Source organism: Podarcis erhardii (assembly GCF_964252035.2).
Source record: "Podarcis erhardii genome assembly, chromosome: 4".
NCBI classification, from domain to species: domain Eukaryota; kingdom Metazoa; phylum Chordata; class Lepidosauria; order Squamata; family Lacertidae; genus Podarcis; species Podarcis erhardii.
In genome coordinates this window covers 42,470,532-42,541,966 of record NC_138508.1, presented here as the reverse complement: position 1 = coordinate 42,541,966, position 71,435 = coordinate 42,470,532, and the positions used below count along the sequence as shown (strand labels likewise).

Genomic DNA, 71,435 nt, shown 5'->3' with positions numbered 1-71,435 from the left:
TGCAATTCATAATTTTATATGAGTGCTGATCCTTTCGAAGGATACTTGATGAGCCACTGCTGTAAATAAATGACCTAAATGTAGCTTTTAATTCAGGTATCATTTAATATATTTTTACAAGAAAGTATGTGGTTTGTCGGTTAAATAAGTGTTGTTTTTCATGTAGCTTAAACTGTCGCCCATAGTGTGTATGTATTTGAATTCATTACTTATTGGCCTCAAAAAACGTTAAATGACTTCATGTGGTCCACAGATTTATACTGATTACACCATAGAATGTTTAGAAATGGAAATAATCACCATCTACTTAGTAGTTTAAGTAGTTTAAACTTAGTAGTTTAAGAAAGAATCTAAGCAGTGTTTGCAAAACTGGATGAATTCAGGCTAGTTACTTTCCCTCACTGCAATTCACTGTCTCCAAAATCATGCACAGATATTGAAAAGGACTTGGAGTATTGTTTTCAAAAGGATTTTAAACTGGAAACCTATGTACATCAGACTTGATTTTGAGATGTTTTCATCAAGTATTCTAAATTATTTGTTCAAGGTCACGCCGAGAGACAATAAAAGAATCCCAGAATCATTGTGTTGACCAGCACCCCACACGAAAAGCCTCGCAACCTCTTATTTCTCTTGCATTTACAAATGCAGTACATCAGGCGACATGGTTGCAATTAGTTTATGAGAAAATCTGTCTTACTTTGGAGTGACTGTCCATTTTCATGCTTTGGCGGTTATGACACCAGCATTTCCCTGAGTCCCGTAGACTAGCCTTCCTTTAAAGGAGAGGGGTGGCGGGGGTGAAATCTGAACGAAGAGGATCATTTCTGCTCACCTAGGCAAAGCAATGCCAATTTGATAAAAGAAAATTCCCACTTACCATCAGAAATGGTCAGAATCACCAGCACGCATGGCAAGGGAAAAGAAAAGCGGAAATCCATTTTAAGCACCTTCTTGCATCGTGTGCTGAGAAGAGGATCTGGCTTTGCTGTTAAACTAACACACTAGTCAGGAAATGATGTCAGAAGCAGGAATTTAAAAAAAGAAAAGAAGAAGAGCATATACTGGAGGGGTGCAAGACTAATGTACAGTCAAAACAAAGCAGAAGGGTGTTTGGTTGACTGACCTCATGCTTTAGCCACATCACCTCGATGATCTATTTCTATGGCCCTGTATGCAGGAACTGGGGTGTGTAAGAATAAGATTCAGAAGGAGGGGTGAAATAGTGCTCTAAGCAAGTCCATCAGAGCCAACAGGACAGAGCTAGCAAGAATCCCAAGCAAATCCTGATATTGTACCACTTTTTCCTATTCATTGAAGCCTTTGCTGACTGATATAAACACGGGAGTGCAAAATGCAAGGCAACATAAACGATCTAATCCCACTAACAGTAATCATACTGAGTTGTATTCAACTACTGTATGTCATACGCAGAGGATGCCCACTGAAATCAACTAACTTTTACCCAGAGTAGACCTATTGAAATGAATGGCCCTAAAGAAGTTAGGACCATTCATTTCACTGGCTCCACTCTGGGCTGGCGAGGTGAATCCTGCCCAACAGAACAAGCTAGATTCAACCCACTGAAGTGGATTCAGACCAAAAGCTGCAGCACATATCGGTAGTGTTTGTGTGTGTAATTACTCTATATGCTTTGAGCATCAATGATAGCTCAAAGAATTCTGTACCTTTGTGGATGGAACCAGCAGGACATGCCCCAAATGCATGAGGTCTTTTTTTCTGATGACAAATATTCAACCATGAATGAACTGTGCTGTATATGAAATTAATCCAAAACTTTGGCCAACTTAGAAAAGATACAAATATGGCGCTGTATGTTAACTCAATTTGATACAGCAGCAGTATAGTACAGTGGTACCTCGGGTTAAATACTTCATTCGTTCCGGAGGTCTGTTCTTAACCTGAAACTGTTCTTAACCAGAAAACCACTTTAGCTAATGGGGCCTCCGGCTGCCGCCACACCACCGAAGCACAAATTCTGTTCTCATCCTGAAGCAAATTTCTTAACCCGAGGTACTATTTCTGGGTTAGCGGAGTCTGTAACCTGAAGCACCTGCAACCTGAAGTGTATGTAACCCGAGATACCACTGTAGTTGTAGCATACATGTCGCTGTGGAAGATTATCCTGTTGCAAATACCTCTGATAAAACTTTGCAGATACTCACATATGCCTCAGTTGAGAGGGTCACAGTAATGGCCCCATACGTGTGTGCAATGCATGTGTTATTCCCCACCAGAAAAGTGCACTCTCACAAGAATGGCCAGGCCCAGCTTCACAGTCAGCATTCTAGAGAATTCTCCCCACCCCCACCCCCACCCCCCCCCAAAAGCTACCAAACTCTGTCTCTATAGGGTTGGCTGAAGGTCAGGATAACTATTCTGTCTCTACCACACACACATACAGTGGGACGGGGGGAGGGGAACCTCACTGTGATCTAAGATGCGACAAAAATAGCCTTCTGTGAGAAAGGCAGTGATCTGAAACTTCAGACATCTGCAGGCCAGTGGAGAGAGAGAGAAAAGACATCTGCAATTAAGAAGTCACCCATGGGTGCACTTGCACTTTATATATATTTTTAGACCAGAACCGTGCAACTGCAACCTATACGTAGACCCCACCATCCTGCCCCTAAGTGAATGCACTTGATTGGGGAAAGGATCTATATTTCATCCAATAATAATTCTGGAAAGCAACAGAGGAATGAGGAAGAAACCAGCTCTCACCATTTTGGAAACATCAATTTTAGGCTACTATTTTTTCCTGGTCATTTCAATGTGTTCAATATACATTTTATTCATGTTGCAAGTCAGATGCTAAGTTGGCACTTTCTCTCTCTGAACTTTCACTTTCTCTGTCCTGGTTCTAGACTTGCCTGGTCTTCTTCCTTAATTTCCTCCCATGGCCCAACATATCAGTCTAGATATGAATTTCCACCTTTCTGGGATTGTCTCATCCTGGCATTCTTTCCAGGCTGACTCTTGCCCGGCATCCCTTTGCACAGGAATCAGGGGAAGAACCTTGAGAAGGGGATGCAGAGGGAGGGGTGGAGCAAGGGCAAGTCTCCAGCCAGGATTTGAGGGATACCCATTGCCCTCTGGTGAGCTTCCGTAGCAGTGGTAGCAGGCAGCACCAGTGCTCCAAAAAGCACTGGGTGGGAGCTCCCAGAGCGGTGCAGTGTTTTCCCACGATGCTGCCAGCGTGATGCTATACTGGCTTTGCAGAAAACTGTCATTGTAACTAAGTCCTGACACTTGGAGCACTGGAGCCAGAAGAAAAATGAAGCGGGTTCCAGGGCAGGTGACAGCAAAGGGTCCTGCCATGGTGTTGGGCCCCCAACACTCGCCCAAGGATTCCAGGGACCAGCGCTGACCCTGCCTGCAGTGTCTTAGTTATCCTGAATCTGGTGTCCTCCACATATTGTTGGACTACAATTCCCACCAGTCCCAGCCACCACATGCTGGAGGACATCAAGCTGCTGTTGTGCAACACAATTCACTTACCCCTCTCGTGCAAAACCTTTCTCCTGTCTCACGTTCACCATCATCAGCTTGATCACCCAATCAGGTCTATTGCCTCCTCCACCTCCAAGTCTATCACACACTCCCTTTGGTCTTCCTCAGCCTTGCATGAAATGGTCAAGGTGAGACCACTGAGGCAGAGAAAGATGAAGGAAGCAGTGTGTGGCCAATTCATCTCACAGTCTTCCTTAGTCCCTGCTTGACTACCATCCTAAGATATGTATCGTGGGCTTACTCTTCGTAAAACCGAGGTCCACCACCCCAAAAAGTACTTCTGAGGCAGCACAATGCATCCATCTGTCAAGTTTTGAGCTCTTTGCTCCACACTTTTTTGAGTTCTTGTTTGTTCTTTCCTTCACTTGTCGCATTTATATCCCACATTTTTCTCCAAGGGGCTCAAGGTGGCGAAGATGGTTCTCCTCTCCATTTTATCCCCTTGACAACCCTGTGAGGCAGCTTAGACTGAGAGGCAGCAGCTCTCCCAAGGTCACCCTGTGAGCTTCCTGGCTGAGTGGGGATGTGAACCCTGGTCTCCTAAGGCCTAGTCCAACCCTCTATCCACTACACCACACTGCCTCTCACAACTGTTGGAGCTCAATACTCAGTTGCTGCAAAAGAAATCTCCACTTTATGAAGCTCTTTCATAGAGAGACGCTTTATAAAAAGGAGTGGGAACTGCCAGATGCAATTCTGTTTAACACTTTGAATAGGCCTCAGCAACTGCGCTTTGCAACTCCTTGTTAACTTTCCTTCTGGGAATCCTGTGTTGTTTCTCACTCTGCTGCTGAAAGGTGGGGTGCTTGGCTGGCAGGTTGCTCGAAAATCTGCATGAGTCTGTCTACCTGGCCAGCCAGATAACAGAAGTCGCTTTTGGGTGGATTCCAGCAAGGGAAGTGAAACAACCATGCTATCACTTTCTTTGAGATTGAAAGTGAGACGCTACGGATGATAAGATTTCCCCAGTTGCATTTCATTATTGTGGGCTGACTCTGTCTCACACTCTGCTCTATGGTCTCATTTTGTGTGGAAAATTTCTAATTAATGTTGAGAATTGCATGTGCGTAATTTGTCCTTGTTCATTCATATTAGTTTCTCTCTATCCACATGATCCATGCCCATAAGCTGTTGTGCACATTGAAACTTTTTTTTTAGTTTGTGACTGAACGTGAGTGCACCATCATTTGAAAAGCTGGGCTCAGATGAGAGGGAATGTGCATTGCCACGTACATCAGAAAGGAATACTCTGTATTGAGCTTCTTGAAAGAAGGTTATGATTAAAAGGAAAAAGGTGGGGAATCACCCAAGGCAGAGAGAGACATTGCTTAAACACAAATAAGATTTATTGAGAAAAGAAAAACAGAAATTCGGACTTATAGGAAAATCAAAGAAACATAAATTATCTGTTTCCTAATGACTTATGCTACGATCCTAACAATTTCTACTCTGACACAAGCTCTATCGAGTTTAATGGGTCTTATTCCCAAGTAACTTGGGTTAGCTAGCATTAACCATGAATTACGATGAACTACTTAAAAAGTGTAAAAGTTCACACAAAGGACTGGGTAATAAATCAGGGGTTGAAAGCTAAGAAGCGCAATCTTTTGGCATCACTATCCAGAAAGGCAAGAAGGATCAAACTAGATTTCCAAGGGCAACATTTACAGTTTCAAGATGGCGGTTATTTTGGTTCACCTAGCTTTTGAACTGATGCAGATCTGACAGGCAAGTTAGCAGCTTTTACGTTCATTGTGACTATTTATATGGTCAAAGGCGGCCTAAGACCACAGTCTGCAACCACAGTTCTATATCTTGGTCATTAATGAATGATTCTGAAACACTTTATACTTACAGGTTTAGTACCTAGCAAGGGGATGTGTGTTTAGTCGTGGTTTAGGCAGGAAGCAGAGTAAAAGCCAGTCGTATACAGATCTATTGTCAATTTGGGCTGAAACGTTTGCTGTGAACAAGTCAGCAGGGTTTGCTTTTTTTTAGAAAATCAACTTTTGCTTTTCAATGCACACACTTTTAGTAACTAAATTACAATAAAACATGTTCATATGCCATTATATATATGGAAGATATATCCACTCCAGTCCCGTTGCAAAAGCATAGCTTGAGCTTCTATAGTCTTGGATTAAAAGATTATAGAAACCTGAAGAATGACAAGTCTAGAAACTCATACCAACAGCAATTTTAATAATGCATCCGCAATATACATAGACAAGGATAATTAATGATCAGGGACAATGCAAGAGGGAAAGTTGGATGATACACAATACAAATTAAACATTGCTTATTTTAATCAGAACAATACAGTACAGTTAGGTCTTAACAAATTACTACATATTATTGTATCTATACATAAAACTCACCCCATTTGCTAGCAATGTAATGACAATTTGCTGAAAGAGCAGTTTCTCATCATGATGAAGAGGTAAAATGGTCTTTTATTGTTTCATATTTGCGAGATTAAAATTAGTAATTAGGTTTATTTTTTTACATAAGCGCACTTTGAAAGCTTCTGCCTAGCTACTAAATGAACTGCATCTTCTGACAAATGAGATAGCATGTTAAATAGAACTGGGTCTCAGATGATTTCAGAATTCCATTGTCTCTTTTCCCATCATACATGTGGGCTGGGTCACTGGAAGAAATGCATATTTGTTCTCTTAATTCTATTGCATCAGCAAACCTCTCACAGAACACAGTCCACAAGATCTGGAAGAACACAGCCGCCATCCCAGCAAACAGAGCTGTCACTCCTCAGTAGACTAGCACTACAACTCCTGACATTCATACACAGTGCTGGTGGTAAAGCGTTTTCTTTCTCTGAACAGAAAAATAATATGCATACAGTCATACCTCGGGTTAAAGTTGCTTCAGGTTGAGTGCTTTTGGATTGCACTCTGCAGTGACCCAGAAGTAACGGAATGCGTTACTTCCAGGTTTCCCCGCTCGCACATGCACAGATGCTCAAAATGACGTCACGTGCATGTGCAGAAGCGGCGAATCACAACCCACGCACATGCAGATGCACAGACACGGGTTGCGTTCTCTTCAGAATGCAAATGGGGTTCCAGAATGGATCCCGTTCACATCCAGAGGTACCACGGTACATCTATAAGATATTTCTCACCCTGTGGTCTCCAAACTTTCCCAGCTTTCCTGCATTGCAGGGGGTTGGACTAGATGACCCTGAGTCCCTTCCAACTCTATGATTCTATGAGTTCTCCCTCTGTCTAAAACTGGGGTGGTGAAGAAGAAGAAGAAGAAGAAGAAGAAGAAGAAGAAGAAGAAGAAGAAGAAGAAGAAGAAGAGGAGGAGTTTGAATTTGATATCCAGCTTTATCACTACCCTAAGGAGTCTCAAAGCAGCTAACAATCTCCTTTCCCTTCCTCCCCCACAACAAACACTCTGTGAGGTGAGTGGGGATGAGAGACTTCAGAGAAGTGTGACTGGCCCAAGGTCACCCAGCAGCTGCATGTGGAGGAGCGGGGAATCAAACCCAGTTCACCAGATTACGAGTCTACCGCTCTTAACCACTACACCACACTGGCTCTGGATCTCCAGATGTTGTTGGAGTACAATTCCCATAATTCCTGATGGCCATGCTGATGAGATTTGATGCCCAACAACATCAGGAAGCCCCACATGCACCAACCCTGGTCTAAAAGAAAGAGTTGGTTTTCTCTATACAAGACTTGCCAGAGCCAGAGCCAGCCCACAGATGTGGTGGGGTTGTGCTTCTGCCTCAGGTGGCAGAAGTACAAGAGGCGGCACCCCATCTGCCCCACCACTTCCACCACCACCAAATTTCAATATGAGAGAGACATTCCAGCGTGCAGTGCTCCCGCTTGCTAGGTGAGAGGGGGGGGCATTCCTGTGATGGTGGAACTGGTGGGGCAGGAATGGGGCAGGGGCGTGGCAGGGGCAACAGAGTGGGGACAGGAGACAACACATTCCCATTTCACCTCACGTGGTGAAATGGGATGCGCTGCACCTGAGACTTCCCTATTTTACCACAGCTCCAGTTGACATCTGTGCAGCTCCAGTTGACATGCTGCAAATGCTGGACATTTCTGCTGCTTTCACTGTATAGAGAGAAATTCCACCTAGTCCAGCTTTCTGTCCTCATAGTGTCCAACCAAATGCCTATGAAAGGCCCAGGAAAGTGCTGTTGTGCTCAAGTAATTATTTCAGGCTCCCCACAGGGATCAGGTTGCACACTATGGGAACAAAACTTCCAAAAATTACTTTTGTAAGTGTCCCCAAATTTCATGGAGGCTCGATCGCAGTTAAGATCACTTTCAGCATATTTATATTTCAGACTTCAGCTGGTTTATCTGCTAGTCATTCTCCTTCCCCAAAAACCTGATGTTCTATGAAGATGGCCAGAATAATCAAAGAATCCTCAGCACAGTTCCCAGAAGGCTGTGGGGGTGTTAAACTAATATAAAACCTAATATGTTTGCAAGATAGGTATGTCCTTAGACATTTAGACAAGGAGTACAACCTCATCTGCCTATTGCCTTATAATTAGAACAGTCCTCAGGATGCTCAAGAGATGCTCACAGCTAAACTATTTTAGATAAAAATGTGTCCTTCCTGTCTGCAGTGTGGTTCGGTTTTGGCCACTTACCTTGAAAAGTAGAGATATTTAAAAGCATGGGGTTTTCTGTGTTGGGAGCTGCTGCTGTCGCAGTCTCTTTTTCATTCCCAATCGAAAACCCTTGACCTTCTTCTGTGGTTTCTATAGCCTGTGGTTTCTGTAACTCTGGACTTGCAGTTGCTGAGCAAGAAAGCAAAAAGCAGAAAGTACAACAACCATGGATATTAAATGCTGGGTTAGCACAACATTACCATATAATCATGTTGTAACACAGGAACAAACAAAATTTACTAAGTATAGAGGGGGAACAGGTTTTAGCATGATTTCACAAAGTTTCTGTATACTATGGGGCTTACTCCCAGGTAAGTAGCCTTTTCTGAATACAGAGGATCCAAAATCTGCCTTGGGTCCTTACTGGAGGGGGGGGGCGGATAAGAAACAACAAGAAGATGCTTGGAAAATGTAACTTGTGGGACTTCCTGATAAATACAAAACCATAGTAGCCATTTTTTGTGAGCATGTAGCTCAGTGTAAGCCAGGTCCATGAGAGGGCCAAACTAGATAGGACCTGGGAGAAATGTGTGAAGCATTTCCTAACTGAAAAACTTGAATTGCAGGGGTGGGGTGCCCCAAATTTTGTCAAACCAGCTGCAGTGGAAGGGAGTGATCAGTAGCCCCCCATCACAATCTGCTAAAACCCACCCTCTTGAATCTGCTTTTTCCCCTGTAGGGAAATTTTGAGCCAGTTTTGACTGAGAAAACTACTCAAGATAGTAAAGTGTCTTCTCCCTCCTGCTACTGCTCCAATTACATTTGGAGGCAACAAGGGTGCATTAAAGGAAATTGTTGGAAGATACTTGCTGTTCCTCCAGCTCACATCTACTGTAGTTGGACCCTCAGTGTATGTGCTGCACTAGAATAAACCCTTCTGACCACCAACAGTTGCACTGAATTCTCTAGAGACAGCAGACATGATATTTGAAGTTCCTTCTCTATGTGTGTGCATTCCCCACCACCACTCTGCCCTAATACCAGCACTATGCATCACTGCATACACCTGTGGTTAAAAACAGTATCATCAACCTCCATGAAAACTTTCTATTGCAAGCTAGCATCTCACACAGGGTCTTATTTCAGCTGGTTTTAAACATTTCTGAGGATAAACAAATCCTTTCTGAGGATAAACAAATCCTTTCTGAGGATAAACAAATCTTTCTTCATTAATTCTATGTTTTGATTTCTAGCAGCTAACACTGAATACTGTTCAAACTCCTTTACCAAAATTGCTTAGTTGGAGCACCAGTTGGGAGGGTGTGGAGTGCTGGACTTGGACTAGGGAGAGGTGGGATCAAGTTATTGCCCAGTCTAGGTGGCCCATGAGTGCTGCCTGAGCTCCTTGGAAGAAAGGTGGGCTAATGTTTAATTTGAATAATAATAAGGAACAACAACAATTTTAAAAAATAGCAACAAGAAGGAGCAGTTGTCATATCAGACCCATTAAAATACCAGTTTGCCCATGTCTTAAGATCTTCTGGAGAGATGCTGTTCCAAGTACTCTCTTTAATTGAGGTATGCTACTCTTTAAAAGAAAAAGAGGGCTTTTTCCACAGAGCCTCTCCAACTTTTGAGTGCCTTCTCAAGGGAGACATGACTGGATCTGACATGACAAGCTTTCCTATTTGCTCTCCTATTTGCTCACACATGTTAGTTTGGGGGAGGGGGGAGGGATGGAATGGTTTATTTCTGTTTTTAGCTTTTGAGATATTTGTTTTGTTTCATTTATGTTTTGTTAAGCTGATTTGCTGATTTTAAGGTGTTTTTATATATTGTCCAAATTAATTATATTCCTATTTTTGGACCTGGCTCTAGAATCTTCTGTTGAAAGACGGTTGAGAAATATTTAAAATTAAAAAAAAAAACAACTTAAAAATGAGTCATTGTGAGTCATGATTCACTTATATCTATTGAATTCAGTGGTCTACTCTGAGTCCGCGGCAATCCAATAACAAATAAACAAATAAATAAATAGCGGCTGCAATGTTTCAGTTTTTAATTCATTAGACTAATGGATTTTTAAAGTATTTTAATCTACTAAAAGAGTGAATCAGGAAGCTTATTTATTTATTTATTTAAATTGGTTCTTTAATGAGAGTTACTTATTAAAACTGCGGGTGGCAAGCAGGAATGCCTCTTCGAAAATGACACTTGCAATGGCATATTGGGGGGGGACCCAGCCTGTGGGCCTAATTAGACCTACCATGCCTCCTCATTAGACTTGCAAGGCAGTTTTTGCCCAGTGAAGCTCACCAGCTCTACGCCCAATTTATATGACATCACATATGGGGCAGTTCAGGGCATGGCTGGACTGAAAGAGGGGTTGCAACTGACTGGCCCATCTCCAGAGATGGAGGTGGCTGCCCATGGGAGTGAAGGAAGAATGGAGGGAGGGAAGCACCAACTTGCAGAAAATATGGGGGTGCCCCCTAAATTATGCTCCACAGAGTTGGAGCATATGGGACCAGCGGTGCAATTTTATACATGTCTACTCAGAAGCAAGCCCCACTGAATTCAATAAGGCTTTCCCCCAGCAAGACGTGTGTAGGGTTGCCACCTAAAGCACATATGGTTAATCAAGTTGCAGTAATTATAGTAATAAACAGCAGTTCAGATAGATGACAGTGCTGCCCAATGAGAAGACATGGCCCATTCACTCGCTGAATTAGCTTTGTTTCTCAGAGTAGACCATGACATTGCCTTCTGTTCATGATATTGTTATAGGTGGGGGGAATTCTATTCACCCAAAAAAACCCCTAGAAATTAATAAATGGTAGGAGTCTGATGATTTAGAGTATTGAAGGGAAGATTGGAGGCCTGTGGAAAAGTACAGGCTAAGGTTCCTTCCTGTCACCTGGGATAGAGGCATTAACATGAGAAAAGGTGTTGTTGACCCATCCAGGAAGGATCTTGGGCCTGGGCAGATAGGCAGAGGTTGCCATGGTGATGGGGTATGTATCTGAGGTGGCACACAAAGAGAGTCTTTAGAGAAAGGTGTGGTGGGAAGAGAGCAAAGGGGGAGATCCATCTTGGGCAAGCTGGTTGAAGGCTGACTGGGAGAGATGCCTTGCACTCCAGTGCTGCATTGCTGTGGGGAACAAGTAAGAGCTGGACTCCCTCCATGCAGACTGAAGGTGTAAATATGCAAATAAAACAGATTTCTTAAAGCAGGCTCCACTACATCTTCAATTCTCCAGAGGAGCTCAAACCATCGGTGAATGCCTGAAACCCCCTGGAATCTTGCTACTGCTTGGCAGAGAGTGGGGGTGCCGCCCAACCTTTGTAAGAATATGCACAATTAATACCTTGTTGGAATGGAGTTTAATTTATAAGGAAGGAAAACAGGCAGAACCATCACTTCTTTGAGGTGAGTAGTCTCCAAAACAACCAAAAATCCTTGCTTCCAGAAGCTGATCGGCAGTGCTTCAGAATGTCCTACTTACTAAATGGCACTGTTCACATGAGTATTCTGCTCACTGAACTGTTAAATGCACTTGGTGGCAGCAGAACGTAGTGTATGAATCACCCCATAATGAATAACAAACTACACTTGGCAAAGATGCACCGACACGACCTAAATGCAAGCACAGTAAAGAAGCTCTGATAGCTTTCTGGTTTTTTATTTGTCTTTTAACTGGCACGTAAAACTATAAGAACTGCAGAAGAGTCTAGCTAGCTCCAATGAAACAGATTTATGTTATTGTCTATGTATTCTCTTCCATTTATATCCCATCTTTCTTCCACCCTGAATCTAAACATACTTGTTGTTGCAGGAAGTCCCCAGTCCAGGAACTGACCAGAACTGAATTTCATATATTAATTTAGGCCTGCTTCACAAATCATGCTAACACAAACTATCATAGAATCATAGAGTTGGAAGAGACCACAAGGGCCATTGAGTCCAACCCCCTGCCAAGCAGGAAACTATGTGTGAGTATGAAGGCTCCCAGAGAGGAGATCACAGCCACTTTGCTTCTCATCAGTTGTTTGGCTGCTGCACCAAACTGGGAGAGGTAAACCATGAGCCTAGGTTTGTACAACACATCAGCCCATACCATGGAGTTGGAAAATAATTTCCCCTCAGGCACAACTGGCCCAAGACATTTCCCTCCCCTAACCCCACCAGCTGCACTATAACTCTATAACTGGTTTTAACTAGTCTGAGAGGCATCCTTGTGTACTTGGAAGGTCATAACTGTTGGATTACACATGGCTTTGTTGGTGGCCTTAAGCAGAAACTTAGGTTGCAGTGCAGTGCCAGACTGTGGGAACTGGAGGACCCATGGCCTTCTTCTGTAACATATGGCTTGGCTCATTTCTCTCTGTTGTCTAGAGCTAAGGATTCCCAACAGAATTTGCTTCCTTCTGTTTTCTGCTTATGTAGTCTAAATTATATAGACCAAACTTGAATCTCACCTATTGGTCTTTGGGTCCCTTTCTTCTTATAGTTCTTTGAACCAACCCCTGAGGTATCTCCAAACCAATTTGTTCCAGACCCGCACACCTTGATTTGCAATAGAAATCTATCACACCAGAACCACCTTTGTTTGTTGTCCTCATACAATTACCAGGGAGAAAGGTCACACTTTTACAACCTCTTCCTGTCCTGCCCTCAACTGCAACATACAGAGGTCTCTTCACAATTCTGGATCCCATGGAAGCCTAAACACATAGAGATTAGTGTACACTGGTTTGGCAGCTGTAATACTCACATTGGTCTTGCTTTCTCCTATAAACTACTGCATAGTCAGCCACATTCTTTCTCCAACTTGCATGGCGTTGTCTTCTTGTTTTCCAGAGATCTTAAACCATATAAAATAAAAAGTGTGGAAATGGTTTTCAGTGAGAACTGAAAGCACACATTACCGGTGCCGTAGTCACTCCTAATATCCCCATGATCTCCTAATTTTATTGCAGGGGTGCAGACACAATCCCATTTCTTCCTTTGCCTTTTCTTTCTCTAGAGCAAATGACAGATGGGTCTCCTCCCTCCTGCCCATTACAGCCTTTGTGAAAAATGGCACAGATTTTAAGGGAAGCTTAGAATAAAGTCTTTCCCCAGAGGTAACTGGCTTTCCAGCATACGCATACTGAAGAACCCTCAACCTATTTTCTTTTTAACAAACCATCTTAGCACCACTTAAAACATGGCCTGAAATATCCGTTGGCAACTTCCTCTTATCAGGGACCCTATGGAAGCTAAGAGGGCAGGAGGCACATGCGAGAAACGGTGTGGGCATCATTTAATTGCTCACAACCCATCACGTGCTCATAGCCTTTCAATGCTGGCAGGAGGAAAGGCGATGGATCCAATTATTTGTGTTTTCCCTCTTCAGAGGTTGAGTCTTGGTGGCTAGAGATGGGGGAGTTCAGTTCACATTTAAAGGCAAATCTATTAAATTCACAGAAGCAGAATTCACAGGTCCTTCCATCCAAAAAAAGGGCAATGAGACAGGGCAGATGGGCTTGATGATAGTATCTTCACCTCTTAAAAGATATCTACAGTAACTTGTTTTTTAATCAATGCATGCATATACTTGCTATCAATTAAGTTCACAATCCTACCTAGTACACTGTGATTCATGTTAGTTAGTCAGCAAACAATTCAACAAAGCCAGCAATTCCAAAGGGGATCTTCAGTTGAAAATGTCTTACTTTAGACTCAAGGATGTGGCTCTCCCTGGCATGTGCCAGAGGGTGGCAGAAGTCTGCATGCTGGTTTTAACTAGTCACAGTGCAGGGGACTGGAAGTGACACACTGCCCTGACACACTCACTGCAGCCTGATAAAAGACGGCAGATCGGTGTGGGAGAGTGTGATAGCTGCAGTAGCAGCAAAACACACACACAAAAGGCGGGGGGGGGGGGACATGGAGAAAGAATTATTGACAAGTCCACAACAAAGAAGGACATCTAAGAAGCAAAGAGGGAGAGAACCTCTCTCCCAGCGAAGCTGCTAGAAAATAATATTAATTGTGAGTGAGAGATGGGGGAAACAGAGAGGAGAAATCTGCAGCTACAGAGACAAAGCAGAGGCAGTGCGAGAGAGATGTGAAAGAACAGCTGTGAAAGAAAAAGAGACAGCTGAGGTTACAAACTTCAGAAGAGAGGCAAGAAAAGCTGAGAGAAGGTGTATGGGCTGCTGCAATCGGAAACACCTGTATGAAACCTGGAGCAAGGAACCATTCCAAGTCTTTGAGGCCTCCCGTGTGTTGGGGGGGGGGGCACAGGGGCTCTTACATGGAAGAGGAATCCTGACACACAATGTGTTGTTATGTCCGAACCAAGAACTGCATTCACTTCAACAAACTACAATTTAAGCTGAGCCAAGGTCAGAAACCGCTGTTTCAATAAACTATAGTTTGGCCCTACCCATAGTTTGGCCCAATTCAGATGTAACCAATTATGGTCAGCTTAGCTCAGGAAGCAGATGAAGATCTCTTCCTCTGATGCATGTTGGAGGAGGACAGAGGACAAGAGGATGCTTGAGTCCACGTCTTGAGTAGGCTCACTCCTATTATGCTAAAGCATAGTTTAGCATTATGTCCAAACAGGTGTTATATGCTGACCTCCATCTTGTGGTGTGTGTGTGTGTGTGTGTGTGTGTGTGTGTGTGTGTGTCAGAGAGAGAGAGAGAGAGAGAGAGAGAGAGAGAGAGAGAGAGAGATCCCAGTATGCTTGGCGTGCTTGTAAAAAAAAGAAAAAGATCAGGCTGCACATGGATTTTCACCACCATGAGATGAAAAAAGGTTTTATTGATAAAATAAAAGAAGGAGTTGCATTAGACAACCATTGGCACCTTTTGAGTGAGTTTCCCCCATTATGGTAAGCAAGGTAAGGCAAGGAAAGATTACCTGGCTTCCTCTTCCATTTTCCAACATGATACATACATGAGCCCAATATAACGAGAAACGCTGCAACAAGAGCTCCTTTTAAGATGAAGAAGATTAAATGAGGCAAACGTATTGTCTTCTGTGGATTAGGTTCTAAAATTAGAATGAAATTGTGAAAAGAATTACCTATTTTAACTCACTTCTGACAGGTAGTTTTACAAAGAGCTCTGTTTGTACTTTTAATGACATGTGGCACTGTGTAAAACATTAATATTACCCTGTCAATTTATTAAATCATTTCAATTAACTACCTTGCGCTTAACCTTTTCATCAATTAACCATGTATAATAAATGTTACATGAACTCAACAGAGCCTATAACTTGACGGGGGCGAGGGCAGCACGCAAAACTATGTATTGTCATACATTGCTTGAAAATCAGCTTCAGTCTTATACAAGCTTTCCTGGGAATAAGCCCCACTGAACTGAATGGGGATTACTTCTGAGTAAGCATGCATAAGATTCTAGACATATCCCACCAACTCTACCAATTCTAAAATCTTTTCATAAGGAGCAATCTTAGTTAAAACCAAGTGAATCTGTTATCAGACTGAGAAATACTCTTAAGTCTTTAAGTCAAGCCACTAGCCCATCCAGTACAGTACCATGTGCTCTGATCCATAGCAGCTTTTAAGACCTCAGAACAATGCCTGCTGCTTGAAAGCCTTTTATCAAGGGTCCTTCTGCATGCAGAAGTATGTACTCTACCATGGCACTACGCTTTCTTCCAGCAATACAGAATTGTATAATGGTTTAATGTGCACTGAATGGAGGGGGGGAATCTATAATGTGCCTATATAGCATGACTAGAAATTTCCACTGAAGCTGAAGAAGAGCCTAACAAGTGAATCATGAAGTGGGGATGTATCTCTGTGCCTCGATCACAAGATGTTTAGCTCACAGTCATATGAAAAGGATTGTATTGCAGGTCTATGCATATGCTAATCTGTAGACATCCATCTTGGATAGGGTGCTTTCTTTGTTCCAAGCTACTGAAAAGAATGGATGTGTGAATCTCTGTCTCCAGCAAACAACCTGAGACTAATGGAGGCAGCAATGAAGGAGAGACAGAGCTCAGAATACAACATATTAGTAATCTAAGATATTATGGCTTCTGCTGGGAGCAGTGGAAAAAATACGCATCTAACTGAAAGTAACTTTTATTGTTTTAAGTTGTTTGGAATTAAGTTCTGTAAGTAAAGCTTCTGAGCCATATTTTGGCCTGGAGAATATTTAGTTCAATACAAGCATCAGTTTTTATTCATCCAGCAGATTGCATATGTGCAATATTAATAGTCTCAGTAGGGTTTCCCGCTGAAACATAACTTGGTTTTCATTCATCAGGTTCTCCCTTATTACATGAAGCAACACCTAGCACCTGTAATTCCAGGTGCTTTTTGATACATTGTGTAAGGAGGGAAAAATAATCTCTGCTAAACTATGAATATCATTTTTAATTTTAGCTGTAAATCAACATTTCTAACAGTTTCTTAACAGTTAATGAACCCAATTTCTGTTGTGCCATTTTAAGGGACAGTCTATCACACTGTGGGCACAAACTTCACAAAAAGTTAAGTGCCTGTAGGTTCTGTTGATTAGACCAGAGCAAGTCAGTCCAATTGGCTTAGCATGGCCTAAAGGTACATAATGTTGGCAATGCCATGAATAAAAAAATAGTAATATCCTTCTATTCAGTAAAATTACCAACCTTCTTTTATTTGGAGGTAAGTGTTACTGTACTTTAATAACGCATTTGCAGCAGGCTCTTGTCAAACAGAATGTATGAAAGATATACAGTTACAACAAAATTACAGTACGTATAACTTCCAGTGGTTGGGTTGGCTATTGCACTTGCTACTCTTAGAGCATGAGAATACCCATCTAATACAGTGGTACCTCTAGATACGAACGGGATCCATTCCGGAGCCCTGTTCACATCTAGAAGCAAATGTAACTAGCGACAGCACATCTGCGCCACGTGCGCATCGCTTTTCGCTGCTTCTGCACATGCACGTGATGACATTTTGAGCATTTGCACATGCGCAAGCAGTGAAACCTGGAAGTAACGCGCTCCGTTACTTCCGGGTTGCCACGGAGCATAACTCAAACATGCTCAACTCGAAGCGTATTCAACCTGAGGTATGACTGTACTCACGTGTAAGTTCCAGTTGAATTGTGTGACTATACTGATACACACCATCCTTGGTAAACACTTCTGCTGTGTAGTGTCCGATATCCTGCACATGAGTGGGACACAAGCTCAAGCTGCCATTGCTAAGTATAAGACATCTCTTGCTGTCGTCTATGCAAGTTGTAATATTCTGGCCGTCCACCTTTCCTATTGTGATATTGCCCTTCTTCCAAATCACATCATGAAGGTGGGTGGCTTGTTTCGTGGTCTTCATCTCAAGGAGCATACAATCACCAAGTCTTCCTTTGGTGAGACTAAGCTGCAGTTTGGATTCTGAACACAGAGCAAAAATATAGTGGACATACAGTTTACTTCGATCCTCAAAAATGTGTGCATTAAGTAGATTTGAAAGAATTTTGAAAACTGTTATTTCACTGAATTAAAATATTTCCATTTCAGGGGTGCAATTCAAATTTCAGCCATGAAACTGAAAGCAAAGTAGTAAATGCAACTCTCAGGGAGCTATTCAATTTCGAAAATTATACTAGAATGCCTTTTAGCTGCATAATGTAACTTCTCTGCCCTAAATCCGCTCCTAAATGTGTTCCTCTAACTCTCCAGGTGTTTTGGCTATTATACAGCTGAATGCTGCAAATGCATGGCACTTATTTTATAGGAGTAACACACAGTCCCTTAGAGGGCCTATCTGATACTTACGTGTAAGCAGCAGTTCCTTTCCGTTACTGTATTGAATGCGTCCATCCTCAGTATATGCTGCCACTGTATAATGCCCAATATCGTCCAACTGAGTGGGACACAAGCTCAAGGTGCCATTGTTATAGATAAGACATCTTTTGCTATGGATTGTACAGTTTGCTTCATTCTGACCATTGACCATCATCCCAATCAAGGCTTTGCCTTTCTTCCAAATCACGTTGTGAATGTGGATTGCTGGGTTCCTCTTCTCCAGATCAAGGAGAACACAATCACCAAGCGTTCCATTGATGAGGCTATCCACTTTGGATCCTAAGCATGTCAATAAGATGCAATGGGAAGACATTTAATTCATTAACACCCAAACTGAACAAAGCATACCAATTCATAAAACTGTGATTTCATGAAATCAAAATGTTCAGATTTCAAGAGGACATCTAAAAATTTCAGACACAAAACACAGCACAAAAGCAAATTCAAATCTCCATAGTAAGACATGGCTGGTAGAATTCATTTCCCAGCTGTAATCAACATAATTTCACGCTTTTTCAGAAGTGAAATATGACAGCTTTTAATATAGAACATCCGTTTTTAGCATTCTTATCTGACATAATAAATCCCAGGAACGTTTATACCCAATATATCTTTTGTTACTTTCTTTGTTTAAAATATTTTATCTCACTCTTCAATTATTCCAGGGTGGTTTACAAATTGCTCTTAAAACAGTAAAGCACCAATAATTAATATTTATCCTTTCATTGTAAGTAGTTGCAGCAGCACCAGGTTTTATCCAATTGGATTCAAAGAAACCGGGAGTGGGTTGTTCAAAATGGCGGGTGTAGAATGCCCTCTTGAATCCAGTAATTGTGTCACTGGCTGCTTCCTCCAAATAGTCACTGCATATTGAAATAGTCAACCCAGACTCAAGTTTTTCCAAGCTTACAGATGTGCCAGTATGGTGGGACCACCCCCATAAAATGCTGAAATCCCATTAGTATGCAGTGCTGCCCCATGGAGGCTGCAACTGTCATGGTTGGACACAACTACCTATCTACATGCTCATCTGATCATGCCATAAATAAGTTTGACCATGATTCCCCTCTCTCAGTAAAACATGTATAGAAAAAGGGGCATGAGCTCTGGCAAATCCTCTTTACCACCTGGTTAGTCACATGATTGTGTGTGCACAGTGGGACATAGCCAGCCACTGTTCCTGCAGTACACTGAATTATTATTTTACATCCAAGAAGAGTTCTATGATAAAAGAGGTTTGCGAAATTTCAAAATGTTGGAAATGGACAAGAGCTGTCTCAGCTAAAGAGACAGGTAAAAATACTCAAAGTAAATAAAAAATAGGCCATTAAGTCCACCTCCTTGCCACTGGTCATGATTCTCCACACACTAGCATCCTGACCCCTGAGCAGTCCTGGCCCCTGAGCTGACAGCAAGCAGAGAACAGACTCAAAATGGACAAAGAGATAAATATCTAAAATGTTGTTAAACAAGCTATATGCTCTCTGTAACATGTTCCCTTTTCCAGGCAGTCTCACCAGAGTATTGACTTTCGCGTGGAAAATCAGCAGATTCATCCAAAGCCTTATTTGCTTGCATGCCATCACCAAAAACTGGACCAGAAATATAAAAATAATAACATTAAGAAAAGCTGCATATCAAATGGTTCTTTCCACCATATGAATAGATAACCATATATAATACTACAATCTTAAGGCAGAAATGTATTAGTTTTAGAATATGAACCTGGAGGGCAAAGTTCCTGTTTCCTAGTTGCCTCCTCATTTTGGAGTTGACACAAGGCTTTGGACATGGGCATGTCATGGACCAGTATGAAAGCAAGAATGCTGGATTGGATGAGAGTTTGGTCTGATCCAGCAAGGCTTTTCTCATAGTTTTATGTTACTATTAGAGACCTCACAACCAGCTCCAGATTTTCTTCCATCCCATCACAATGACAGATGTGTGGACTTTAATCATAAATTTTGACAAAAATATGTATCCTTTCTTTCTATATCTGTGATTTTTTTTAAAGGCATGCTGTTTTTTAAACATATCTGCAATCTCATTGGCTTCAGTTTCTTTCTGTGATCAAAGCACCATTATCAAAATTACTTTACCTTATTGTTTTGTCCATTATCTTAGTATATTAAAGAGATTGGGGGAGGGGGTTGACCAGTCTAGCCAAATACATTTGACTCCTGTTTTACCGAAGGACTAAATAAGCAATTTCTAACATCAATAGTAATACTGTGCATTAAACTTTTTGAAAATTTAAGTATGATTCACCCATTCATACACCACTTACAGTTCTGCTTGTTGGATTTACACTGCATTTGATGCAATTACAGCAGACTAAATCTTAGTACTCTGATATACGACAGTCACTATCTAATCCTACACATAAGCATGACATACCAAGTCACTGACTTCCATGAAATATTTACTTAGTTGTAGTTCATTCATACTGCGGGAGGCAGTGGAAGACAGAAGTGCCTGGCGTGCTCTGGTCCATGGGGTCACAAAGAGTCAGACACCACTAAATGACTAAACAACAACAACAACAAGTTTATTCACATCCAAGCCAAAAAGAAACTTACCTTGAAGAACAAGTATATAAACCATTGACAGGACAGGAAAAATAGAAAATGCTTGAGAGTTCATTTTGGTAGGATGCTGTAGCAGGTACATCAGAACACAATATCCTCAGAAACATCCCTACAGTAACAGATCTTCCATAGCATTGCCTAGAAAAGATAAAGGGCTGTTCTGTCTTGATTTTAAACTCTTCCTCCTAGGTTCAGTGTAATTTGTCAAAACAGAGAAGCATGGGAGAGTTGGTTCTTCAAAACAGAAGCAAGGTGGTTTCAACCACTGTAAGAAATTGTTGGTAAATGTGTTACTCACATGCCTGAATGTACAGAAATAGTACCTTGTAAGGCAAATGCATGCGAGAGCAAAAAACAGAGATCAAAGATAAGAGCTACAAAGAGCAGAGAGATGTGGATGACCAGTCCATGATTCAGAGTGGGGAACCTGAGGCAAGTGTTGAGTTGGGGTATAATATTTAATGAGACTTTAGTAATTAAAGTTACAGCCACAGCAGAGCTTTTTTACAGCAAATCATGCCTATATAGAAGTAAGTCCCACTGAGTTCAATGGCGGTTATTTCTAGGTAAGTAGACATAGCACTGATTATATAGATTCAAACTCCAATAAGCCAGTGTGTTGTACCCCAAACTTGTTGACCAAACTGGAATGGTGATGTGTGAAACAGCAGCCATATTGAGATAGCTAGAAAATAATGCAAAGTACCCAAGAGTAGACTCAAATATTAGTTTTCTAATAAAGTCACTGACTCCGAGCTGACCATTTATTTAATATACTTTGAACTCTTCATTACACAACCAATTTCCAGGCAATGTACAGCTATTAAAACATATTCTATTATAAAGCCCTATATGGCTTAGGTCCAAGCTATCTGAAATACCTCATTACCACATATGAAGCTGCCTGGGTTTTGAGATCTTCGGGGCAGGTCCTTTTCTTGGCCCCATCACCCTCATAGGCACACTAGGTGGGAATGGACAAAAGGGCCTTCTCGGTGGTTGCTCCCAGACTCTGGAGATTCTTCCTCCCTGGAGAATACAGACTGGCTTCCTCCTTGTTGTCCTTCCGCCATCAGGCTTTTGGGAATTGACCACTTTAATAAAGGGGCTGGTGCTGTGCTGTTTCTATTGCAATTGTTTGTATACCGGTATTTTAAACAAGATTAGATTATGTTAATGTTTAATTGTTTTTAAATGACTGTTCCCCCCCCCCAATGTTTCTATGTTTTTAGCGATTTCTTGTTTTTTTGTATAAGCTGCCTTGAGTCCTGTCAGGGGGGAAAGGCGGGGTATGTGTAACTAACTAAATAAATAAACATTAAATAAATAAGCAGCAGTAGTAGTAGTAGTACAGTGGTACCTCGGGTTACATACGCTTCAGGTTACAGATGCTTCAGGTTACAGACTCTGCTAACCCAGAAATAGTACCTCGGTTAAGAACTTTGCTTCAGGATGAGAACAGAAATCGTGCTCCAGCGGTGCGGCAGCAGCAGGAGGCCCCATTAGCTAAAGCGGTGCTTCAGGTTAAAAACAGTTTCAGGTTAAGAAGAGACCTCCATAATGAATTAAGTACTTAACCCGAGGCACCACTGTAGTAGTAAACAATTACAGTAAGAGGACCATTCAACAAGAAGAACAGGTTAGACAACCCTAATTATGAACAAATTCCTTGATATTCAAATCTTTAAAATACAGACTTCCATACTTCCAGCAATAAACTAACCAGTTGCAATCCTGTACTCACGAGAATAAGCCCCGCTGAACTCAATGGAACTTATTTCTGAGTAAACATGCAGTGGGCTGCACTGTAAATCGAATACTGTGCAAGCACCAGGGCAAACAAGAAAACCTATGAGAAGAGAATAGCTTAAATTAACCTAGGGATATATGAATGATGGTAAGATATGTTTACATGTTTGCCATCTAGAGGCCAGAAGGCAAAAGTGTGGGTTTTTTTTGAGGAAAAAGTTGGCACTGAGCATGCTCAAGGCCTGTGTTCTTGGGAGCGGTTCCAAGATGGATGCCAGTGTAAAAACTGTATAAAATAAACCAAGAAATAAAAGCAGCTCTAGTTCATCTTATCGCTGTAGCTTGCATTCACTGTTCTGCCCTGCTGTCCATTTTGGCATACTGCTGTGGCTGCCTTCAGGGAAGGCTTTAGCGCTCCCTGGCTTCCTCTTGGAATTGCCCCACTTCTGCCCAAACTATCGCTGTAGCATTTGCTGATGCAATTGATTCCTGCCCTGTGTTCATATTATTATGAATGCAGCGCTTGCGTCTTACTGGCAGTGCTTGGAACGAAATCTAATTTAGCTAAAGCTTAATTCTGAGCGTCCCCTGGGGAACCAACAGTAACTGTGTGTGTCTGTTACAAATGGAACTTTCCCCCTTACTTCGTTACTCGTTGCAAAGAAGTACAGGACAGGCTGCCATATTTTTCTCAGCATGTAGGGCACCGTGAGGTAGATTCAGGGGTAGATCAGTCTTGGTAGTGAAGTAAACACTGAGCATCTTAAATACACTGGACTAAAGTTGAGCCACTAAACACCAGGGACTGAGCTCTTGTGCCTCACCACTGGGATGGGGAATCCACATCCTAATCTCATCTGTCCTACAGAACTGTTAAAAAAAATATTGCGTTCACACTGTGCACACACGTAGCTATGTGTATTGGGGGGGGCAGTTTCTCTTTACTTTGGGAGGGGAGCAATGCAGGGCTGGGCTTTTTTTCTTGGCAGCAACAGCTCCCTGTCTTTTTGTGGCTGTATGGTTCAAAATACTCAGGATTAAATATGTCTTGATTCTTAATTGGCCAGGAGGTTTTGGTGCAAATAAAATAACTCTTCAGTAGGAAGCCTCTGAATGCAGAAAGGCTTGTGCTACTTGTCATGATTGAAAATATTTCACTGGCTCCAAATCTAGACAGTACCTACACAAAACAAATGAACTCTGTGTTGCACCTGTGTGACATCTCTTCAGAGACAGGATCCAGCCTGTCCACTTGCTTGGGGAAAGGTCTTTGTTAAGTTGTGCGTGAACATATCAGACGACACAGCGATTCTTCAAACAGCTCTTGTTTATTCACAGGCCAGAACACAACTGAACTGAAGGGTTCAGCCAGCCTGCTTATATGGAGCTCCACTACAGCGCAAAAGTAACCATTTTCTGTAACTATCCAATCACTGAACGTCACTTTCAATCCCTTATTTGCATATGTGGACCTGAGTGAAAACTATCTACAGTATCCCCCTGCTGGCCCAGGGTGAGAACTTCAGTACATAACACCCTTGAGAAAACTTAAGCAGGAGCAGTGTCCCAGGAGACATCCAGAGTCTGTATGTTCTGAATGTGACAAGAGCTTTAAGTTGGAGCACCTGGCTTAGTCCTGCACCGGAGGATGCATTCTGGAGAAAAGCTCTTTAAGTGTATTGAGAACTCACATCTCACTCGGCTCCTGAGAATTCACACTGGACAGAAACCATATATGTGTCATGAGTGTGGGCATAGCTTCAATCAGAGATCCAATCTTACCAAACATCGGAGAATACATATGGGCCACAAGCCCTGTGCATGTGCAATGTGTGGAAAAATAATCAGCGCCAGCTCTGCCTGTAGCAAAGGATGCATACAGGAGAGAAGCCATAAAAGTGTCCAGAATGTGGGAAGAGCTTCAGCCAACCATCTCATGTCACTCATCACCAATGGATCCACAGTGGGGAAAAAGCCCTAAATGTGTGTGGAGTGTGGGGAAAGCTTTGAGCAGGGCTCAGATCTCATAAACCATAGAAGAACCCACACTGGTGAGAAACCCTATAGCTGCAACCAGCTATACCTCAGTGGGTATTCCAGCCTCATTAAATGCCAGAGAATTGATACAGGAGAACATTCATATATGTGTGACGATGCAGGAAATGTTTCTGGTTCCAGCCCAAGCTTCTGCGACATCAGAAACACTATGCTTGACATAATTAAATCTGAATGACAAATGCCCTTTGGTGGTGGGCAAGGGGTGCTCAGGCAGTATACAAAAACTAGAACTGAAACATAATCCAGACAAGGTGGAGTTGATCATGCTGGGTAGCCTAAATACCTATAAAGGGATGGAAATGCCTGTGTTGAATGACTCCTCCACCACCACTAATAGATCGAGTTTGTAGCTTGTGAACATTCCTGGATCTAGGCCAGTGTCTCCCAACCGGTGTTCCGCGGCATACTAGTGTGCCGCGAGACATTGCCTGGTGTGCCGTGGGAGGGCACACTCATTGAAAGCAAACAAGCATTATGGCGGCGGTGGCAGCAGCGACGGCAGAGGCAGCGCTTAGGCCCGGCCCACATCGCCTCGGCTCACAGGCTCCGGGCGCCGACGCCGCCCCCTCCTCCCGCCGCCAGGACGCGCGATTGGGTGGCGGGCGCTGGGCAGGCAGTGCTCCGCTGGCCCGGCTGAGGAGCGAGCGCAGGCGGAGAGGGGCGGTCGGGGCGCCGCTGCGCCTTCCCGGGGCGCCCAATCCGCGCGCGGCGGGAGGCAGCTCCACTGGAGCCACTTACCTCGGAGGAAACGGGCACGGGGAGCAGGGCAGTTGGAGGAGGGCTAGGCCTCGACCCTGCGGCGGGGCAGGGTTAGGCGCGCCTCAGGCCGGCATCCGTCGGGGTTTCGCCCGCCCAGCTTGGGCCTGGGACCCAGCTGCAAGAAGTGCACCGCCAGCATTTAAAAATCGCCCCGGAGGACTTCTCCGCTGTCCCGGGGCGATTTAAAAGCCCCCGGGAAGGCAGGCAGGGGGGACAAAGACTTTTGCCCCCCGCCCGCCTTCAGAAGAGGTCCAGGACCTCTTCTGAAGGCGGGCGGGGGGTGAAAGTCTTTGCTCCCCCCTGCCTGCCTTCCCGGGAGAGCGGAGAAACGCAGCGTGTTTCTCCGCTGTCCCGGACAGCTTTTGAAGGCAGGCAGAGGGGAGCAAAGACTTTCGCCCCCCGCCCGCCTTCAGAAGAGGTCCAGGGCCTCTTCTGAAGGCGGGCGGGGGGCAAAGGTCTTTGCTCCCCCATGCCTGCCTTCCCGGGAGAGCGGAAAGTCTTTGCTCCCCCCCTTCAAAAGCCGTCCGGGACAGAGGAGAAACGTGCTGCGTTTCTACGCTCTCCCGGGAAGGCAGGCAGGGGGGAGCAAAGACTTTCACCCCCCGCCAGCCTTCAGAAGAGGTCCAGGGCCTCTTCTGAAGGCGGGCGGGGGGCAAAGGTCTTTGCTCCCCCGTGCCTGCCTTCCCGGGAGAGCGGAAAGTCTTTGCTCCCCCCCTTCAAAAGCCGTCCGGGACAGAGGAGAAACGTGCTGCGTTTCTACGCTCTCCCGGGAAGGCAGGCAGAGGGGAGCAAAGACTTTCGCCCCCCGCCTGCCTTCAGAAGAGGTCCAGGGCCTCTTCTGAAGGCGGGCGGGGGGCAAAGGTCTTTGCTCCCCCGTGCCTGCCTTCCCGGGAGAGTGGAAAGTCTTTGCTCCCCCCCCTTCAAAAGCCGTCCAGGACAGCGGAGAAACACGCTGCTTTTCTCCGCTCTCCTGGGAAGGCAGGCAGGGGGGGAGCAAGGACTTTTGCCCCCCGCCCGCCTTCAGAAGAGGTCCTGGACCTCTTCTGAATGCGGGCGGGGGGCGAAAGTCTTTGCTCCCCTCTGCCTGCCTTCAAAAGCTGTCCGGGACAGCGGAGAAACACGCTGCGTTTCTCCGCTCTCCCGGGAAGGCAGGCAGGGGGGAGCAAAGACTTTCACCCGGCGGTGGGGAGCAAAGCCTTCCCCCCCCCTCCGGCCTTCAGAAGAGGTCCAGGAAGGCCGTCGGGGGCCGAAAGGCTTTGCTCCCCCCGCCTGCCTTCAAAAGCCGTCCAGGATAGCGGGAAGCGCTTCCCTGCTATCCCGGACTGCTTTTAAAATGCTGGCGGTGGGGAGCAAAGCCTTTCGGCCCCCGCCGGCCTTCCTGGACCTCTTCTGAAGGCCGGAGGGGGGGGAAGGCTTTGCTCCCCACCGCCAGCATTTAAAAGAGGTCCCCGGAGATTTCCCTATAGGCTTTCTTCTTGCGAAGCAAGCCCATAGGGAAATTCATCTTGCGAAGTGCCTCAAAAAACGGAAAACCCTTTCGTCTTGCGGGTTTTCAGTCTTGCGAGGCATTCGTCTTGCGGGGCACCACTGTATATATAGTCAATATAGGCACAGAGTTAATTTTTTAAACATTTTCTAATGGTGGTGTGCCTCGAGATTTTTTTCATGAAACAAGTGTGCCTTTGCCCGAAAAAGGTTGGGAAACACTGATCTAGGCCTCATGGGTGAGCAAGTCAAGGCAGTTTTATCAGCTTTGACTGATTTACCATCTGTACCCTTTTCTGGGACAGAGGGTCCTGCATACTGTTGGGGGCATGCCCTGCTAATTTACCAACTGGAGTAACATGATGTCCTCTATATGTGACTGCCTTTGAAAGCTGTGCAATTAGTTCAGAATGCGGCAGCCAGATCAATCTCTGCTGTTAAAACTGCATGTAGCACTCCAGTTCTGCAATATGCTGAGATATGACTGAACATAGCACATCTGTGATCTGAAACCTTTCTTGCAGAAGAAAACAGGTGGACTAACACTGGGAAGAAACAGCAGGTCAGGCAGACTCACCATACTGATCAGCTGTAACAAAAAGCTGGGCTTGTTTCTTCATGCTAATGTGCTGAGTTCTAAAGCTGTGGCATGGAATAGAAAAATGAAGGTGAAGCTCATCACCAGGGTTGCTCTTAATATTGTAAATAACAAGACGGGGGCGGGGGATTGCATTATAACTACTTAGCAAAACTCTTTGAAGTACAGTGGTACCTCGGGTTAAGTACTTAATTCGTTCCAGAGGTCCGTTCTTAACCTGAAACTGTTCTTAATCTGAAGCACCGCTTTAGCTAATGGGGCCTCCTGCTGCCGCTGGAGCACGATTTCTGTTCTCATCCTGAAGCAAAGGTAATATTTCAGGGTTAGCGGAGTCTGTAACCTGAAGTGTATGTAACCTGAAGTGTATGTAACCCGAGGTACCACTGTAAAGCTGTTATGTACTGAGCTGAATCCTAGAACAATAGGATCCAGAATGCAGCAGTCTGATTGGTCCGCAGGAGCCACCCAATCCAGCTCCAGGTAAAAGTGAATCAGTGATCTGATTGGCCTGCAGGAGCAGCCAATCAGGCTTCTGGAGGAGGTAAATCTGCAACCTGATTGGCCTACAGGAGCAGCCCGGAATTAGCCAATCACACAGGGCCCATTGTGTAAATAATGTATAAATACCTGTAGCTAGATGTTTTGGGGAAAAGATTCATTCATTGCTACTATGAGCTGAATAAAGAGCATGAAATTCACACTCGATTCCAAGTATATTTCACTGGCGACGAAGGTAGGATCCCGCTGAGCTGACTGCCACACACAGCACTGCAGCACCGCCACCTGCCACACCGCTGCCTCGCACCGTGTATCCAGGCTTCAGCTCCGGGACCCAAGGAACTCAGAATGGCAACCGACAGCAGCTTCTTGCCGTTCAACCCAGCATCAGGAGACTGGGAAGGTACGCCACCCGTTTCAACTTCCTCCTAGAAGCTAAAGAGGTCACCAATGACGCCAAGAAGAGGGCAACATTCCTCAGCGTCTGCGAAGAGGAGGCATTCAAAATTGCCCGGGCTCTCCTTGCACCGGAAGACGTCGCTACTGTTTCTTACAAAACAATAATGGAATGGCTGAAGGGGCACTTCTCGCCGCAGCCCTCGGTGGTAGCTTGCCGAAATGCCTTCTACGCAAAGCGGCAAGCCCCTGGGGAAACCATAACCGGGTTTCCATTTGATAAGAGAATTATGGCTTCGAGACAGAAGGCCTTTTCATTCATGTCTTCTCCTGCAATGTGTAGAGATGGACTGGCATCGCACCCACTGACTTGCACCTTACCATGAGTTCAGGATCAGTGAGAAAGGCTGCAGACTTCATTCGATGTGTGTTCTTAATTTAGGTCTCTCAATCGATTTCTAAAGGTTCTGTGATAAAGGCTTTCAAGCACCAAGAGAAAAAGGGAAGGAGGGCGGGAGGTAGGCAAGACCCCTATCCACATCACAAACACTGGATATCAATGCCCCTTATTTTTCACCTGGGAATTCTTTCTAAAACTACCATAGTAGTAATTTAGCTCAACCCTAGGACAAAATGCCTCCGCACTGCATTGTCCGGTACTGGCTTTTAAGCCACTCTAGACGCATGTAGCAATTTCCCCAGCACTTACACCAATCTTCAGAGCCATGGTTAGCGTTTCTAAGCAACAAATGTCAGGAAAGGGTAACTTATTTTACAGCTGCCCCTCTAAAAAGCAATGAAAAATGCTGGCGTGATCCAAGCTATATATTTACTTATAGGAATGCCATATTGATTTCAATGCAATTTACTCTTAAGTAAGTAGACTTAGGATTACAACCTGAATACTCTGTCCGTCACGCTAGAAGCAATGTTAAGATGCCTCATGTCCACAAGATGGTGTTGTTATCTCAAGAACGTATTCCAACTGTGTGTGTGATCGTCAAGGCTACACAGGATGCAAAAAGCTTCTCGTGGTCACTGGATAGAATATTAGCCAACATACCTAAGGCATTTGTTGCAGTATTGGATAAATAGTCTCCCCCCCCCCCATGAAACGTCTTTCTTGTGAACATTGTAAGCATAGTGTTGCAATTAACGTGAAATATGATCGCCTGCAACATGGCAGGATCTGCTATACCCCACATATTCTATCAGTTTATGACAGAACTAAATCAATCTGAGGCACAAAAAAGAGGACAAGCGCTCAGTCAGGAATAGAAGTGGTAGCACACAACTGTGTTGTGAGCAGGCTCTTCAGGAGCCTGCACAAATAGCCCAGCTATTTTTGTAACATTAGGTTTTGGCAGGATTGAGAAGCTGCTGGAACAGAAACAACAAATGTATTTTATATATTTGTTTTAGATATTCTGCCTTCCTTCCACAAGCACTTTCAAAACAGCATACATAGGTTTTAAATGGTAATATCTTATTAAAGCACTGAACAGCAAGGTTCCTGTATTGTGTGCTTTCAGCCTATGCCCTAAGGCTAGAATGATAGCACCAGAAACATAAAATGCAACCAAAGGAACCTCCCAAATACTCCCAGGCTAAATTGTTGGCTAACCTGCCTTTCCTGCCTCTTATTGTAGTCGCTTAAACTAAGGTTGTAGTCCACTAAAAAGGGGTCGCAGGTGGGAATATTTGTTTGCAGGAAGCAGACCAAGTGTTCTCAGACAGTGGCAGCCTGCCAACAGTTCCTAATTTTTAAGTATTCCTTTTCATGCTGCTGCTGGCCTGAGCAATGCCACTTGGGACTGGCCAGCTTCAAGGAAGTATGAAATACCCAGTTCAGTTTTGGCTTCACTGCTTCCTCAGAAGTGCTAGAGCCCAGGCAATGGTTACAGCAGTCAGACATCACACTCAATTTTGACTACTTAGCCCAAGCATAAAACAAGTTCTTGAGGATCATGTGCCACTTCTGAACTAGATCTGCCTTCCCAGCATTGTGGCAGATTCTTGGGCTATTGATTCTTTAGAAGAACAAAATGTGAACAATGAAGTAACTTTCAAAGCTGGTGTTTCACCCAACCTATTTATTGTTCAAATTTTCTGTTGCCTTATTGAATGGCCGCAGCCAATTACCAGAAAAGGAGCAATATTGGTCCTTGTAGAAGTATAAAAGCAATGGCTATTTTCCCCTCTTTTGCACCCTGATTTTCTCATTCTAGGTCTGTTGTTGTCTACTAGTTGGCTTTATTAAGAAAAAAAATCATTGTCAGCAGAACCCAAGCTTGAGCTCTGCTTACGAAACGACCAATCAGCAGAACTAGCTGAAGCCTTTTATGGCTATAGTTCAACTGTAAGGCAATGCTGATACATCATATCAGACAACAGTGAAATAACATGGCACATTCTCATTACAGCAAAATCTACTAAGTTTCACTTTCAAAACAAAACATTAATCTCACTGGTGGCTCCCATTCCTGAATGAGGATATTAAAAAAAAAAAATTTACAGGAACTCCAATATGTTCCTCAATATTACCCTGTCCTCCTTAATGCAGTGCCCCAGTTCTCAGTTTGGGATCATTTCCAGATGGGTGCAGAATTGATTTTGCAGTATTTCTTGAAAATGCCTTTTCAAGAAGTCTCAGCATAGGAAGAAAGAGCAAATGGTGAGAGCCCTTTGAACCTGTGGCAACTTTCCCTGTCAAATCTAGGATGCAGAGCAGTACAAGTGAGAAGTCAGTCATATCGGGGAAGGAATATATATCATACAAGAAAGCAGCTCCCATAATACTGTGGGTTCAAAGATGACTGAGGATGAAAATATGGAGACACCATCTTTGCTGGGAGATCAGAAGATGAGCTTGGCAAAAGAAATCTTCTCCATGTTTCATTTCCTTGTCAACTGAGCTTCCCCTTTCCAAGGGGTTGACTGGATGAGAGCAACTGGTTGGAACTAGCTTCTGCACAAGATCTCTATTCACATGTTGAAACAGACAAGAGTCTGAATATTATCAGGTGAGAACACACATCTTGGAAGCCTGTGTGACTCAGCAGTATCACTGTTTCTGTTTTCCAAGTCTTCTACAACAGCATCACACCACGAGGGACATCCTTGTTGGGAACTCATTCTGAGGGGGAAAAGAGAGGCAAACACTGTGAAACACTAAATCACATCTCTCATAACATGAAGAAAAAAATGTATCCTCAGCAGGGAACCAAAATTGGGTGCTTGGCTTCTGCTTTCAGAAGCTTTAAGTAGCCTCTTACAGTGGGGCTTCCCTACATGCTAACTAGCTTTATGGTGGCATTTATCAAATCTTTCTATCTTTAACCACCTGCCCACCAATCTCACAGCCTCAATATGAAGGGGCCAATTTGTACCTTCTGAAAGCCTGCTGGAAGACCCCTTGTTTTCATTCCTGGTTCAAACCATGTCCAGGGTAATTGTTCATTTAAGTGCTTCATCATGAGCTCAGAGTGCAGTTTCTCAAGGCTCCACACAACCTGCTTCAGGAAGGCTTTTTGTGGCATTGTCTATATTCAAAATTAACTGCTCATCCAGATTTCCTTTTGTGCTGTACTTTGTGCACAGGTCCACACTTTAAAGCTCTGTGTCCGAGTGGTGTGGGGTTTTTTTTGGGGGGGGGCAGTGTCCCAGTGCTTTCCCTGGGAAAATCCACATTTACCACTGAATTGACACAAACGGCAATCTGCAAAAAAACTGATTGCCATTTGCTTCAATTCAGTTGTAAAACACAAGTTGTTCTGGGGAAAGCACTGGGTCAAAAGAAAACCACTCGACCTGGACCTGGACAGCCAGAACCTGTACCCAGAAACGTGGCACAAAAGGAAGTCTGGATGAATCTAGATAAAAACCAGAAATCTCACCACAAGTACAAGGGTCACAGCAGCTCCTTGTAAGCTGCCAGATGGCACTTGGACCTTCCTTTCTCCACCACCCAAGCCAAGATAATTGCACTAACTGATCTTCCTCAGATCAGTAATTCTCTAGTTATACATTTGTGCTCTCAGTACTTCTTTATGGCCAGAGCTGACATGAATGTGCTTCCTTTACTGAGTGATCAGTGGGCAATTTTCTGACCGGTCAGTCACAAACTGCACCAGGCAGCCTTCTAAATTAATTTGGCACATCAGTGGATTGTCAGCTAGTGCAAATACACTTTTAACTACTCAACAAGTTGTAAGCAACAAGTTATTAAGAAGGAAATATATAGGTTTTCAACTTTCCCATCCAACAACACGAGTAGACAGATAGTTAACTGTTCCAACTGCTCAAAAAATAAGGTGAACAGATGCCACTTCCAAATGTTGTCTAGACTCTGAACTTTGGAAACTTTTAAAAGAAGTGCCTTTCTACTCAGGTCACTAGGATCAAATCAAGCAACTATTGCCAGAATTCTGCAAGCAACTAGTGACCCAGAATTCATTTACGATTTACTAAAATTAGATTATTTTGCTTCCTTTCTTATTATCAACCCCTAACCTGCCACCTTCTGCTCAAGATATTCCTCTTTGTACTCTTCAGTTCTCTGAATCAAGGCAGATTTTTTAATAATGCATTTTGTACTCAGATTCCAAGGCCTAAGACTGAAACATGAAAGTGGCCACGATTTTCAGGCTCCCCCTGCAACAGCTATGCAAGCAGGGCTGAGATCTTTCCCCAGTTGCAACTTGAGTAACAGAACCAGAGTACAAAAACATTGACTACGAAGCGGCCCTAAGTTGTTGCCCCATCAGCCCAGAACCTAGCCACCCTGCCTGGTGATTCTTGCTCAGCCCATTTGGATCAGGAGTGTCAGACATGGCCTCACTGTTTTCTTGGGTTCTTTCTTCCTTTTCTTATCTGAGTTATTCAGGCTTGGTTGTTCTCTGCTTCTGTATGAAGGGCCTCGGCTCAACTCCCTTTCGCTGTATGGCGGCAGAGTGTCTTCCCCTTCCTCTTGCTGTGGAGGTTGTTGTTGTTGTTGTTGTTGCTGCTGCTGCTGCTGCTGCCCTGGTTTGTAAGTGGATGGTGGCGACCAAGCATAATATGTCCCTCCTCTCTGGCTGGATTGCGAGCTAAACTTTGAAGGTGTCCCGCCATGATCACCACCTTCATCATAGCTTCGCGATTTCCTCTCAAGGGCACTGGTAAGGTAGGAGTGGTCGTACTTCTGACTCCCTCCCGGTGTCCGACACACTAGCCTAGGCAAGTGTTTCTCTTCGTGGGGACGTCTCCTGGGTGGGCTATACGTCCAGCCCCGATCCGAATCTGTCAATGGCTCACGGTTTCCTGCCCTGTGCTTGCCATAATACTCATCGGATGAGTTTTCTGGGTGTTGCACTGCACCTCCATGTACTCCTCTGGATCCTGTCCTCTCAAAGCGCCGGGGCTCCTGAGGGCCTTCTGTCCGACAGACGTGCTGACTGTAGGACTCGGCGAAGGCTGCAAGTTCATCCATGGAGACAGCCGGCACTCCCATGGAGAAACTCTTCCTTGAGAGCATTTCTGACTTGCATCTCTGCTGGCTGAAAGAGACGGGAAATGGTTCATCTTTTCTGTTTCAAATCAGTAAGCCAGTCTTGTAACTAGACTTGCCTGCTCACCTAGGGTGAACAAGCAATAAACCCCAAGCGAAGCACCTGAATGACATATGCCAGCAGCCTAATATCCTTCTGCCTAGCAAAGGATACACACACACATGTATATATATATAGAATTGCTATCCCACCCTTTCTCCCAAAAGAGCTTAGGAGAACAAACAATGGAGTAGTAAAAAGAATACAATTAAAATAAAGTAAAACATATTTAAAACATTTAAGAACAATGAAGAATATTTTAAAGCATATAAAAACAGTCATATAACCTCACAACAACTAATAATTCCAAGGTTGTTGCAAATAGGATCTTTCACCCGTCAGGTGTTTGGGTGAACAGGCATTTTCAAAAATTCCTCTTCAATGTTTATAATGAGGGAGTGGGGAAAGAGAGAGAAACCTCACCAGGGAGGGCCTTCCCTGGTTTGTTTTAATTCATGCTGGGAGAAAGTTGGGATAGAAAGAAAATAAATAAAGGAAATTCCACAAATGGGAAACCACTACTAAGAAGGCCTTGCTGTGGGTCAGCACCAAGAAGGCAACATCCAGCGGCAACAGCATCAACCAGGGCTCCCCGCTGATCGAAGGACATTTTCAATCACCTTTTATATTAATCTCTTCTCTGGACGTAAACACACTCAGGTCCTTCAGCCTTTATTCACAGGAATTTTTCTCAAAGCTCCTCACCATCTTTGTCACTTTTGATTCTTACTCTCTTCATTGTCATTCAAGCACCTCCCCCTGCCCCCTCCTAAAAAATGTGGACCGCAATAATTAGAAAGAAAAAGGAGGGAAATCAGGAGAGCAAAAGGCATTCTCCCTCCCTTCCTTTTTTCCCCTTCTCCCAGGAGCTGCACTCACCTGAGCCTCAGGCTGCCCCTCTCTGCCCTGTAATCAGAGCATGTCTGTGGCCTAGATGTGCCACCTCCACTGATGACTCCTGCCCAGTATTCTGCATCACCATCCATGTCTCCTGAAGGGGGAAGCAGCTTCCTGCGCACCTGGCGGTAAGATTGGCGGAAGTTGGCATCTTCCTCATGCAAGGAGCTGAGCTCTGAGATGGTGTTATTGTCTGGGATGAAAGAAGGCACAGAAATGCTGGAAACCATGGAGATGATAAAAATAACTCAGAAGACATTGGGAAAAATAGCAATCTAACACTCATGGATTGTTGGAGAGCCTTCACATACCGGAACAGAATTAATTCCTCAAGAAACACTAGATGTTGTATAGAATATCTAAATATTGTATAACAGATCCATCCTTTCTGGATGGATGATTACCTGTAGAATTTTTTCTTTTATGAAAGTAAACATTGTGTGAATGGGTGAGAGAGAACTATAAAAATGGTGAGGGGGCTATTGGGTTGTTGGTTTTATTTTTATTATGTATTTGTGTGGTTTTATATTTTGATTTTATTCTGTGAACCGCCCTGAGACCCCCAGGTATAGGTCTGTATATAAATTCAATAAATAAAATAATAATAATAATAATAATAATAATAATAATAATAATAATGGTGGTGGAGTAAGACTTGTCCCTGTTAAACCAACCTTATCAGAAATGTGGATTTAGTTATCAAAAGCAATGCTAAAACTGTTTTTCCTTTACCCTTTTTTAATTAAAAAATATAAACCAATAAAAAAAAAATCAAAGCAGTGCACATACAATAATTATCAATGCTACACAGATAAAATCTGCAATTTTAAAAAATGAGGATACATGACTAAATTATATTTCATTTCTGGGTAGGTTTGCTGAAATAAAGGCACTAAAAAGCTGTAATCTAAAACAGTATAGTGAGGGCATCTGCCTAATAGGCGGGCAGTTCCAAAGCATAAGTGCTGCCACAGAACAAGACAGACTACAGAACAAACATTAAATGGCACTTGTAAAAGCACCAATTCAGGAAAAAATGAGAAAAAAAGTGGATCCAAAGAAGGCAAAAGGGGAAAGGGAAAGGGAAAGGACCCCTGGATGGTTAAGTCCAGTCAAAGGCGACTATGGGGTTATGGAGCAAATCTCGCTTTTCAGGCCAAGGGAGCCAGTGTTTGTGTACAGACCAGCATGACTAAACTGCTACTGGCACATGGAGGACCGTGACACGAGCAATGCCATTTATCTTCCCGCCGCAGCAGTACCTATTTATCTACTCGCACTGGTGTGCTTTCGAACTGCTAGATTGGCAGAAGCTGGTATAGAGCAATGGGAGCTCACCCCGTCACACGGATTCGAACTGCCAACCTTCCAATCAGCAAGCCCAAGAGGCTCAGTGGCTTAGACCACAGCGCCACCTGCTCCTTTACAGATCCAAATAACCACAAGGCTACCTCTATGTGTCAGTGAGAGATATAGTACTGTCTCTCACCATCAACAGTCTTTCATGTAAGAAAGTAAGAAGGTCTTAGAAAAGCATTTCTAACTTGGCGTGAGGGTCTGCTGCTCAAAAGGAAAAACGTACAGGGAATCAACAGAGCATGTTCCAGCCCCTGAGTGCAGCCAAGTAGTTTTTTTGGATTCTTAAAGCAAAACCATTGTAAACATTGTATTGCTCATAAAGATTTCCATATGCATTTTTTCACAGGTACTCCTCCATAGCAATAAAACATAGGAGAAGCACCCTACTGTGTGTCAGAATTATATGCATTCTGTCTCACTCTTTCTGGAGTGGGAGATAGACCGGCTCTGTGTGATTCACCAAACTTAGCTTTTTAAAATGACACGCTCTTTCCCTCCCATCACCCCCATTGCCTAACCCACTGCACATAGTGACATCTGAATCCTAGGCATCCCAATCTGGAGGAAACCTTTTTATAGTATTTCTTGTGGGTGGAAATGGCAGCATGTTCAGTGATGACTGCTTGAGAACACCATGTAATTTTTTAGTTTTTCCCCCTCAAAGCTGTGATTAAAGTCATTCCTTGAGTCTGTCAAGTGATTGAGGCAGCTTGTGTATCTCTGACAGCCAGGACCAAGTGGCACTAATGGGCTGAATCTATTGAATGTGTATGCTAAAAATAGAGGGCAGCATTTTTATCGGTTGGTTTTTTTTAAAAAAAAACCTGTATTAGACGTATCTGAATGGACTTGATGAGTCAGTGACTTGGACCACCTCAGTGTGTAGCAATTTATTTCCTGCCGTCTTTTGCTAGAAATGATGGATGTGTACAGACATACATAATGTGGGGGTGAGCCCTATGTGGAAATGCATTCACTGTGTTTTTCTCTCCCGGACTGAACTCAGAAGAAACCATTTCTGTGTCTTTACAGCAGAAGGCAATTGTTCACCCTGCTGGTTGGTGGAAACTGATGGCACTACTAACTCACATTCCACCCCTTTCCTGAAGCACTTTTTTCCAATATTTTAAAAACTGTTTCCAACTTTTAAAAAAATGACAGGGAGGGAGATGAATGTGCATGTGGTGCAATTAAGAAAGGTGGATGCCTTGTTGAAGAAACTTTGCATCCTGTTAGTAGCCCAGTCTTCTGCATTAACATTCCATTCTATTTTGAATGAAACATTGTTGGGTTTTACTAGAAATAGCTGAACAAGTTCCATCTCTTACATCTCTCTCGCATCCTCCTCGATGGGTCAAACTGAGCCAATTCTTTCTCGACATAGTACAGCACCTTCATAGAATCTCTCTCTTTGTCAGCCTGGATTCGGTAGCCTTTCCGCACTATTGGAGAAGTAGTAAATAACTGGTCAGTATGAATTCTTTCCAAAAAATAACTTTCAAGTTCTCCTAAACTAAGAATCAAATCAGGATGCCTAACTAGTTCCTGATTGCAGGGGAGAACAGAATCTTATGTGTTCGTTAACTCAAAAGCCATAGGGAAACCACACTTCCAAACCCTGAAGATTTTAGTGGAAAAGTCAACACATTCTTCTCTGGCACTGAAATAAGTGGACCTTTAAAATATGGAACTATAAAGTGTGGGATCATGCCTAATTTGAATAACAGCAGTGAATGCCAGTTTCCTCAAACATTGTGTTTATTGCCTCTTCCCAACAAGACTGTCTATGACGTGGTGCTTCTTCCAATATGAATGTCTCTTTATTATTACGATAAAACTTTATTCATCTTATCCATTTATGAAAGTGACTTTTTAACTGCTAGTGACCTTGATGGAAATTAGAGTGGCATTATACGGTCATCATCTCTTGAAGACCCAGAGGTTTTTTTGGCCTTTGGATATCTATTTGGGTAGCTTGCATAATTTCTGTAATTGACAGGGAAATTAGTCATCCTTCCCCCCCCCCCCAATTGCAGCTGTGTAGTAGAAAAAATTTATACCCTATTTTGTGGAATGTAGATATTAATATCAGAGTGAGTTTAGATCTGTTGACTGATCCCAAACAATTAAGGAAGAGACTCCTAAAATAAAAAATGAGCTTAATGGGACTTACTCCCAAGTAAGTGCAACATATTTGCAACCTTAAAGAAATGTCTAGTGTGGTCAGTAAAGTTCTTGTGAGTCATTCAGTCAGGATTTGATTCCATTAGCTATTCCATATAAATCAGAGATGATTATAGTAACCCATGCAACAGTATTTATAACAATTGCCCATGCCTGGTACCTGAGAAGTGAGAGGGTGGGAAGGATTTAAGGTAAAGGTAAAGGTACCCCTGCCCATATGGGCCAGTCGTGTCCGACTCTAGGGTTGTGTGCCCATCTCACTTAAGAGGCCGGGGGCCAGCGCTGTCCGGAGACACTTCCGGGTCACGTGGCCAGCGTGACGAAGCTGCTCTGGCGAGCCAGCGCAGCACACGGAAACGCTGTTTACCTTCCCGCTATAAAGCTATTTATCTACTTGCACTTAGGGGTGCTTTCGAACTGCTAGGTGGGCAGGAGCTGGGACCGAAAGACGGGAGCTCACCCCGCCGCGGGGATTCGAACCGCTGACCATGCGATCGGCAAGCCCTAGGCGCTGAGGTTTTACCCAAAGTACCACCCGCGTCCTGGGGAAGGATTTAGCCGTGCTTTATAATGTATGCAACCAATTTAAAGTACCGTATTTTTCGCCCTATAGGACATACTTTTTCCCCTCCAAAAATGAAGGGGAAATCTGTGTGCGTCCTATGGGGCAAATGCAGGCTTTCGCTGAAGCTTGGAGAGCGAGAGGGGTCGGTGCGCACCGACCCCTCTTGCTCTCCAGGCTTCAGGAAGCTATCAGCAAGCCTGGGGAGCCCGCGGAAGTTCCCGCAGGGCTCCCTAGGCTGCGGATAGCAGCCTGCTGCCCGGAGCGCGCTGAAGCAGAGCGCCCCGCATGTCGGGCAGATATCCGCAAGCCTGGGGAGCCTGCAGGAGTTCCTGCTGCCCAGAGCGTGGGGCGCGCTGAAGCCGCGGCTGGGGGGGGAATAACTCCCCCCCCTTTATTTCCCCCCCAAAAAACTAGGTGTGTCCTATAGGCCGGTGTGTCCTATAGGGCGAAAAATACGGTAGTTTCAGAGAAGCAGACCCAACACCATGTCCGATACCAATGAAATGAAAAATGCAGTGGGTTGTTGGTTTGTTTTTCAAAGTATGTGTCAATTGAGCATCCTAGTTCAGTACAGCCATTTCTGTGCAGTGACATTTAAAGCACACACACAACATGTTGGGTTGTTTATGATACTTTTCAGTTCAATATAATTCTGCTTTTGGTCAAATACTGATTTATCACTCCTGAATCTGCTCCAGATCTTTTTGTTAATAATGAAAGAATGTTTTAACAGTTCCCCTTAACTCATCCATTCTTATTTTCAGTGGAGGAGAGCAGAAATGCACAGATTATTTAAACCCTTTTTTCCAATGACTTTTCCAATGATCCTTCAAAAGGTCAGTACACTAGTACAAGGACACAGGAGCTTTATTGCCAGCATTTAGTCATCAATTGCTTTTTCAGGAATGTCATCTTAGTGCAGTGCTGCTATTACCAATTAGATTCTTCCTTCCGAAATGCCACATGCCGTTTCAAGAGCTAGTAGTACAAGCATTTGATCCTAAAGTATTGCACAGGACTGTTGATAAAGAACACCTGCCATTTTCTTTGGCTGCCTATCACTGATAAGCAAAAAGGCATGTAGCGCTATCCTAAGCACGTTCCACTACGTTCAGCAGAACCTGCTGCTGACTAATGTCCATAGGATTGCACAAAGTTTTTCTCTGTCTCTTAAGCACAGATCAGTACTGATTCAAGGCATGTGTGACATAACCAAAAGCACATGGAAATATGCACTGGGCATGCTGCCACCACACTGAACACTTGAAATGGGGCATGGCTTTCTTCTAAAAAGTTCCAGGCAAAATATGTGGTGGAAAAATATATATAATACCATAAATTTTTGCTCATGAGTGGTAGACATGAAGCAGAGGTACAAAAAGGATTTGTGTTTTTACTTTGCATGATTATGCAAACTCGCACATTTCTTAATTTTGATATACAACTGTCCATCAAAAAACATACAAAGAAGTTTGTACCTTATTTTTCAGGAAAAGTCACCCTTTCCTAATCTCGAAACTTTCCTAGTTAGAATGAGGATATCCCTTGGTTTTGTTAATTTAATTCCCTGTGAATACACTTGTATACATTTTCCTCCCATTCTGCTTCATTTGAGGGCCCTGCTGATATATTCTGACAAAGACCCAGAAAGCATCCAGATTACCACTTTGTCCTCCTGCGCTGGATTCACTTGCTGCCAAGGGAGGAAGGTGTGACTTCTCCATCAGGACAGCATGAGATGGGACTCCAGCCGCAGAGTGGACAGAGGGAATATAATAAGGCCCAGGGATTGATGTAACAGTTGAAGGGTATCCAGCCTTCGCAGCCTTTCCTGCTTCATACACTGGGAAAAAAAGGTAATAATTAAAAATGAAGCATTCACCCTGTAGTGCTTCCCATTTAACAGTTTGTAACTGCTTTTGATTTTAGCAACAGAAATTGCAACAGCCAATTGATTCTTCCAAGATCTTTTAAATGAGATGATACTGAACCCATTTTAAACAAACAAGCTCAGCAAGTGTCATCAGAAATGTTTTCATGTTTCAGAGATACTACGGTCTATATATCTTCAGCAGCAAAATCAGATTCAGGTCATAACAAGACTTTCTATCAAGTATATTTCTGCAAAATAATCAGAGGATTCGTTTATTTAAAAAGGGGGTTAATTAAAAATAATTAAACCACCAAGTAAACAAATGCAGAACCTAAATGAAATTTGAGGGAAATTACCCAGAAGCCTAATTAGCAAAGAGCATTCACCATGTAAATAGATTCTGTTTAATTTATCTTATAGCGTCATAGCAGTTCACCTTTAATACTACTGGAAGCCTCAAGCATGTATTAAAAGCCTGCAACTAGTTGGCCAAAGATTCCAACTTATATCAGAATGGGATTTGGCTTCTCACAGCAGACACAGGTGTGCACTGAGCATTCATGTGACTGATATTTCTTTCCACACAGTCACCCTGATCCAGCAAGATCTGTGTGTGGAAGAAAGCTTCTGTGCATGCCACCAGATGGATTTAAGATGCACACCTGGCTGCTCATTTACATCTGCATTGCTATGAACATCCAGTCACCATTCAGCTGACTGGTCCATCTTTAGATTTATTTAACATATGTTCATTTGGCTTCTGCTGTTGACTGAAGTCACTCACAAATATCAAGGAGACGTCAAAATTCATCAGTAATTATGCAGTCACTTTTTTAAAAAAAACCAGCAACCCACCTTTTCAAAGTTAACAGTAAAAACAATGAGTTGATTCCATTGCTGGCTTTTGAAAATCCCCCTATCTACTGTATCTCTCCACATTATTTTCCTTCTGTTCAGAGGGTTCACCAACCCTCATGAGGTGTTTCCCAGAAGGAAAAAGCAGCTGCAGTAGAAGATAAGACCAAAATGGAGTGCCCCAGTTTGCACAGGTGTATTTGCTTACTACTGATGGAAAGCCACCATTGCACGCAAGAGACCCAAGGAAGCTGCCTTATACCGTGTTGGACCATTGGTCCATCTAGTTCAGTATTGTCTACACTAACTGACAGCAGCTCTATAGGATTTAAGAAAGGGTTCTTTCCCAGTCCTACCTGGGCGTGCCAGAGTTTGAAACTGGGACATTTGGCATGCAAAACAGATGCTCTACTATAGAGCCCAACCCTATACAGATATATACTCCTCTCATCCAAACCACTGAAAGCCTGAACAAACAGATGGGCCTTCATGGATTTTTCAAAAGGCTAGCAGGAAGGAATACTGATAATCCTCTTTCCAAGGGGCTGTTCAAAGGGTGTTTTAAAGCCTCATAAGAACTAGCTGCTCAACGCCACCCAGAACCCACAAGTTGAACATAGCTGTGGCTGGATTAGAGCCAATCTATTTTGCAGTCACCCCATGGATGATTGACATCCATATGAAACTCTGCTTTGTGAAAGGTCACCCGATACACGTTTGGCTTCTCAGTTCCCAAGGCAATTCGTCAGCCTGATTTTAATGAGCAACAATACTTTAGGGCTGACAGCTGGATCCTTCAGTTCTGTGAGAAGCACAGGAGGAGAAATATCATTTTAGCAATGAATACGGCAAGGAAGATAGTGTATCTATATGAAAAAGTGCTTCACAATTTCGTCCACATTGTGAACAAGTCACTCACGTGCCCGTGGACAGCAGCAGGTATCTGGGCAGCAGGGGCAGCGGACGTAGCAACAGCAGCTATGAGGACAGCACTGGCACCAGCAGATCCCAACCAGGAGGAAGAAGAGGAAGACGCCCAGGATCACCAAGCCTACAAACACCCACTCTAGAAAGAGAGAGATGCAAATGTGTCAAAATGTTAGGACTATTTAGATTAATTCAGTGTGTGTGTGTGTGTGTGTGTGTGTTTACAAAAACCTCGGAATGAGTGTCTTTGGGGAATACTAAAGGACATGTAAATCAATTGAATTTGATAAATGAAAACATCTATTAATGCTTAGAAGGAAAGGCCACCTTCAATATTTTTCACTCCATACAGGCAACCCCCTATTTATGCACGTTCAATAAGTATGCAACCATGCACACACGCATTATACAGAACCTGGAAATGACCCGAAAACGTCACGAAAACATCACCAAAAGTGCAGAATGGGGCAGGGGCCCAGGCCCCTCATAAAAAACTGCCTCGGCCCCTAGGAGTCAGCACCTATGCTATGATCTATAGATTGATTCCATTATACCTAATATTTACCTGGAGACCCAAATAAAGCTATAATTATCCAAAGATTGTACTGCCCCAAGAAAAGAAAAGTGCTTTTGCCCATCTCTCATAGCAAAAGCCAAAAAAGCAATGGGTAGGCACAGACAGCAATCTACTAAGTGGTAAATTTTAAGAAAATAGCAGTTCCTCCATATAGTGCTGTACAGTTGTATTGTGTTCAGTTGTATGTGCAAGTTAGGATTTTCCCAGTAGTAGCAGTCTCCAGCTACACCAACATAGGGATACACACAACAGCTTTATATAAACAACACTGGAGTATCCATTGCAGCAGTAGATTGAATAATACCCTAAATCTATCTTGCCTGTAGGGTTTTTAAAATATCAACCCTCAAATACTACCAAACCGCTTATCCATGTATGTCTGGGTAGCTTTAGCTGTGGGACGCTGCTGAACAAAAAACTTAATTACTTACCAAAGCTGCTTCTAGACTGTCACTAATTTGCGGGTAGAATGCAACATAGCAGCTAATACAGAATGTGGCAGGTAGACTGGTGACTGGGAGTGGCCGGCGAGACCACATAACACCTGTCTTGAAAGACCTACACTGGTTCCCAGTACGTTTCTGAGCACAATTCAAAGTGTTGGTGCTGACCTTTAAAGCCCTAAACGGCCTCAGTCCAGTAAACCTGAAGGAGCGTCTCCATCCCCATCGTTCTACCCGGACACTGAGGTCCAGCTCCGAGGGCCTTCTGGTGGTTCCCACACTGCGAGAAGCAAAGCTACAGGAAACCAGGCAGAGGGCCTTCTCGGTAGTGGCACCCACCCTGTGGAACGCCCTCCTACCAGATGTCAAAGAGAAAAACAACTACCCAGACTTTTAGAAGACATCTGAAGGCAGCCCTGTTTAGGGAAGCTTTTAATGTTTAATAGACTATTGTATTTTAATACAGTGGTACCTTGGGTTAAGTACTTAATTCGCTCCGGAGGTCCGTACTTAACCTGAAACTGTTCTTAACCAGAAGCACCACTTTAGCTAATGGGGCCTCCCGCTGCCGCTGCGCCGCCGGAGCATGATTTCTGTTCTCATCCGGAAGCAAAGTTCTTAACCTGAGCCCTATTTCTGGGTTAGCGGAGTCTGTAACCTGAAGCGTATGTAACCTGAAGCGTATGTAACCCGAGGTACCACTGTATTCTGTTGAAAGCTGCCCAGAGTGGCTGGGGAAACCCAGACAGATGGGCAGGGTATAAATAATAAATTATTATTATTATTATTATTATTATTATTATTATTATTATTATTGATGCAACATCATACAAACAAATCAGAAAGAATACTCAATAAACAGCAGGCATCATAGAATCTCCCTGCAAACTTTGTGAAAACAAATCTGGATGAATACTTGATGGACAGGTTGATATGGAAGTGACCCAAGTGAATGGTCCCATGACTAACAACAAAGTCACCGTTGTTTTAGCATGCTCCGTGCCACTTGCTAAAGCCCCGGTTATTCTCCCCAATTGCTAGTTGCAAGCTGTTATGGAAAAGATGGGGAACCAAGGGCACATGCACAAGCAGATGAATGCACAAGATGCTGTGGTTGAATGGGAAGATAAAGTAGAAGAAGAATGGATAAAGTGTTAGATGACTGAGTACCTGGCATAATCTCCACAGCAAAACTGGGCAGGAGATCAGCAAACAGCCCTGTCCTGCCTAGAAAAGACAGAGGAGGGGAAAGAAGGAGAGAGGTTAGTGCAGGAAAATCACTCCCTTGCCTCAGCATGAAGCCTGCTCTTACGTTATGATGAGGTCTCTATGCTAGGGATGGGGGAGACATTTGATTCAGTTTCACATTTAGAAGTGAATTCACACTTTCCAAAACAGTACAAGAACAAACCCACAGCCATCCTGCAAAATTTGCATTATTCCAAATTTTGCAATGGACTTTGCCAGCCAAAGTAACATGTAAAAAAAAATGTACCTGCTGGAGTAAAGTGTGCATAAAAATGCATATAATAGTGAAAATAACATACAAAATTTATTCTGTTAGAGAAAAGTACTACCAAAAAGGGTTTATTAGGTGAGATTATGTACAAAAATATTATTAAGAGAAATTCACGCTAAAATGCTGATGAATTTTCATGAGGACTTTCTTTTTTAAAAAAGAAATGTGATATGTAAATGTGGAGAACTGAATTTAAGATTAGAAAAATGAGAAACTAGTATGATTCATAGAATCATAGAATAGAATCATAGAATCATAGAATCATAGAGTTGGAAGAGACCACAAGGGCCATCGAGTCCAACCCCCTGCCAAGCAGGAAACACCATCAGAGCACTCCTGACATATGTTTGTCAAGCCTCTGCTTAAAGACCTCCAAAGAAGGAGACTCCACCACACTCCTTGGCAGCAAAATAGAATCGCTTGGCAGCAAAATAGCTTTCTCCCCTTTCTTATTTCTCAGTGAACTGTACAGGAATGGATGCAGTTCCCTTTCTCCACATCTTTAAACTGATACTGATTTAAAATAGGTAAAGGGTAGATATATGAAATAGCTGCAGGAAGCACTGCTTCACAGGAGAAATAGTAACTATACATATTACATTGTTTAGCTTCATGCACACATATGTCTCTTAATGAAGACCAAAAAAAAAATCATTTTGGCCTAGACTTTCAGTATATATGGCCTATTCCTTTTGAGACTTTATTATACGTAGCAGTCATAAATTCTGCATTGAGCCTGCATAGATTGCTTCCAGTTGACATGGAAACAACCTGGTTCAGAGGTGCTTTACAGAAAGGAAAGGCTTGACATTGTAAAACAGTACTGTCTGCGTACTACACAATTGTGTTAGTAGCAGCTTGGGTCATCCCAACCTTGACTGCCTTTGGTACTTTTAGACATGTCTGGTAAAAACCCAGAGATGCAGGGAGCTGGGGATAAGGTCTCTTAAAGAAAACTGATATTTCTAAAATTGGCGTTTTAATCTGGATTTTTTTGTTGCAGTTAAAGAACTGATAAGATCTCAGTTAAAATGGAAAATGCAAAGAGCTGAATGATTTCCACCATCGGTCCTGGCTCTTGTGAATACCCCAGCTCTACAAAACATTGGTCCAATTTCACCGAAAACGTAATTTTATCAGCATGGTAAGTAGTAACCTATACAAAGTTTAACATTTTCACCTTCTATGTTTATGCATCTATATTTTGTTACAGCTCTTGATTAAATGGTTGCAATCAAACATTTCATATCCAATTCAAGAGCCACCTCATTAGCATGATTAGATATCATCCTGAGACCTGCAGGTTTCTTAATTGGTCAAAAAGTTAATCACCACAAGGCGCCATCCCAGTGTCAAAATAATCCACAAAATTACTGTGGATGACCTACAGTAGGATGTTCAGACAGAAATGTGTATGAATTAAGTCTCTTGGCACTCAGAAGCTCCACAAGCGCACCATGAAATGGCAAGAAAAGGAGAGTCATCTTGAATACAGTGTTATTGCAATCCTAATGCATCTTCATTTAGCAGTGCTATTGGATTCAATGGAACTTAATCCCATGTGACTGGATTACAGTCCAAATAAACTGCATGGACCATAAGATCAGTCCATTTTGCTTTACTGTATTTATTTAGAATCCATTCATGAGAAAGGGCAATATTTTACCTTCAGGAAGATAGCCACTGGCTACAGAATTCTAGATACAAACTTGTCTCCACATCAGTCAGCCAGTTCTGCATTAAGCAAAATTTAGACTAAGATCACCAACTGGAATTCAATTCTTTCCTACTTCTAGTTTTCCCCATTGAATAAAAAAGAGGGCTATACTTATTAAGACTACAGTATATGTTTCTGGTCCCCTAACCATGAGGCTATTGTCAAAGCAACAATAAAAGCACTCTAAAGTCTAGTAATGCTTTGCCACCTGTTGCATTTCATCAAAGCTGCTGTTATATCACCACTGTAACATCATCAATCATGAGTGGCTCTGCAGATAATGTGCTCACATTTCCTTATAACAATAATTGTTTCTATCACCAATAGTTTTCTTGCAACTATCTTTGGGCTGAACTATATGTTACACACATAACAAAAGGCCAGAAACTCATTTTCCTGGGGGAAAGCAGTTTGCACTGGAGAAGCAATGTAACAGGGAAGGGATCTTTAACTCTTACTATTCAGAGTGCTTCTTCCTACCAAATCCTGCTCTTTTCTACTGCTATCCCTACAAGGTCCCAAATCCATGGTTTAAGACACCTGGTGAGGATACGAGCACTGTTATGCTGGAAAAGGGTGCTACTCCTTCACAGTGTAGCATTTTCTTGATCTAACTGTGCCCCTCCAAAGTTCCTATTTTCCTTGCCGTGGGTAAACATATGAAAGGTACCGATCAGGAAAATGGCATGGGCAAAAGGCTTCAAAACAACATGGCAGTCCTGATTCAATTCTCCCCTTCCCTTTAAAGAGAAACTAAACATTGGGAGATCCCATCACAAATCTCCCACATTTCCTCTGGTTTGACCCTGAATGTAACACTGTACCTATTCCTTCATACACATTTAAAACAGCAACTGCACTAAACACTAGTCTCAGTTGCATGTATGTTTATGACTTTCAGCCACAAAAAGCAAATATGTAGGGAGAGAAAACTTCTAAACAAGTCTTTTCTGGTGCCCTCCAAATGGTGTGTTTTTTTTTGGTGGGTTTTTTTTTTTTTTGCCAACCCCATTGTCCCTGACCATTGACCATTTTGGCTGGGGCTGATAGTTGTGGGCCAAAACTATCAGAGGCTACCAGGTAGGAGAAGCCTGCAGATACCTGGAGTGTGGGGTCATGTTTTCTAGTTAGGGAATTGTTTGAGGCCAAGTGTGAATGCCTAAAGATCTGGAGAATTGAACATCCCAAGCACTCTCAAACTGTGATCTGGCCTCCAAAACAAAACAGATGTGGTAGCCAACCTGCCAACCCCTGTATTCCAGCACATCCTGTCAAAACAGTCAGATCAGCCTCGATTGCCAGGGACCATGCTGCACCCTCCACACTCCCACAGAACGGTTTACAGCCAGATTCCAGAATACAGCATACACTTCAGACAAAGCACACACACCCGCCCAAAGACTGTGTGTGTTTTGTTCTCGTCTCACAGATTTCTTCTCGCCCTTCCCTCCTGCCCACCACCCTGTCTAATGTGAAGAATTCAATCTCTAAAGGAATTCACTAAGCTCTCTCCTTGGGGGCTAGTTCAAAGCACGGGGGTGAGGTGGAGGCGGGGCAGAGGCCATGCCTAGGTCTGAACCTGATGACTTGTATATTCCAACAGAAATTAAACAGCACTAAATAACTGTGCCATCGCCCACCTTTCAGCATTTTGATTCCCCCCTCCTTTTACACAAGCTGCATTAATTCAAAGATAACCGCTCTTCCCAATGCTGCGTAATTCCACCCCGCTTCACAGAACCTCCCCCTGATCCTAGTTTTTAATACCGGCTGTTAAGTAGGCTGCTGAAAAACACTACAGCTGACCCAGCCGCTCTTGTTCATACCAGTGGTAACCACAGCAACGGTAGGGGGGAGGTAACACATGGGCTTGTCATGAATGCTCGCTAATTGAAGGCCAACTTTCCTCCCACAGGGATGAGCAACAAGTGAACCAAAAATATATAACGAACGAGGACAAAAGAACACACTGGGTGAGGAAGGAAGAGGTCTGAATACCTCTTGGAAATTTTCAGGCAGAAAATTGAGACATTTTGCACATTTAGAAATTTGATAATCCAGGCGCAAGGCAGATGTGAAACTAAAGGTTATTTTCATGGGACTATATTTTTGGGGGGGGGATAGAAATTTGAAGTGTACAGTCAACAAATACACAAGGGCTGCCAGGATGCAGCTCTAATATTCTTAAAGGTTTTGGTTTTAGCAATCTGCTTGAGGAAACACACAAGTCTATTCCACTGCCATCATTCAGTTGCTATTTGCTTCCCAGCCACAGTGATGCAGAATGAGAGCATGAGCATTCAGGCTTCCAGCCAAGGGGCAACCAACATTTTTGGGTATGTCCAGGGGTCTCTCTCTTTTCTTCCCCTGCCCCCAAACTGTGTGAGAGCAGGAACTGACATTTGTGCAATTAAAAGAAGCTTGGGGTGGTTGTACCTTACTCCAAAAGAGGCAGTCAAACCCTCCCCTCATGACCATCTTCTTTAAGAGATAACTTCCTCAGGTTAAATGGTGACCTGAGCTAACCTTCGTTCCTGTACAAAGGTAAGCAAGGACATTTATTCACCTATTCTCGTAATTGTACACTGGGAATAGATCTGAGTCTGGCACTTAGTGGAGGTGCCAAACTCAATTCAAAATCAAAAGCAGGAGAGTACAGAGGAGGAACAAGCTGGCAGAGGAAAATAGCATATTAAGCGATCCAGATAACAGACCATCCATCTTGGCTTCCTGTTTATTATTGCTATTTCTTGCTGGAAAGGGAACTGCAGACATTTGATAAATCAATTGCAACAGTAGCATAGATTTCAGTGTATTTCACCTCCCCATAAACATATTTTTATCGTTGCGGGCTCCAAGCCCTCCTGTTTTCATGTGTTAGTAACTCATAGCAACTATCCTACTGCTAGTCTGACTAGATGGCCCAGTTTATTAGGATTGTCCCAGATGGTTATTTCCAAATGGCAAATTTGTCCTTGTTTCAATAATAAAAAGAAAATCTAGGACATGCTGTCATTGTCTCTATTCCCGCTGCACTGCTGATTATACCTTTTGTATAAGTACATCCAGCAGCTGCCTCTCTGCCGTTTCCCTAAATGCACCTGCTGCCTCTTAAACCATCAACGGAAGTTTGAGCCAGACACATAATCAAGTTGCAAGGAGTGGCCAGCAAAGTCTACAGAGAAGGAGCCGGCACTGATTTGGCATAGCATGTACAAAGCAGAGAAAAGAGCAGATACGGGGAAGTGAGTTACAGTGTTAAAGCAAAGGAAAGATATACTGATCCAAATGGCAGGGGAATAAATCAGAAGGGCAAACTCAAATATGGGGAAGGATGAAGAGAAGTTGTAAAATTTTGACAAAGGAAAAATAAATAAATGAGACAAGAGGTAAGTAGGTTATGGAAAAAGGGAAACATCCTATGAGACAAGACACACAAAAAAGGTTTAAGTAATAATAATAATAATAATAATAATAATAATAATAATAATAATAATTTATTTATTATTTATACCCCGCCCATCTGGCTGGGCCTCCCCAGCCACTCTGGGCGGCTTCCAAAAGAATATTAAAATACTATGATACATCAAACATTAAAAGCATCCCTAAACAGGGCTGCCTTCAGATGTCTTCTAAAAGTCTGGTAGTTGATGTTCTCTTTGACATCTGGTGGGAGGGCATTCCACAGGGAGGGCGCCACTACCGAGAAGGCCCTCTGCCTGGTTCCCTGTAACTTGGCTTCTCGCAGTGAGGGAACCGCCAGAAGGCCCTCGGTGCTGGACCTCAGTGTCCAGGTAGAACGATGGGGGTGGAGACGCTCCTTCAGGTATACTGGACCGAGGCCGTTTAGCCAATGTAGGTCTTTCAAGACCGGTGTTATATGGTCTCGGCGGCCGCTCCCAGTCACCAGTCTGGCTGCTGCGTTCTGGATTAGTTGTAGTTTCCGGGTCACCTTCAAAGGTAGCCCCACGTAGAGTGCATTGCAGTAGTCCAAGCGGGAGATAACCAGAGCATGCACTACTCTGGCGAGGCAGTCCACAGGCAGATAGGGTCTCAGCCTGTGTACCAGATGGAGCTGGTACACAGCTGCCCTGGACACGGATTTAACCTGTGCCTCCATGGACAGCTGTGAGTCCAAAATGACTCCCAGGCTGCGCACCTGGTCCTTCAGGGGCACAGGTACCCCATTCAGGACCACACCTGCCCGCCTCCTGTCCCCCAGAAACAGTACTTCTGTCTTGTCAAGATTCAATCTCAATCTGTTAGCCGCCATCCATCCTTCAACCGCCTCCAGACACTCACACAGGACCGTCACCGCCTTCACTGGTTCTGATTTGAAAGAGAGGTAGAGCTGGGTATCATCCGCATACTGATGAACACCCAGCCCAAACCCCCTGATGATCTCTCCCAGCGGCTGCATGTAGATGTTGAAAAGCATGGGGGAGAGGACAGAACCCTGAGGCACCCCACAAGTGAGAGCCCAAGGGTCTGAACACTCATCCCCCACCACCACTTTCTGAACACAGCCCAGGAGGAAGGAGCGGAACCACTGTATGACAGTGCCCCCAGCTCCCAGCCCCTCAAGACGGTCCAGAAGGATGTTATGGTCGATGGTATCAAACGCCGCTGAGAGATCCAGCAGAACTAGGAAACAGCTCTCACCTTTGTCCCTAGCCCACCGGAGATCATCAACCAGTGCGACCAAGGCAGTTTCAGTCCCATGATGAGGCCTGAATCCCGACTGGAAGGGATCCAAATGGTCCGCTTCTTCCAGGCGTGCCTGGAGTTGTTCAGCAACCACTCACTCAATCACCTTGCCCAAGAATGGAAGATTTGAGACTGGGCGATAGTTGGCCATCGTGGCCGCATCTAAAGATGGTTTTTTAAGAAGAGGTTTGATAACCGCCTCTTTCAGCGGGTCTGGGAAGGCTCCTTCCCGGCTAGCTTTTATAAGCCAGGATGGGCAAGGATCCAGGAGACAGGTGGTTGGTTTCACTCGTCCAAGCAGCCTGTCCACATCCTCGGAGGTAACAGATTGGAATTGATCCCATGCAATTTGACTAGACAGGACTCTAGCACTCTCCCGCCCCGGCCCTGCTCCCACGGTGGCGTCTACCTCTTCCCGAATCTGAGCGACTTTATCTGCAAAAAAACTTTGCAAAATCATTGCAGGAGATCATGTGGCCCGTACTGGGCCCCAATGTAGCAGGTGGTTCCGCTAAATTGCGGACCACCTGAAAAAGTCTCCTGCTGCTGTTTTCTGCAGATGCAATAGAGGTGGTGAAGAAAGTCTTCTTTGCCGTCGCTACCGCCACTTGGTAGGCTCGACATTGAGCTCTAACCTGTGTCCGGTCAGCTTCAGAATGAGTTATCCGCCACCGGCGCTCTAGCCGTCTCAACGATTGTTTCATTGCCCTGAGATCCGTGGAAAACCACGGGGCTTCCCGGGCTCCATGCAATCGGAGAGGGCGCTTCAGAGCCAAACAGTCAATAGCCCTGGTTAACTCCACATTCCAGCGGGCCACCAGGGAATCAGCTGAAAGGCCATCAGCATGGGATAAAGCATCCCCTACCACTCTCTGGAAACCATTTGGATCCATTAAGTGGCGGGGGCGGACCATCCGAATCGGTCCCACCTCCCTGCAGAGGGGAAGGGTCGCGGAGAAGTCCAGTTGCACCAGGAAGTGCACTTCTTTTGTTTCACTTTTAGTTAGTGTCAGGTCACCAACATCCGTAGAGGTAAACACCAGGTCCAAGGCATGTCCGCGGCTATGGGTTGGGCCAAACTTATTCAGGGACAGCCCCATGGAGGCCATGCTTTCCACGAAGTCCCGAGCGGCCCCTTGTAAGGTCGTGTCGGCATGGATATTAAAATCCCCTAGGACAACCAAACTAGGCGTCTCCAGGAGAACATCCGCCACGACCTGAAGCAGCTCGGGCAGGGAATCCTTGGTGCAGCGGGGAGGTCGGTACACCAAAAGGAATCCTGTACTGCCCCTATTGCCCAACTTCCAGAACATGCACTCAGAGAACTGGGTCTTCCCAATAGGACGCCTGGTGCAAACTAATGACTTCCTAAAAATCACTGCAACCCCCCCTCCCCGCCCACAAGGCCTGGGTTGCTGTGCGTAAGAGAAACAGGCCCATCTGCTTCATTCAACCAAGTCTCTGTTACACATGCCAGGTCAAATCCTCCATCCATGATCAGGTCATGGATGGCAGTGGTCTTATGAATCACTGACCTGGCATTGCACAGCAGCACCTTCAGGTCATGTGGGTATCCCTTGCTGATTCTAGTATCCATCTGGTCAGGACCAGACCTGGAGGTAGGGATAGTCCTCAGACAACGACTAAACCTGCCTCCTCTGTAATGACATGGTCTGGTCTTAGCGTAACTCCTCCTCCTATCCGAGATCACTGAGATCGGTTGTCCCAACGCATCCCCCCCCTGTGGAACATGCCGCAGCCATTTTGTTGGCTGGGACCCACTCCCCGGCAGCCATGACCCCTCCCCTTAAGAACAAAATAAGGCCTTAAAAAACATCATGGATGGTCAGTGTGAGGGGGTGAAAACATGCAAATGTAAACACAGTAAAATAGCAAGTGCAGCTAAGCACAGAATAGGAATTTATGATAACATTGTTTTTGGACATATTGGATTACAGCAGTCTGGTTCTGCAGCTCTCTAATGGGAAAAAGGAACTATTGTTCTTCTAGCGGTGGCAACATGTGGCTATTTGGCAAAACCGTAGCACTCGTTGGGCCTCGACATTTAGACATGATCCCATAACAGCATAAAAACGATGTAGAGAGGAAACGCGTCTCTTGTAAATCAGAGGGGCATCCAGGAAGCCACTGAGAGATTTATTGGGAGAGTGTGACCATGTAATGAATTCCTCTTTCCTCCCTCTGCTAGAAATAAACTTCTTCTTTTCTGCCCATCCCTCTCTTTCTTGTTTTGTCAATCAAGGGAAGAACAGCAGCAGCTATTTGCAGAGATCAAAGTTTTAACAGGCAACAGAGACCGCCAAGCAGCCTGTTACCATAGAAACCTTAGTAACGGAGGCCTTTGAATTGTGCCGGTATCCTTCGTTAGCAGCATGTGGCCGAGGCTGGCGAGTGAGAAGGAATGATGGGGAAATCTTTGGATAACAAGCACCACTTCTAAATAGCATTAAAGGAGGGGAGTAGGACTGGGCAGAGGAGACTCAAAGGCTGCTAACAGTGCCATGTGGGCTTGAGGCAGAAAGGCTGGGGGGGGGGGCGAGGAGTTACAGCACACTGAAGATGCAGACGGGAACTACCACTCCATCAGAAACAGGCATTCACAAATCATGACAAAAAATAAATAAGGAGTTACTTTGTTCTACCCTTTTCATATTACTACTATGTGTGCTATTCTGTTAAGTTTTACTCAGAGCAGGCATTGAAATTAATCAACATGGCAAAGTTAGGTCCATTAATTTTAATACCACCCAATGAATACCACCCACTGTTTGCTTACTGATTTGTTTATAGGTGTCAGGAGTCAAGCCTGCAGCAGGATGGTGGGACCTTGGCCCCTCATATAAAGCAAAGATTTAGGCTGTGTGTCACACCATGCTCTTGCCAAAGAGCCAGAGTCGTTTGTTCTGAATTGGCCAAACTAATGAAACTCTGAGAAACACATGAGCAGTCTCCCAATGGCTTTTTATTGTTACTGAAAGGCAATAAGGGGTCAGGGATTAGGTATCTGACTGGAGAAGAAGCAGAGGAAGGAGTGCCTAACCCTTTCCCCTCAGGCCATTTTTCTCTATATATTACATTTGCACTTTCTGTCATCATGCTGCTGAACAAATAAACAACGAAGAAGAGAGCAGGCAGACAGGTGGCCCATGCGGGCCTTTCCATGCACTTCCTGCCAGACTGGGGTAGGAAGAAGAGGGAGGGCAGACAGACACCACAGGGAGGCAGGGTGAGCAAACAGACCAGTGTGGTCTGGCAGGCAGGTGGCCCAGGAAGTTCTTCCCAGATTCCTCCTGTTGTTGCTGCCATCACCACTGGTGTGGGGAGGGGAGGGGAATGAAGGGAAGAAAGTTGCTCTCCACTTTGTCCTGCTGCCATCACCACCTTGTCAACTTTCTCTCCTTCATCCCCCCCCCCCAGTGGCAACAGTGACAGAAGCAAAGAAGGGATGGGGTTAGGGAGTGGCAAGGGGTTGGAGAGGGTTTTTGGTGGCAAGCTGTGTGGGAGGGAGTTTGGGACCAATTGCGAGGCAGGTGCTGGCAGTCGGTATGTTTGCGAGCAACACAAGCAGCCTCAGAAGTCCCTAGTGCAAGTGAAAGAAGGGGCAGGGGGAAGCCATGCCATGAGGAGAAACCCTCTTTGCATATATCCTTCCTGTTTGGACAGCTCCTTTATCTTTTTTTTATAATAATTTTTATTAAATTTTCAATACAATTATACAAATGTCACCATATCAGAAAATGGACAGCTCCTTTATCAGTGAGTGTGTGGTAACACCACTTTTGAATGGCAGACAAACTCAGCTCCCATCCACAGTGGCTGCCCACCATCTTAACTTCCCCCAAGTGCAATGCCTGTCCCTGGCCTATTGAGATTGGACAGCCAAGTTCAGCTTCCATTCAAGAGTAGTACTGCTACCTGCTCTCTGCTCTTTGGCCACCAAAGGACCCAGCAGCAGGCAGGTGGGTTAGGCCAATGAAGGACCCTACTGAGCCCCTGGGGCCTTCAGCCAATGTCTGACCTGGCTGGCTGTTGGTGCTACGCCTGCTATTCATCACTAATCTCCCAGTCAGGATCAACATGAAGCAATAATATGGGCAGGACCTGCAAACAAGGCACTTTTAATTATAGGCACGGGAGCCCCCTAAAGCTTCAATAGCACTTTGCCTGTTCACACTAGAACAGCTGGTGCTGCAATTACATGTTGTTGCAAAAAGGGAAAGAAGCCCACCACCACAAATCAAGTCTGAAAGGAATACGGGAGGGTAGACAACAAAGAAAATATTTGACTGCATTTATTTAGCAACATCATCTGGAATTCTCTATAAAAAGTAAATGGGTAGAGGATGGCAGTTCCACAGAAAAGAGTCTGTGTAGAAGCGACCTCAGACGCTATTCATTGCAGCTGCTTGAAACGCTGTTTCTTCACCCAGTCTTACTTCCTCTGTCCGATCATACTCAGACCACCACTACTGATTTGGCAACCACAGGATCAGATAATAGACCTATAACTCTGAGGGAGCAGGCAACAAGAGTGTCTGCTGTGAAGCCTTCTTCCCCAAACTACCACTTCCTCCACACAAGTCTTCACTTCTGCTTTGGTGACAGGGGATGTGATAAGACATCTACTCTCCAGAGAGTGCCAGTTGCTAATCTGCAGTTTAGCATTTCAGTGGACTATGTTGTGGGATAACAGCATCCCACAACATATCAAAGGTACCAACACCTGTTTTAATCACAAGTACAGTGGTACCTCAGGTTAAGAACTTAATTAGTTCTTGAGGTCCGTTCTTAACCTGAAACTGTTCTTAACCTGAGGTACCACTTTAACAAATGGGGCCTCCTGCTGCCGCTGCGCCGCTGCCGTGCGATTTCTGTTCTCATCCTGAAGCAAAGTTCTTAACCCAAGGTAATATTTCTGGGCTAGTGGAGTCTGTAACCTGAAGCGTATGTAATCTGAAGCGTCTGTAACCCAAGGTACCACTGTAGTTGCTGATTGGCAGCTTTTCAGCAAAACAATATAAAATCAGTGGTTCTTTTAACTATCACATCTTTATCATATTTTAAGTAGAAATTCACTTGAAGGATTCCTCTAACTTTCGCATCCATATCACCTTGTCTAATGCATTTTTGCTGAGGCAGAAGAGATCACTAAAACTGACCTAAAGTAGCATGTCATCCAGCAGGGCCCTCACCTCGCGTGGAGTCAGACTTTCCTCTCCACAGAGGCTTTTCACCCACTCTGCTTGCAGCTATTTTATTCTATCCTGTTCTGTTAAATATCCATAGGGTTGTCACATGGAAGATGGAGCAAGTTTGTTTTTTCCTGCTCTGGAGGCAGGAAACCAATGGATTCAAAGTTACAAGAAAGGAGATTCTGGATAAATATCAGGAAGAACTTTCTGACAGTACGAGCTCTTCAACAGTGGAGCAGGCTTCCATGAGAGGCAGTGGGCTCTCTTTCCTTGGAGGTTTTTAAGCAGAAGTTGGATGGCCATCTGTCATGTATGATTTAGTTGAAATTACTGCATTGCAGGGGGCTGGACTAGATGACCCTCGGTGTCCTTTCCAACAATGTGATTGTAAACGTATCCCATCAACACATACACAGACAGGAGGCATGAACTGATAAAGTAAGAAGGTGTATTTCCATAGCTGGTGATGACAAAACAATCCTTTCTGAAATCTGATGGTAGGGAATCTTCCCATTTCTTGTCCTAAGGCGGGGAGGGAGAGATAATCTGTCCACCTCCAAACTGTCAGTATTTTGCAGGAAGGATTTAAATAACATGCCAGAAATTTAGGTTTCTGCAATTAAAATGGATTAAAGCATCCTGTCACAACATATCTACTTTATAAAACAAAAAACAAGACTTCTGGGATAGGAAAGTGACAGGGAAATGTACTTAATTGTGTCAGATATTTGATTAATTAACAAGAAGACATACAGTATAACCACCACACGCAAGCAGTGTGATGCCAGTGAGCAACCCTTTAATAAAGTTGTGGTTTTCTACAAATGCACTTATGAAAAATCTTGTGAAACTGCATGCTCACTTTTATATATCTAAATCAGAATATATGTGTTTCCTGCCTCAATCAGAAAGATTCAGATGTTGCTCTGTCTGTATGATTAGTTATTTTCTACTTCTACAGTTTTAAGAAATATTGCACAGAATGAGCAAATAAAACTTTTGAAATAAATTTGTCAACAGGCTAGTGAAGTAGGAATGATTTAAGTTATCTCAGTTATGTAGGATGACCCATAAACATCTATTTGCTCTTAAATAACCCATATTTCATGATTTTCAAGAGCTTTACTCTTGCCGCATAAAAAGCTACCCTTCTCACATAAGTCCAGGGGATAAGGCAGCCCCCAAGGTGTTGCATAATTTATAGGCAGCCCCTAATCCCTTTCCTGTTCTAGTTTTGCGTCCCCCTCTAAGGGAATAAGCCTCCCATCTGAATATCAGCAAACAGAAAAACAAAAGCCTCTCACTCTGACTCTCCAAGAACTAAGATATTTTATCTAAGCCTTTTCTACAGTTCATTAATAGTGGGATGGGGTTTAAATGTCCCAAGAAGCTACAGAACCTTGAACAAATAGTCGTTTCTAAGTGTTTGTTTTCTCCTTTGAATGATGACAAGAATGCTAAGCATTGGCAATGAAATACTACTGGGTGTGCAAAAAAATAAATAAATGCATTTTTATAATGTATTATGCACACACACAAGAATATAAGTAGTATATGTTTCTGGTCTTGGATCAGACCAAATTGGAGCCAATCATTTGCTTCTGAGAAGCCCAAAGCAGGGCATAGAGACCCCTGATGCTGCCCCCCCCCCACTATAACAACCGGTGTTTAAACTGCTTCTGAATTGGAAGTTCCAATTATACACAATCCTATGCATGTTTACTTAGAAACAAGCCCAACTGAATTTAGTTGTACTTGGCCTCGGGACTGCAGTCTTAGCCATCATGACTAACATCCTTTGATTCACTCCTACTACACTGATATTTAGGTAATCCCATCTAAACCCAAGGCCATTACCACACTTTATATACATTGTGTGTGACATGCGCTACATCTTCTGCCAACTGATTTCATTGAGCAACCTCAGGTTTTAGGATTGTGAGAGCAGAAGCAGAGGGGAACCTCCTACCAACTAACATGGCCAATTTTGGATTTCTGGAGGGCACCTGTGCAAATGGGTACAAAGAGCATACATGCTAAATGAACATGCTTGAGGAGGGAGTCAGTATTGGCGCGGCAGGTTTTGTCTCACTGGGGGTGCCAGAAACAGGAAACTTTCAATAAATAGGAAAACCCTCAGAGGCCTAGCCAGCTTCTTATTTTGGAGTATGGTATCCTTCTCTCTCCCTCCCTCCCTCCCTCCCTCCCTCTCTCTCTCTCAACAGAGTCCAAGACTTTGTTCATCACAGGGTATCACTAAGTGACACAAACGTAATCTCTCTTCATCATCATAATCTCCCAGATAACCCCTCAAGTCCCTCAACTAGTTTCCCCTCTTTCCTGAACTCCAGTGTGGCTCAGCACTGGGCTGAACCTGACCTTTCTTCCTTCTTTCTGAATATAGCAGGGCCTCTTTGAACCTTGCCTTTGCCTTCTCTGAGACATGCTCCTACTCTTCCTCTTTTGCTGCTCTCCTTTTCCCCTGCCAGCCACCCAGTGGGACGAACAGAAGAGCATCAGATGTCCAAACACCACAGCACTTCAGGTCCACCCATGTTTACATCCGGTTATTTATGACCTCCCACTTGATGGTTTAAAATAGAGCTGAGCCAAAATTATCTGCAGACGTATTAACAGTAGTCTGTGAAGTGGATCTAATGGAGACTGTGGAATTCAAAAGTTACCCTTCCACTCATGAAACAGAAGGACTCCTTGCAGCAGAAGGTGACCTTTGGGTCCTACAAGTGACTTGTGGCTGATAGAACCAACATATGACATCCACAGTGAATCTGCTGAAAACATCTGGGAACTGATCAGGCACCACTGAAGTTGGATTTGCACAGTTCATGCTGTAGAAATTTGCCCCAAAGTTCTCTTCTGCTGCTTCCAGGGCTGCCATTTTGCATTGTAGTTTGAAGAAAAGGGCAATAGGATACCTGGCAAACCATTTACACCAATCCCACCATGTTATTGTGGTTTTTTTTTTTTTTTGAACAATTGTTATTTCTCTGCCCAATTTTTCTAATAATTTCAGACAGCGGTTTAAATTTTGAAAACAATGCAAAAGCTGTGTTTTTAACTTGTAGGCTACATTAATGAAATTCATTGTGCATGTTGGCACTGCAACGTTTAGTGTAAAAGTATTTTAAATTATGCACTTATTATTTTTGTTTTAATGTGAGCCATCTGGAGTTTCAAAGAAAACAGGATACAATCATTTAAGTAAACACTGATCTTGGAATACTGCTTCAGTGGAACTTTATCATTTAAATTTAGGAGGAAAGAATCTGCCACTCTCCATCCTTTGTTACATGTTGCCTTACAACAGTGCGTAGTGATTGCAAAACAATACTGGCTTGTATCTCTTTAGATCAGCTTCACTCTGACACAAAGCAACAATGCAAGGAACAGAAAGAACAGAGAAGCACACCCAGGAAATGTTGCAAATCTTTTCACATATAGACTAATACCATGCATTTAAAAACAAATCCCAGAGTGGTTTACCAATACAGTGGTACCTCGGGTTAAGTACTTAATTTGTTCCGGAGGTTTGTTCTTAACCTGAAACTGTTCTTAACCTGAAGTACCACTTTAGCTAATGGGGCCTTCTGCTGCCGCTGCGCCACTGGAGCACGATTTCTGTTCTCATCCTGAAGCAAAGTTCTTAACCCGAGGTACTATTTCTGGGTTAGCAGAGTCTGTAACCTGAAGCGTATGTAACCTGAAGCGTATGTAACCCGAGGTACCCCTGTAATCTTCCCAGAGAACTCTGGCAATTGTAGCTCTACAAGGGAAATAGGGGACCTCCTAACAACTCTCAGCACCCTTAACAAACTACACTTCCCAGGACTCTTTGGTAGGAACCAGGTGGTATAACAGTGCTTTAAATGTATGGTGTGGATGTGACCTTAGATAGGTACATAGAAATCAGTAGAGAAGTAGGCTGTGTTGAATGGGAAAGTAAGCTCACCCAGAACAAGCAGCTCCACTGACTCTTCCGTCTTGCCCTCCACATCATCAGGTGTGATAATGAGGCAGTAATACAACCCACTGTCTCCCCACATCAGTTTTCCAATGTGGAGGTCTGCATCTGAAAAACAATGTAAGAGAAATAGTAGAATCAGAAACACAGAGAAAAGGTGAAGGACTAAAAACAAGGCTTTCACTAACAGTTGTTACTGGCAGGAGTGCATTTTTCTTCCTTAGAGAAATAAGCACACTCCAGTGAGCCACAGTGCACTCCAGAAAGCCAGCAAACTCCGCTGGACAGTGATTTGGATCCAGAAGACCAAATTCCTATTTATTGAGGAACACACCAGATTGTCTTTTCCACAATGAAAGTAGGACACATATAAACTTATCTCACAATGCCATTTGTTCCCATGCCCTTCAACACGGAAGCAAGGTATAGGCCCATTCACATCACAGGCTCCTGCTGCAATCCACATATACAACACAAACATCTGTAGGGAAGGGGCCTTCACATATAGTTGAACATGCAATGGCTTCTTTGGACTCTAGGATCTGGGTGGTCAGGGTTGCAGATCACAAGAAAGCCTTCATGCAGTGCAAAGTGATTGTGAATAATTTTTATTTCTATAGGAAGGGACATACACCTCAACAACACACAAGAACAAAAAGATCTTCTATTTTGCCAAGGTTTTTACAACTCAATTTTTGCTTATTGTTTTACACTGCCATTAGATGTTTTTACATCTAAGATCTCTCTGCCTTGTTAGTTTTCGTGTTTTATTGAAATTCGTACTTTAACCGTTTCGCAGGTTTTTTAAATGTAAACTGCCCTTGGAATATGACTGAAGAGTGGAATATACATGCCTATAAATAAGCACACTGATCCTCATAAGAGAGATCCAAAACACTGGTGTGATGTTCTACCATTCATAATAGCCAAAGAAGCTTTCCCATAATTAATAAACTGCTAGGCAGGCAGTTACCATGGAGAATGGTGACATCTCTTCCCTTGTAGAATTCTCCAACTGTGACCGACGGGCCCTGCTTGGAAGCCACAATGCGAACCGTTCTTCTGCTGTCCACACAGTCCAAATATGGATCCCATTCCAGGTTCCTCTTGCTCACAGCCTGTAAGCCTGCAGAGACCACTCCCAGAGCTTCTCCCATGCGGTCTTGGCAATACGATTTGAACTTCCACTGCACCACAGCTGGTTGTGTGGAGGAAGTTGAAAAGTGGCATCGAAGCACGACAGACTGAAAAAGCATGGCCACCTTTTTCTTTTCCGGCACCATGACCTGAAGCCCTTCAGTCACAGCTACAAGACAAAAAGTATGAACGTTATTGATTTGTGAGGTATCAACCATCTGTTCAGTGGTTCTGATCAAGACAGAATGTTATACGGGAGATTGCCATCTGCTTTTGGTGCTAAGAAGAAAATGTGCCGGAGAAATACTGGCAGCAAGGCAATAGGGCTATTTAATCAAAGCATCAAAACAATACAGTGGTACCTCAGGTTAAGAACGTAATTTGTTCTGGAGGTCTGTTCTTAACCTGAAACTGTTCTTAACCTGAAGCACCACTTTAGCTAATGGGGCCTCCTGCTGCCACTGTGCCGCCACTGCATGAATTCTGTTCTCATCCTGAAGCAAAGTTCTTAACCCAAGGTACTATTTCTGGGTTAGCAGAGTCTGTAACCTGAAGCGTATGTAACCTGAAGCGTATGTAACCCGAGGTACCACTGTACTGAGCTGGTTCAGACGTCAAGGTAAACTGCAGTTTGTCATGACAGAAACAAGCCGCAGCAAAACTTGGCCTCACATGCTCTCCAATTCACCTCTGCTGCAGCCACAGGAACATCAAAAGCTTTCATTAGGGATGGTTGAAAATGTCACTTTGAATTTCTGGTTATCATCTTTCCAATCTTACCTAAGTTCAGTTCTCCATGTGAGTTTGCATTCTTTTTTAAGCCCACATGAAAATTCACCAGCATTTTAGTGCAAACTTATCCTAAGGTACAAATTTTTGCACGGCAATTTTCCCTAATACAGTGCATTTTTGTCTGTTATTTTCACTTATATGTGCATTTTTTTACACCCCCTTCCCTAGTATATGTATTTTGGACACTTTTGTTGGCTGAAGAACTGCCTTGCAGTTCAGACTTTGATTTTGCTAAACTTCCAAGGTTGATGTAAATAGCTATGCTGGAAAAACTTACAGATTTATTATGGGGAAAGGTATTACAAGCTTCCAAGGAACTAAAAAGCCTGGTCCATACACTATTTCCAAAGTAGTTAACATGTTTATTCTCACTTAAATAAATGGGATAAAATGCTGAAGGCTTTGAATAATGAAAATTGTGTGGAATCAGGTCATAAATGAAGTTAATAAATAAAAAAAAGTCTAAACCTAACTCTACAGGCTTGGGGAAATTTCACACCCTGGATTGTGTTCAATCTTAATCCTACTGAGTGGACCCACTTAAACTGATGAACACAACTAGTTTAGCTCCATTAATTGCAAGGGGTCTCCCCTGAGTAAAACCTTTTGGGATACTACCCTTTATATTTAATCCTAGCATAACCAGCTGCTGAATATCATAGCATATTTATATGCTTATATTTATATTCCGCCTCTTAATTTCAGAGATCCCCAAAGATAAAGAATATTTTTTTTTAAAAAAAGAAATCTCTATACAATCACAAAACCCAGTTAATGTTTTAAAAGTGGCAGCAGTGTCAAACCACATTGAAAACTGAAACAGGTTGTGGGGGCAGGTGCTGTCGAAACTGCTACTAATAGCCTGTGAACTAACCAAAAATCATCCAGGTGGAAGGATGAGAGGAAGGGAGAAAGGAACAAGTTGTTCAGCCATTAGCAATCAGTGGAAATAAACATTTCTGATAATCTAACAATACATTTTCTCCAAGTGATAGAACAGCTGCATTCTATGCTGGCACAGTAGACCCCAAAGATGATGTATGGGAATTAATTACATGCATGGAACTCCATCAATAGCTTCTGCATTATCCGTCTTTATTATAGGGCAAATTTTCACAATGCAAAAAGTGCTGGTTGAAAGACAATGTGTTGCTCTTACATACATCTAAGGGAACAGCTGGACAATGCAAGAAATATCACTTGAGCTACCCCCACATTAATCTGCACCATTGGCAAAGCTATGGCTTTAAAAGCATCTAAGGCACCACTAATGCATACATGACTTTTCACAAATGAGCCCTCTGTTCCTGAAATATTTATAAGTCTAAATAAGGCAACACAAAGAACAAGCTCACAGTTCAGAAGAAGGAAGGTGAGATTCCTCCTCGTGGTGAGAAGGGATGAGGAATTGCTTGCAGAGATTGTAGGAGTAGGTTTGAAATAAAGAAAGAAAAACCAATTATAATATTAGTATGAACAGAGTGTGTTCAGGAACTAACAAAATACAGGAGGGAAGTTAATATAAAAAGGAGAACTGGGTAACTGATGTGAGCAAAGAAAAGAAGAAGCTCAAGTGAAGATTCAGCGGGCCTACAAAGTTTTTAAATGTCATGTTCATGTTAGTCTCTTTAAAGGCTAACCTTTCATTTACTGATGAGTACTACCTGCATTCACTGAATTCCTGAGGTGAACAAACATATAATGGAAGCTTCAAAACACCCGACTCTTAACATGATAATTGTAACAATCAGAGGAGAACCTGACTGCATGCATCCACTCTAAACAGATGAAGATAAGAGGAATTAAATTTAGGGGAAAAATAAGTTGTTGGCTTTGGCAGCAGCAGTTTCTGTGCAATGGAGATAACAGAAATCAGTGCACAGGATAGGAGCATGAGTAAAATGCACATTAGTCATAGCTTTTTGAGCCCTTATTTTGCCCATAGAAGCGTTGCCCTTTTTTTAATGAGGCTGTACAAGTTTATATTGAAAACTTCCAACTTCTAGAGATGCCGAAATCAGAAAACTAAAAAGCAAGGCCTGCACCTGATACCAATGACATGAAGCACCATACCATATTTGTATGTTATGGTGTCTTTTTTCACTGGGGAGCAATTACTTTAGACTAGTGGTGTTCAACTGGCATGCCTTGAATGATGGTTAGGGGTGCCGCGGGCAACACTGGTCTCCATCCCTCTTTTCTCTCTCCCCTCCCCCATGCCCTCTCGTGTCTTTGCCACTCAAAGGTTTGTGTGGCTGTTTGCTGCAGCGGCCCTGACTACAAGCTCCCCAGACCAATGGTGTCTTTGGGGCTGGCCAGGGGGTGCTAGTTGCCAGCAGCTGAAGCAGCCTCGGAGTAAGCAAGCGAGTCGGCATGATGAGGCATCTCTCTTTGGGGCAGGAGGGTGGCTGCCCGGAGGACTCCTAAGGAAAGAGAAGGGGAGAGGAGACCAAGGGAACACTCCACAAGGGAGGGTGTTTGAAAAGGGGTGAGGGGCTGCCTGCTCTGCAGGCAAGGGGCAACATAACTGGGCTTCTCAGGCTTGGAGCATGTTTCCTCACAGGGGAGCCACAGGAAAAATGTAGTTGGTCAATGGAGCCTTTCAAAAAGGTTGAAAACCTCTGCTTTAGACTGATGAGCTATCTGTAAGCCAGAACAGGCCTACCACTCTAGACAAGGATAATCATTTTGAATGGGCTATGGGCCCAAGATGGTGTACTGGGAAAGCTGAGACCTACAGACGACAATACATGGTGTTCTGTTAATTTTTCTGCTGGGACGTTCCTGCAATAGGTGGCTCAGAAATGTCAGTTTTCCCTATCTAATCTGCTTCTTGACTTCCCCAGCTGAGAATTATTTTTGAAGAAAGACAGAACTAAATTCTGCAAGTGTTGGTCTCTGTTTGAAACAAACACTTTAGGCCCTGTCTGCAGACATTGCAGCATGTCATATGTTGTAGATGGAAACTAGAACCTTGCAGGAATGCACAGAGGGGAATCAGTTTCTGGTTTAAAGTGGTGCTTATATGTCCCTTGCATGACTGGACTGGACTGGACTGGACTGAACTGTACAGTACAGGGTTATCCAGAGAGCAGCAAATTGGGCAACTACCCTGGGATCTGTCCCCCACATACCAATGGCCACCACTGACAGCCCCACTGCCTGGCCAGCCCTGCCAGCTTCTGCCCACACAACAAAGCTCTCTACTTCCACCCTTCCTAGAACAAGACATGCAGAGAGTAGATGAGAGGCACAGAGCCTCATGGGTACTGTCACTGCCAAAAGGGCAGCAAAAACAAGAATAAACACCAGGAAGAGGACACAAACCTCATGGAGAAGAGTGAGGGGCAGAGGGGAGATTAAGGCTGGAGCAGATAAACAGTGTGCTTTGCCCTAGCCCCTACAAACCCCAAAGGGCATTCCTGGTACGGCAAACCCAGGAAAAGAACCTCCTGCACGAAGTGTTCCAGGCTTAAGTTAATGGGGAGGAGGAAATTACTGAATGGAATTGTGAAATTTCTCAAAAGCTTTCTTCCTATGTGAGTGCAGACACTGAAAATGTTCTCAATAGAAGCTCTGTAGAGGAGCTGATGGTAGGAAGCTTTGTTCTAAACCAGCCATTAAAATGTTGGTAATATTGTGGTATTACTGATCTAAATCAAGGCTCCTGTGGCGTTTCTGCATTGATGTACTCCTGCACTTCTATAGGAAATTTATTCAGTACTTTGGGGAAATTCCTCAGTGGGGCCCAAGGATAATGGCAGGGCATATAAAATGTGGTGTTGGAAAGCTGGCTCTCAGGCTCCCATATGTCATATGACTTGTTCATGGTGACTACGACGAAAGATTCTTTATAAGTCAGAATTGTTTTTGAGGCTGTAGGCAGCATTATCTTCTGCAGGGCCTGAGATCATACAGCAGGTGAGGCTTGCAGACATTCTCAGCCTGGTGAAATAACTCTGTAAAGAAATGCACTCTGGTGCTGCAATCATCAGGAGGAGTCCACACACAATTTGTGAAATGACTCTTAAGTTTCTCTGTTGGTTACCTCAACTTTCTCTGCCTCCCCCTCCCCACAATTTACCTTCTCCGATTTCATATAATGTCCCTCTATTGCCCTCTTCAGCTCTACTGTACTAGTTGTAGGTTTTGACAACTTTCAAGTAGAGTAGCCATATAAAATATCATTTACACAAATTGTAATGCAATAAAATAATAACATTGCTCCCTATCACATTTTATAAATTTATTTATATTTTAAGCTTTCATCTATGTTTTGGGTCAAATGCACACCTTTCAGTGCTGAAAAATTCATAAACTATCTGCCAACCTTCTACAATCCTATGTTCCAGGTATTCCTCAATCATGATAAAGTGTGAATTGCCCTGCTGCATAGCAGGGACCCACTTCCTGAGCCTAGTGAAAAATATTATGTTTTATTCTTACAGCTTTTGAGAATAATTCTACTCCTTTTGGAATGACTAAGAAAATATTTTACATAAAATAAAACTGTCAGTTATAAAATAAAACTGTCAACTGTTCTTTTGGTGTTATGTGCTTCACATTGTGGGGTATTACAGACCCCAATAACCTATTTGCAACCATATCATTTTACTGAAAAAGGAAAGCTCTTAGGGATGGTGTAAAAAAAAATTATGTGCAAACAGTGTCATGCTTAACACCATTCCCTCAGTTTTTTTGTTTTTATGGCTGTCCCGGCACACATCTGACCCCAAAGCTGACTTGATGCAGTAAGTGTTTCTTATCACCAAGGGTTTAACAAGACTCATTCAATTACTAACTGTGTGAACAACATCACATCTAGTTTGGTTCCAGCACTGAAATGAAAGAGAACACTAGAGACCACATGCAAGAAAAGTCTCCCTCCCAGAAACATAGAAAGCTGCCTTAAACCGAATCGGACCCTCTGGTTCATCTAGCTCAATGTTGTCTACATTGAATGTCAGCATCTCTCCATCGTTTAAGGAAGGAAGCCTATCCCAGCCCTACCTGGAGATGCCAGGGATTGAACCTCTGACCTTCTGCGTGCAAGGCAAGCACACTACCACTAAGCTATAGCCCTCTCCCCAAACGACCTCTCTGCAGAAGCAGCAAGGTAGGCAACGTTATATCGTATGCCTGAATCAGAGAATTGTAGAGCTGGAAGGGACCACAAGAGTCATCTAGTCCAACCCCCTGCAATGCAGGAATCTTTTGCCTAATGTGGGGCTTGAACCCACGACCCAGAGATTAAGAGTTTCATGCTCCAACTGAGCTATCCCAGTCTGGTTTTGTTTATCCACAGAAAAGCCATAAACCCACCTCCTTCCCGCCTTTCTTAATAGGGTGCAAGAAAGAACCATTCTTACAATGGGTTGCTGGTTGTTGTGCATACAAAAGTGAGTAGGAACAGTCAAATCCCTCAAGCTTGCTTCCTGTGCTTCTTCCCATAATCCATTTGTGCAAATTCAATACTGCAAAGTGGCAATTCCTAGAATCTTCTGTAGCCTAGCACCACGGCAACATCCTCCTCAGTACCTTGTAAAAATGAACTGATGACACTCATAGAAATACTCATCTGACACATATTCCTGGGATTTCCCTCCCCTCTCCCCATTCATACATTAGCAGAGGCACCATTCATACAGGGCACCATTTCTGCTTGGATGAAGGAAAGCAGCTATGTATGTTTGCATACACCGTCATGTGTGAAAATTATGCAAGTATCTGTTTTACTATAGGTAACCATAAATATGGAAGTCCCTGCACACTGCTTTGAATGCAATAATTTTCCACAGAAAACAACCTGGAGAAAGAGATATGCGAGAAGCAAAGCTAGCTGCTGCCAAAATAACCTTACAGGAAATAGCAGCAATGAATTCTTTTTTTCTGATGAAGTTCTCCTGACCAAAGTAAGCAACTACTTTTCCATGAAGAAAGAGGAAATGACACTCTTTTCCCCTGAGCAAGCAGAACTGCTAATCCAACCAATACAATCTGTGTTTTCCATTGGCAAAACGTCATCTTAGCCTTTTTACTTAGGCTAGACCTCAGCACGCACATACACAATCTCTGGGGCTGGCCTTTTCTCCCAAAGTTTCAACAGACATGATGGGCAGCAAAACTGGGCATTTCCTTGTGACCAAAGAGAGGCTTAAGGACCCACATGAATGCCACCACCATAACCTGCTGGTCAACACACAGACAGCCCCATCATCACCCATAACTTCTGCCTGATTTTTGCAGGAAGCAAAAACAGCATCCTGACTCCAGCCAGCCTAGTTCATGCATGTGCTGTGCTATGCTGTGCTGTGCTGTGCAATGCCAGGGACAGGATCCATGGTGACTAGTGATCTACTCAGTGCTTGCTTTAGTGTCCCAATTCTTGGTATCCCTTGGTGCAGGCTATCCTTGTGGTCTGAAAACTCAAGCAAGGCCTCTTTGGCTCCAGCTGGCATGCTGACGTTGCAGCAATCCAGAAATGGGATGGCCGGGTTAATGAGCTGCAGTGGCTCAGGAAAGGCAAGGTGTGGAAGTGAGCCCAGAATGGTTAGTAAACCAGCAAACTTCAGGCCCAAAATGATGGAGATGAAGGATTTGGGCTCTGTTTTCAGTATAGCAGGCAGATATGCTAGAAAGGAGAAAACAGAAAACTCTTCTACATAGGGCAAGTTTAGGATTCAGAGCAGGGTGGGTAGCAAGCTTGTGGGGCGGGTGGTATTAGCAAGCTCAAGGGGGGATTGCCATGTAGCTCCCTAGACTAGAAACCTCAGTTGAACAGATTCTCTGCAAGCAACTCTGCTGGGGGAAATGGTGGCCTGGGACCCTCCAGGGCCTAAGGAACTGGGGGTAGCTAGAAAAATGAGCATCATAAGCTGAGGGTTGCTTGGATGGTGACATTTGGATGTTTATTCTACACACACACCCAGCTGTAGAAGTGGTCATGGGGGCATGTTTGGCACATGTAGTCAGAGAAGAGATTTCTATCGCTTGATGGGAAAGCAGCCCGTTTAACCCTGTCAATAGACTTAGAATCTATGGAAAAAGAGAAGAACACCCCCTCCAAAAAATAAATAAATGCATGTGCATGAGTGAAATTGGGACATTAATCAGAGTTAGTGATTCCGAACCGAAGAGAGTACAGTACTGTAATAATGACTCTGCCTTAATTATCAATCTGTCTGTGCAGGACATCTGCAGGCAGAGAGCTTTGCCTGGAAGCCACAAAAACCTGCAGCGTACCTTGCCAATTCCGATGCCCCAATACATTTCCGAAAGATGTTTTCCCCACATCCAACTAACTCCAAAGAAATCCAGGAGTGGCACCCTGGGGGGAAAGACAGCCACGCTAAAAACCCACACCCAGGCCGAGCTCGCCTGCTTCTGAATCAGATCAGGACGAAAGAGATTTGGGAGGAAAAGTGGGGGCGGGGGGGGTAAAGTAAAGATCATTTTTCCCCTTTAGAAAGAGATACGCTGCGGGGGTGTGGAGCAGTTTAGTGCCTGCAACACCGATAACGGGCACCTCACTCAAACATGCTGTTTACTATTTGTTCCACATTTCTAAACCCCCCTCCCTTCCGTGCCTCCCACTTGCTGAACAAGCTTGAAACCTGCGGCAACACAACACACACAGAGCGGGGGGGGGGGGAGAGGGAGAGAAGGCAGGCAACTCCTTTGGGAATCCCAAAAAGTTATTGATCCCCATAAAATCCCTTACCTGTGAGCCACAGCAAAGCAGTCCAGCCTAGTAAGACTCCATCCATCTTCGTGGTCTGTCCCTCCAGAAAGGAAAAGGAAAGGAAGGGGAGAGAGGGGGAGAAACTGGAGCCAGGAAAGTAAAAAATGAGGCTCCCCGCTACGAAGCGGCTGGCACCTCAAGTGTTCTTTCCCGTTATCTGCGGGTCTTCCGCCACATAACTCAGCGTGTGAATAGACAGAGAGTTCTGAATGGGAGCTACCACTCTGCTAGGGGGAGGGGGGCTGCACTGCCCTCCTTCGGGAATTCTGCTCCCTGCGTCGTAATTTATGCATCTCAGGCAAGACGGTGGCGGGGGAATCACCGTTAGTCAGCTGTGGTCCTCGAACCAAGCTCGGATTGACAATGGGCTGAAAACTTCCAAGGTTTTAAGTCTTCTCCTCCCCCGCCCCCCGCAACCAGAATTCCGAGGCTGCAGGAGTTTCTAAATCACATGGCTGCCCATTGAAGCTGTCCAGGAACTGGAGAGAGTTCATCACACTGGGCAGTCTTCGTGTTTAAGGACTAAGTGGAGTAACTGAAAGACTAGTGAGAACAAGCGGCCGGATCTAAGAATGTGTACCAACGAAGCTGAGGGGGAAGAAGGGGCATGTGGTCCCAAACCTGAAAAGGGATCTTCCTAGGCATGCAGAGAAAACACTTATAAATGCTCAGCACCGGATGCATTAATCCTTCGCTGGTGCAGACATATATACTGTATAAACATCCACAAGTGCAGGGACAAGATAGCCAAACACTATTAGTTAAAACTCCTCTTCCAATACAGTAAATAGTTTCTTATGTATAGTTTCTTACGGTTTTCACATTATAGCTAGTAATAGAACAGTGCAGGCTTTTATCCTCCTGTTCTGTCTTATTTTATCTCTTATTCCCCCCTCCCTTATCTCATTTCACTGAAGCTAATGGCAAAATCTCTTTGTGTTGTTGCAAAATTTAGCAGGAGTGTTTTTGGTATGCATTCAAATAACTATTTATATATCAATGATTTTATATTTACACAATTCTAAAGAAGATAGTGCACAAATATAAAATATATATGATTTGAACTTTCTGGACTATTCCAGCAGTGATCAAGGCACACGAAATACTTGCACAGAACACCTCTCCCATTCTAAATGCCATTGCACTTATCAACTACAAAATAGGAATGGAAATAGTTACCTCAGCCTAAAAGTCTGAGTTAACCTGAATTTTTTCCTGGCACAAACAGGTACTACCACTAACAATTACGGTAAATT

The 71,435-nt window shown here is 43.7% G+C and overlaps 3 protein-coding genes across 8 annotated transcripts in view; all 3 read right to left on the bottom strand.

Annotated features, from left to right (window-relative positions):
* Positions 1–1,002, bottom strand: part of LOC309340020 (uncharacterized protein) — a 14,933-nt gene extending 13,931 nt beyond the window's left edge. The window contains exon 1 of the mRNA XM_081858538.1: positions 881–1,002. Within this exon, the coding sequence (XP_081714664.1) occupies positions 881–941 (61 nt within the window). The 5' untranslated portion in view covers positions 942–1,002. The remainder of the gene's footprint in view (positions 1–880) is intronic.
* A 4,156-nt stretch (positions 1,003–5,158) lies between these two features.
* On the bottom strand, positions 5,159–21,067 carry LOC309340009 (uncharacterized protein). 3 transcript variants are annotated; one of them, XM_081858510.1, is made up of 8 exons: positions 20,552–21,066; positions 19,490–19,564; positions 17,943–18,251; positions 17,250–17,558; positions 15,057–15,188; positions 12,916–13,005; positions 8,180–8,329; positions 5,159–6,369 (listed from the first exon to the last, which is right to left on the bottom strand). In XM_081858510.1, the coding sequence occupies exons 1-8, from the start codon at positions 20,640–20,642 to the stop codon at positions 6,236–6,238; spliced, it is 1,290 nt and encodes a 429-aa protein (XP_081714636.1). In that variant the 5' UTR covers positions 20,643–21,066; the 3' UTR covers positions 5,159–6,235. The 3 variants fall into 3 exon arrangements, with proteins under 3 accessions (XP_081714636.1, XP_081714637.1, XP_081714638.1); XM_081858511.1 differs by having other exon boundaries at positions 5,159–6,184; XM_081858512.1 differs by lacking the exon at positions 15,057–15,188 and having other exon boundaries at positions 20,552–21,067.
* A 9,096-nt stretch (positions 21,068–30,163) lies between these two features.
* Positions 30,164–70,681, bottom strand: ILDR2 (immunoglobulin like domain containing receptor 2). 4 transcript variants are annotated; one of them, XM_081858479.1, is made up of 10 exons: positions 70,159–70,681; positions 61,483–61,815; positions 60,498–60,617; positions 44,542–44,598; positions 42,344–42,490; positions 40,360–40,539; positions 37,276–37,389; positions 34,571–34,781; positions 32,891–33,640; positions 30,164–31,239 (listed from the first exon to the last, which is right to left on the bottom strand). In XM_081858479.1, exons 1-9 carry the CDS (start codon positions 70,202–70,204, stop codon positions 32,905–32,907), a joined length of 1,944 nt encoding a protein of 647 aa, XP_081714605.1. In that variant the 5' UTR covers positions 70,205–70,681; the 3' UTR covers positions 30,164–31,239; positions 32,891–32,904. The 4 variants fall into 4 exon arrangements, with proteins under 4 accessions (XP_081714605.1, XP_081714606.1, XP_081714607.1 ...); XM_081858480.1 differs by having other exon boundaries at positions 32,944–33,640; positions 70,159–70,677; XM_081858481.1 differs by lacking the exon at positions 44,542–44,598.
* Between the last annotated feature and the right edge of the window lie 754 nt (positions 70,682–71,435).

Coding starts and splice junctions, on each gene's coding strand:
- LOC309340009 (XM_081858510.1), bottom strand. CDS start 20,642: ATGTACCTGCTACAGCATCCTACCAAAATGAACTCTCAAGCATTTTCT. Junction 19,565..20,551: donor TTATATACTTGTTCTTCAAG/GTAAGTTTCTTT, acceptor TTTCTGGTCCAG/TTTTTGGTGATGGCATGCAA. Junction 8,330..12,915: donor TAGGAGAAAGCAAGACCAAT/GTGAGTATTACA, acceptor TTTCTTGCTCAG/CAACTGCAAGTCCAGAGTTA.
- ILDR2 (XM_081858479.1), bottom strand. CDS start 70,204: ATGGATGGAGTCTTACTAGGCTGGACTGCTTTGCTGTGGCTCACAG. Junction 37,390..40,359: donor CAGCGCAGGAGGACAAAGTG/GTAATCTGGATG, acceptor CTTCTCCAATAG/TGCGGAAAGGCTACCGAATC. Junction 33,641..34,570: donor AGGGGCAGCCTGAGGCTCAG/GTGAGTGCAGCT, acceptor CGTCTCTTTCAG/CCAGCAGAGATGCAAGTCAG.